The 72,089-nt window shown below is 35.2% G+C and overlaps 2 protein-coding genes and 1 long non-coding RNA gene across 8 annotated transcripts in view; 1 reads left to right on the forward strand and 2 right to left on the reverse strand.

Moving 5' to 3' along the window:
• Positions 1-17,851: 17,851 nt before the first annotated feature.
• On the forward strand, positions 17,852-28,048 carry LOC18443605 (putative phospholipid-transporting ATPase 4). Of its 2 annotated transcripts, none has more exons than XM_088868478.1 (11): positions 17,852-18,037; positions 20,461-22,472; positions 22,581-22,691; positions 22,838-23,114; positions 23,217-23,305; positions 23,392-23,479; positions 23,559-23,798; positions 24,557-24,682; positions 26,346-26,444; positions 26,535-26,726; positions 26,918-28,048. In XM_088868478.1, exons 2-11 carry the CDS (start codon positions 20,650-20,652, stop codon positions 27,611-27,613), a joined length of 3,741 nt encoding a protein of 1,246 aa, XP_088724604.1. In that variant the 5' UTR covers positions 17,852-18,037; positions 20,461-20,649; the 3' UTR covers positions 27,614-28,048. The 2 variants fall into 2 exon arrangements, with proteins under 2 accessions (XP_088724604.1, XP_006853854.1); XM_006853792.4 differs by having other exon boundaries at positions 23,589-23,798.
• Positions 28,049-49,879: 21,831 nt separating this feature from the next.
• On the reverse strand, positions 49,880-52,915 carry LOC148781960 (uncharacterized). Its single transcript, XR_016056684.1, has 2 exons — positions 52,762-52,915; positions 49,880-50,711 (listed from the first exon to the last, which is right to left on the reverse strand). It is a non-coding gene; the product is annotated as an uncharacterized LOC148781960 (long non-coding RNA).
• Positions 52,916-66,663: 13,748 nt separating this feature from the next.
• Positions 66,664-72,089, reverse strand: part of LOC148781961 (uncharacterized) — a 19,716-nt gene continuing 14,290 nt past the window's right edge. The window contains exons 1-3 of one of the 5 annotated variants that reach the window (XR_016056689.1): positions 67,405-67,891; positions 67,171-67,270; positions 66,664-66,958 (exon numbers count right to left, since the gene is read on the reverse strand). The gene's annotated coding sequence lies outside the window, so the exon portion shown is untranslated. Of the gene's footprint in view, positions 66,959-67,170; positions 67,275-67,404; positions 67,899-72,089 lie in introns of those variants that run through there. The other 4 variants (XR_016056688.1, XR_016056686.1, XR_016056685.1 and 1 more) reach the window with 4 other exon arrangements.

A 72,089-nucleotide genomic window follows, 5' to 3' on the forward strand; every position in this document is an offset into this window, starting at 1 on the left:
TCATTCATGCTCATCACCATGATCAATGGGTATATTCTCATAAAGCATAATTATACTTGGCGGAAGTATTTCGGAGTTGCCTTGAAATTCTTGGCTCTCTTGTTGCACTTCTTGACCATTGTCCTTTATCATCATCCCTTTTGCCAATACCTCGGATTCATCAAAATGCACATCATGACAAGTGATTATTTTTCGGGTACTTGGATCCCATAACTGGTACCCCTTCACACCTTTGCTATAACCCACCAATATGCACTTCTTTGAGCTTGGATCCAATTTGTTCATTTGTCAACTTGGAATGAGTGCATATGCATCATAAACAAAAAAATTTAAATCGGAGTAGTCACTAGTAGTCCCATACCATCCCTCAATAGGAGTTTTGCTTCCCAATGCTACCGACGGTGATCGGTTGATAATATAACAAGCAATTGATACAGCTTCTTCTCATAATTCTTGCTCAAGGTCGACATTGCTTAACATGCACTTTGCAAGCTCCATCAAAGTGCGATTCATCCTCTCGACCACACCATTTTGTTGAGGATTGTAGGCATTTGTGTAATGCCTAGTAATTCCCTCGGCTTTGCAAAAAATTTCGAACTCATTTGATATAAACTCCCCAACAATATCAGTCCAAAGAACTTTGATGTGATGCCTCAGATTTTTCAACTTTAGCTTTAAAATTCTTGAATGCACCAAACACATCACATTTGTGTTGGTGGTATGAGACCAATGGGCTAGAAATGCAATCTTTTAAAAAATATCCATTGTATATAAAAACTCAACGGTTTAAATGCATGAATATCTCAATACAAAACCATAATATATACATTTCAGCCTACAAACATGGTTTATACACATTTGAATAATAAAATTCAACCCTAATAGGTTCCATACAAATCCCTTACTCAAAAATTCAATCAAACTGAATATAATATTCAAATATTCACATTATACATCTCTACAACAAATTGCATGACTTGCACTCGCAATTCCTCATTATATCAAAATTATATGATATTTTCGTCTTCATTATCCTCATCATATATCATAATATCTCATACACATCATACACTTGATCATAATAATTCAATAAGATTTCAATTCACATAAACAATAATGCATAACATTAAAGCTCATATCGTAAAATTTAAAAACAATCTCAATATTCACAACAAATACTCAATTTAACCAATCATAATCCATTTAATAACTGTAAGTACATCAAATTAACATGCAAACATATAAGGAAAAACTATGGTTCGAACCCCTTTTGCCGGGGCCAAGAAAGGGCCTTTCGAGGACTTAATTTTGTCTCATTGTCTAAGGCACGGGAGATAATAATAACTCAAGGAAACCAATCTAATAGGAAGCAAATGATCACATTTATTTCACTTAATGGGGATCAAATCATGAGAGAGACATGTATCAAAATAGATCTTCAAAGTTTGAAAGAGATACTACATAAAATAAGAAAGTTAGGGTGAAACTACACCAAGTGGTCCATAAGGGACTATACGAACTTTTCAACATTAAACAGGGAACTCAATGGACTATTTCTTATGCTCAAATATGATGAAATAAACCTCTAATCAGTTGTATATTCTCAATAAAAATTTTAGAAAAATGAGATCAATAAATCAAGTTGAAACTACTCATGATCATGGAGTAAGCAAGCTAGTTTACACATACTATGTGTATGGACTACACTATTGCTTTGGGACTATTCAAATATTAAGTTTTTATGACCAAAAATGAAGAAAACTACTGTAAATTAAGAATTACAGTAAGCTTTAATAATGAAAATGAGGTATGAATTAAAAATATGAGAAGAAAAATCAATACCTTAATGAAGCAATGGTATGGGCTTGATCACATAAATGATGGACTACTCCATGGAAGGGTTTCAAATAAAAGCTCAAGGAAGAAGATAGTCTCATGGGTGACCACATTTTTGTCAAGGGCTCTCTCTCTCTCTCTCTCTCTCTCTCTCTCTCTCTCTCTGAAGATAATACTCAAGTTAGCGTAATAATTGATCCTATAAGTTGCTCTTATATTTAGAACATAAAGTTGGAATTGATCTTGATCCTTGATGCCTTAGATCAATGGCACCTGAGAGGATTTTATCCAAGTCACTCATTTATATCTTATTACCAAGATTAATGAATAAGCTTTTGACACCCTTCACTCCTCAAAACCTAGGTTTATAGTCATTTTACCTTGAAACCCTTAGCTCCATGTTTTATTTCTCATTAAGTCCAAATTCATGTTTACACTTATGCTCATGGTTTTTGAATAATTTGTGAGAATCAATAAAATACAAGGACATGGACATAAATGTAATATGGAATTTCCACACATGTAAATAAAATATCTTATGACACCACTAATAAGATTTTAACCACATTAAAGTTTCACATGGGTCAAGCCCATAAGGTGATACCACATAAGATATACTCACATGCTACAAAATCATGTAAACAATAATATGAATTAAATTAATTCTCAAAATCACATGACTTCACATGCCAAAAATGACACATGAGCTAAAAAAATATGTGACTTGAATCAAACTTAAGTCATAACAACATGTAACCCTTTAAATAACAGGATAACATGTTATAACATAATACCAACAAAATAGGTAATGACAAATAGGTCCCCACATAGATATGACATCAGCATGATGTCCACTAGTGAGGAGGTGGGGGTGCCACATGACGTCCCTATGGCCACTTGGGATCCATGTGGCATCTCCATAGAATGTCTTTGTTTGGTATTTATGTCAAACAAATTTGAAAATCACACTTTTTATTGTTTAAAAAATATGAAAAAATCTCAAAAATTCTAAAAAATTCTCTAAATGATTTATCAACATTATTACATAATTTTTCATTAATATAAAATCTTTTCTCATCAATTTTAAATTAATTTGGGCCCAAGGTAAATGAGATTTCTAGACTTATAACACTAGTTGGAGTCTTCCATTGGGCTAACCCGAATGACGTTACACCGGTGTCTCACACTGACCCAATGGACTTATGCTCCACAGTCTATGGAAGGGATACATAATTGGTCATATCAAAATTGCTGAGCCAGAGCTTCCCGTCACCGGGAGTTCAATGGATTATTGATGCACCCCTGTGGGACTTGTTCCTACTCGTCATCTCAAAGCACATGTGCACTAGCTCTTCTAAGTCGGATGATACTATATAAGAGTGGCTTGCCCATGAAACTGTGGGTGCACATGCCTTGGAACGGTCTCGTGTCAGGATACGGGCTCATGTCCCATAAGCCGACCATTCCATACAAGGCAAATACTCTTTTAAATGCTCTTTTATATACTCGGGTTCTATTATTCTCGATTGGATTCTCCAAGCCCTGGCTTATTACATCAACTATGAGACATTCTAATCAATATAGTCCTGACTAAGAGGTGACCCTCACACTTCCCTAAGAGTTCGCAGTCTCAAAACGTATACTCTCAATGCCTCAAATACTCGGGGTATATGAATCTAGGCGCCAGTACGTCAAGCATCCAGATTCAGTCTCTCTCTAACTCCAACTGAGCATAAGACTATTGGCTTTAAGAAGTTGAAAGTCTACATAGCCAACATTCTCCCACTTGGCTTTTTGAGGCCTTATAAATGATTCTCTCTCTTATTCATATACATAATGATATAGTTTAAAACATCCATTCTCTACCATAAAAGCAATACTCATATCAAGCAAGGGGCCAAGTATCAACAACCAAGTTAACTTTCTCAATCTCATATCATACATAAGCATAAACCATTGTATGCTCCATAAGCATAGTCAATCAATATGGTCTATTAACATAATCAATAGTTATGAACTAATAAAAGTAAGGGCGGTCAAATATATGCAATCACAAGAGCAAATTCTTAAGAATTCTTTCTATACCTAGTGTATGTCACATAAACCACAATTCACAATTTAAATGTCATGTTTGATCTCCTTCATCCACATATTTAATCAAATATCATGTAGTTTATGTGTCAACATATCACATCATACTCACGTCAATGCTTGACATACTAATCTACTAGGTGCTAATTGCATAAATAACCCTCATCTTGAACAATCACGTATTATAATAATGCAATAGGTATCCTTAAAGGAAAAGAAATATAGGAACATATGGTATGGCAAATAGTACAGTACTTTTATGTGCATGTTTATGACAATTTATGCTCATAAAGATTGACATATATGTTCACATCTATCTTCTTACTTGCTCTCTTAATATTTATTCATGTGCTCAAAAGTTCACAACTCTATGTACATATCAATTCTTATGTAACATAGATTTTTACTCGAACAAAAATACATTAAAATCATGCTTTAATCTCATGCATTGTTTTCAAAGTTTTCTTAGTCACGAACTGGTACTTTATCCCTTCAAAACCAAGGTGTGGGAGTGGTGCTTGGACTTTCAAGCATTTCATCATTCAATACATTCAACCTCTTATTGATATTACACTCAGATTAGATGGCTAGCAGGTATCATTATGAACCTATTAATTAAATCCAATCCCAAGATCAAGAGAGGTTCAATTTTACATGTCTGAGTGACCAAACATATTATAAGTTCGAATCAATTATGACAATATCTCATGTAATGTGGGATTTATCAAAGCTTATTGGATTTCTCTCATATTTAATCTCACAAAATATTTCATGATAAATAACCAATTGCATTACGTCATATGCACATAGTCCATGCATAGATAGTCACAAAATGAAGTGTCCTTATCATCATAAATCACATCATAATGAGGTGTCCTTATCATCATAAATCATATCATAATCCGCATATAAATATACAGCTCTACATAAGGCTCACATACTATTAAAAATATTTTCAAGTGGCTTATGCGTACTCCACTAAAAGGTCTACTAGTCTTTTAGATACCGGTAGAAGCCATCTAGTGGATCATCTATGTGAAAGTGAATGCATATGATCACCATGGCATGAAATGCATGTATAGACAAGTGAGGACCTATTATCATAATGTCACACAATTAATCATTGCAAATTCAAAAGTTTATCAAAGAGATGTCTCACTACTCTAATAAGTGACATATCTTTAAGTGACTTAAACTTCTCACTGTGGCACTAATGAAAACAATAATACTTATAATACAACGGAAGAAAACGACCCATGGGATCATAAAATGATCAAATTTCAAATAAGAGGTCAAACACTCCTTTCGGCTTTTATTTACAAATCATTCTAATTCAATACCTCTTCCAATTTTCTCATAAGTGAAATTAATTTGAGATATAAGTGTTTTCGAAATCAATACCAAGGTTCTCTCTTTGAGAATGGTATGGTTTTACTATTTAGACTTATTAAAGATGCTCCCACTGAAACCAACAAAGTTGCATTTTAAAATAACTTGAATTTATGTCTTAGAAAGCAGTTTACTTTTAAGATAAATTCAAAGGTTTCAAAAATGTCTTTATTCAAAGATTGATGACTATGAGATACTCCAAAATATTATGACAAACGATTATGTGGTCATACCATAATGTTAAAAGAACCTCTTTAAGGGTGATCTTCTAAAATGGAAAAAGCATGAAGTATAATATAGTCTTAACTCTTTAATAGAAAGGCAATACAAAGTAGCAATACGCAACATGAGGTGGAATCCCCTTTATGGTTTCTAACATCCTCTTGTGCTAAAAAAATTTTAAATATAGAAATCCTAGTTCAGAAAAACAAGTGTTTAAGATAAAATCTCTTTCATCCCATTTTTTTAATTATTACAATCCATACTTAAGATACATTTTGGTTCAATTGATCTCAATTTTCAAAATAGTGAAAAACATGGTACTATAAAGGAAAATGTTATCTCATATATGAAAATCCTTTTTCATGACCATTGAGCCTAACGTGCCATGTAATAATCCTCATATGACATTCATAACATAATACCACATTCACTTATTCACATAAGAATTATGACGGGATCATGCATCACTAAGTACTCACAATGTAATACATCACATTATCTCATCATTTAGGAAAGCTCAAACTAATGAAGCATGTAGCTTGAGGCACCATAAGGATTAGTCAATGTCATATTCATGATACATCTCATGAGTTCTCAAATCATGAAGCAACTCACAAATAATAAACATTTCTCATATCTCACAATTCTCACGCAATCACAAGTGTAATCCTTACACATTCCATATATCTTGAATTAGCCATATCCATAGGATCGGTAATTTGAATCGTAGATCATAGATCTAAAATCAAATTACTTAAGCATATTCCATATGTCTTAAGCTTATATAAGAGTAGACACAAGCATTCAAAATCTCAATATGTAAGTATCCGCCTAATTCAAGTTTATAGCGTATGTGACGAGTCCAAGCCTTCCAATTATTAAAGTCATATAATACACCAAGATATTCTACCAATAATTGCTCACATGATATCATAAAACCAAAATAGTTGTTCTCCAATAAATGAATTATCAATATATTAAAATCATGCTCATAACTAGAAAGAAGTCGTACCTTATGGTTTTAAAGTTACCAAGTCATAATGTGTCAATACATTTGTCTTTGATCTGTGATTTAGTTTCACCCTTTATTTATTTATTTTGTAGCTATGGTCATTGTCTCATCCATTTATATGTGTCTTTAGTCTTGATGTCAACTTCATCACACACTACCCGGGACTAGTCCGGATCAAAACCAAGACTCGGGTATCGGGTATTAAAACTTAACACTCACGATTCGATGGGGTTTATATAACTCTCCCATTGATTTAAAACACACTAAGAACTTATAAGGACTTTCAACAACTTATACTTCATAGTGGGATTACAAAAATATAAAGTATCAATGCCCTTCTCACACATTGGATATAAGAAATAATATTTTTTTGGTTTTTCAAGATGAACACAGTCCAATTCAATGAACACAACTTTAAATTTATACATCATTTAATCATGAGACTTCTCAGATAAAATAAACTCAAAATGAGACAACTTTTATTTAGAAAGTAGCATAGAATAATGGTCCGAAGTAGAACAAATAACATGATTCTCATATGGTCAATTTCTGCTTTATGTAGCAGAAATTACATTATGATACCTCTCAAGTAAAATGACCATAATTTTCTAAATATGGGGAATTTTCCTATAAGCCCAAATGTACATTTAAACTATACTCGATTCCTCAAAAGTACAAAGGTCCTAACTCATTCCCTTAAGTTTTTATTGATCACCCATTGGAAAATGTATAAATTTTATGGAAATGTCTTTATTAGATCTGACACACTTTAATAAATTGTCAATAACTTCCAAAATATACACAATATGATCATGAGACTTTTTCCATATGAAAATACACTTAATAACACAAAGTACTACCAAATATTATTCTCTTATATAAAGTATTGAATACCCTACCATTCTCTCACAAATATACAATAGTTTTAAAAAATATTCATTCACAGTTCTCATGCCAATGACACTATCAATTCTCAAATTCAAAGCATATATATCATGGCAATCATGATCAAGTGTTGATGCAATTTAAAAATTAAATTATATATAATATAGGAAGACTAACAGACAATATTAGAGCCCTACTCTGATACCATTTATTGGTGGTATAAAACCACTAGGCTAGAAATACAAGCTTTTAAAAAATTTCCATTGTAGAAAAACTTAACGGTTTAAATGCATGAATATCTCAATACAAAACCATAATACATATATTTCAACCTACAAATATGGTTTATATACATTTGAATAATAAAATTCAACCCTAATAGGTCCCTTACAAATACCTTACTCAAAAATTCAATTAAACTGAATACAATATTCAAATATTCACATTGTACATCTCTACAACATATTGTATGACTTGCACTCGCAATTCCACATTATATCAAAATTATATGATAATTTCATCTTCATTCTTCATCCTCTTCATATATCATAATATCTCATACACATCATACACTTGATCATAACAATTCAATAAGATTTCAATTCGCATAAACAATAATGCATAGCATTAATTAAAAAACAATCTTAATATTCACACAATATATTTAATTTAACCATTCAAGAATCCATTTAATAACTATAAATACATCAAATTAACATGCAAACATATATGGGGAAACCATGGTTCGAACCCCTTATACCCGGGCTACGAAAGGGCTTTTTGAGGACTTAATTTTGTCCTATTATCTAAGACACGAGTGATAATAATAACTTAAGGAGATCAATCCAATGAGAAGCAAATGATCACATTTATTTCACTTAATAGGGATCAAATCATGAGAGAGACATGTATCAAAATAGCTCTTCAAAGTTTGAGAGAGATACTACACAAACTAAGGAAGTTAAGGTGAAACTACACCATGTGGTCCATAAGGGACCACACGAACTTTTCAACATTAAATTGGGAACTCAATGGACTATTTTTTATGCTCAAACATGATGAAATAAATCCCTCATCAGTTATATATTCTCAGTAAAAATTTCAAAAAAATAAGATCAAAAAATCAAGTTGAAACTACTTAAGATCATGGAGTAAGCAAGCTAGTTTACACATACTATGTGTATGGACCACACTATTGCTTTGAGACTCTTCAAATATCAAGTTTTCATGACCAAAGATGAAGAAAGCTAATGTAAATTAAGAATTACAATAAACTTTGATAATGAAAATGATGTAGGAATTAAAAATATGAAAAGAAAAATCAATACCTTAATGAAGCAATGGTATGGGCTTGATCACATAAATGATGGACTACTCCATGGAAGGGTTTCAAATGAAAGCTCAAGGAAGAAGATAGTCTCATGGGAGACTATATTTTTGTTAAGGGCTCTCTCTCTCTCTATCTTTTTGAAGTTAATACTTAAGTTAGGGTAATAATTGATCTCAAAAGTTACTTTTATACTTAGATCATAAAGATCGATTTGATCTTAATCCTTAATGCCTTAGATCAATGGCACATGAAAGGCTTTTATCCAAGCCACTCATCCATATCTTATCACCAAGATCAATGGATAAGCTTTTGACACCCTTCACTCCTCAAGACCTAGGTTTATAGTCAATTTACCTTGAGGCCCTTAGCTTTATATTTTATTTTTCATTAAGTCCAAATTCATGTTTACACTTATGCCCATGGTTTTGAATAATTTGTGAGAATCAATAAAATACAAGAACATTGACATAAATGCAATATGTGACATCTACACATGTGAATAAAATATCTTATGACACCACCAATAGGATTTTAACAGCACTGAAGTTTCACATGGGTCAAGCTCATAAGGTGGTACCACATAAGATATACTCACATACTACAAAATCATTTGTGGATAATAATATGAATTAAATTAATTCTCAAAATCCCACGACTTCACACATGCCAAAAATGACACACATGAGCTAAAAAAAAACATGTGACTTAAATCAAACTTAAGTCACAACAATATATAACCATTTAAATAACAAGATAACATGTTATAACATAATACCAACAAAAGAGTTAATGACAAATAGGTCCCACATGGATATGACATCAACATTATGTCATCCACTAGTGGGGAGGTGGGGGTGCCACATGGCATCCCTATGACCACTTGGGATCCATGTGGCATCCCCATAGGACCACTTAGGATCCATGCTTGGTATTTATGTCAAATAAATTTGAAAATCATATTTTTTATTATTAAAAAAATTTGAAAAATTATCCAAAAGTCTCAAAAATTCTCGAAATGATTTATCAACATTATTACATAATTTATCATTGATATAAATTTTAGATTAATTTGGGCCAAAAGTAAATGAGATCTCTAGACTTATAACACTAGTCGGAGTTTTCCATTCGGCTAACTCAAATGACGTTCCACTAGTATCTCAAGCCGACCCAATAGACCTATGCACCACAGTCTTTGGCAGAGACACATAATTGGTCTCATCAAAGTCGCTGAGCTAGAGCTTCCCGTCACCGGGGGTTCAATGGATTACTAGTACACCCCTGTGAACATGTTCCTACTCAAATACAGGGTCCTTGCAAAGCACATATGCACTAGCTCTTCTAAGTCTGATAATACTATAGAAGAGTGGCTTCCCCATACGACTGTGGGTGTACATGCCTTGAAACGGTCACGTGTTAGGATACGGTTTCATGCCCCATGAGCCGACCATTCCATACAGGGCGAATACTCTTTTAAATACTCGGGTTCTATTATTCTCGATTGGATTCTCTAAGTCCTAGCTTATCACATCAACTATGAGGTATTATAATCAATATAGTCTCGATTAGGAGGTGACCCTCATACCTCCATGAGAGTTCACACTCTCAAAACGTATACTCTCAATGTCCCAAATAGTTGGGGTATATGAATCTAGGCCTTAGTGTGCCAAGCATCCAGATTCAGTCTCTCTCTAACTCCCACTTAGCATAAGACTATTGGCTTTAAGGCCACATTAACAACATTTTGGACTTGAGAGTTTTGATCCATACCTTTCTTGAGAAGTTATCAACAAATGAAACAAAGTATATTGCACCGCCAAAAGATGTGGTTGGTGAAGGGCACCACATATCTGAGTGAATGTAATCAAGCTTACGCTTGCTTTTATGTTTCTCGACCTTGAAAGGTTGTCTATGTTGTTTCCCATAGACACAATGCTAACAAAATTTGGATCCATCAACTTTAAGTGTAGGAATAAAATTCCTCTTCATCAAGACCTCCATACCCTTATCACTCATATGCCCTAATTTCTATACCATAGGCGATAAGGAACTTCCCACATTCAACCACATAATTCACTTCATCATTTGTTATTGTGCTTCCCAATAACTTTTACAAGCTCCCAACTAAGACTCCTTTCATTACAATTAGAGCCCCTTTTGATACTTTGATTACTCTACCTTGACCGGTGAACTTATGACCTTCTGAATCTAGAGAAGAGAGGAAAATTAAGTTCTTTTTTAATTCTGGCACATGTGTAACATCCTTAATTGCCTGAATAGTCCCATCAAACATCCTTAAGCGAACCGAACCCATTACAACCACCTTGTTATTGAAATTGTTTCCCATGGATACCGATCCTCGTTCACATGACTCATATGAATCAAACTATGATCTATGGGGGCACATGTGATGGGTTGCTCCACTATCAAGTATCCAATTTTGATAAAATATTGAATTATATGCCACCATCAATACTTCATTTTCAATGTAGACTCTTCAACTTGATTTACTTTATTCTTGGATTCACTTAGTTTTTACCTCCTGTATTAGGAGCTTTGGAAGAATTCACTCAATTTCTTTTAAAACAATTCTTCCTTACATGACCAGGCCTCCCACAATGCCAACACATATTCTTGTTATTGGGCCCTCTAGGTTTTGATTGAAATATTAAATTAGTTAGTGAATGATTCCTCGATGAATCACCCCATTCATTCGATCGACCTCTTGCTACAAGGGCTTCTGTCTGTGATTCTACCGAACTTCCCAAAGATGCTTTCTTTCGAAGTTCATTAGCAAGTAGGGCACTTCACACCGAGCCCAAATCAAGATAATCCTCTTTACTACAACTCAATGTAGTAACAAGGTTATCATAAGATTCGGACAAAGACCAAAGCAAGGTGATTACCTTATCTTCATCATTCATTCTCATACAAATACTCTCAAGTTGACAAATGAGGTTATTAAACTCATTCAAATGTTGCGACACATTTGCACATTCTTTCATTATCAAGGTATACAATTTTCTCTTTAAGAAAATTCGGTTTGTGAGAGATTTTGTTTGATACAAACTTTCCAAATTTTTCGACAAAGCTTTTGCCGTCTTTTCACCAACAATATTAAACAAAATATCATTCGTTAAACACAAGCAAATAGTGGCATGTGTCTTCATATTGAGTTCATCCCAATCATCATCAGTCATATTTACCGGTTTCTTATCTTTTCCAAGTAATGCTTTGTGTTGTCCTTGATGTACCAATAAATCTTGTATTTTTAATTTCCATATTTCAAAATTATCTTTCCCATTAAACTTCTCCGCTTCAAACTTGTGAGATGTCATTTTCTCAAAAATACTACACTAACTCCTTGAGCTCTGATACCACTTATTGTAAAATCGGGATAACCCAATCACCTCCTTTGAGCAAATCGAGATATCTCAAAAAACCCACAAGGCGATGATTTCAACACTCAAATAACGTGCCCAAGATGCAATAACAAGTGTAATATAATTGGAAAAAATATAAAAATAATAAAACAAGCAATATGAAAAATCTTCAAAGCACAACACAAATAAAAATAGAGAAGGACACACACATATACATGGTTCACCCAAAATGGGCTACGTCCACGGGCAAGACGACAAATGTGTATTCACTATCAAGAGGAAAAATTACAAGATTGGGGTTATACAGAGTTACCTCATACAATCTCAATGACTGCTCAAAACAAAAAAACTTCCTACCATAAAACCACCTATAATGGACTCCTTTCTTCGACTCACCGATGTCACGAAGAAATGCCAAAAAAAGGGCCAAAAATGAACTCCAAATGGTGGTGCTAGGGTTTTGTTGCAAAAACCCCCAATTTTCAACCCCAAGCTTATCTCTCTACAAGGTTTTCTTCCTTCCCTCATTCACCCACGTTTTTCTCTCTCAAAGAAACCCTTTTTATGGGCCTTAACAAAAAAACATATTTTCTTGATGAGATTGCCCTTTATCAAAAGGGTGAATGCCATAAGGGGTGATTAGCATCATGCCCCAACAATCTCGACATATTGTAAAGAGACTATCCAATTTTTAGATGATCAGATTTAGGTAGTTAGGCACTCAAACATCTAGTTTCTTTTCTTGGAAAATACTATGGTGATTCTAAAGTGGATCCCGGGATTTCGCTTGAAAACAAATATTTCTAAGTAGATTTTTGCTTGAGAGGCCAAGAGCAGAGTGAGCCCCCGCGAAAGCAGTGTACTCCCACAATATTAAATATAAAGAGATAAAATAAAAAGGAAAAATTTTACATAAGGTGTGAATATGTGAAAAGTAAGGTGCCCCCCATCCAAAAACGTTATTCTAACCTCGTAAGTCCCTACAATTAATCATTTCGATATTGAGACGTATGGATATGAAGAATAAAAGATTTTCTAATCTGAAAAATATTGTTTATTGTAACACATTATCTGAGCCTTCCATTTTCCAAATGATCTAGTGTTTATATATTTGGTCAATTTTCATCATTCTAAAAATTGATGACACCAACACCACATCTTTATCAAGTTATTATTTAAGCTGACAACTTTCTTCTTTGAAATATTGCCTTTGTCTCTATGCACAAGCCAAAGTTTTATAATCAAGCATTTCAAACAAGACATTTCTTTGTCTCAATCCAAGGCAAAAGGCATGTGCTTTGCCAATAACAAACAATGCTAATGTACCGTTAAGTGCCCATGGAATATTTTAAGCCTTACACCTTTCTCACCCTTAAAGCCTACTAATGTGACTAATGCAATTTATACTGGTATTTATCATCTCTTATAAATTGTTCATTCTTTCTCATTTGTTGGAGGGGTGATCTTTCCCCTCAGGAAATTTGAACCGTTTCTTGATTCGCGCATATAAGGCTATTTTGATGTTCTCTATATCGTTCCAATTTTTATAAGATAGTACAATAAGTTTTTTTACTGGGTTTTGGTGTATTTTGGACTGCCTCTTATCGCGAGTCCAACCTATCCAAATACATGTTGGAGATTGATTTTCGATTTAATATTTTTGTAGGTGCATTTGATATGGAAAAAGAAATTTGAACCTTAAATATAATTAATTTTGTACTTATTTTCAGATCAAGGTTTAAAAAAAAAAAAAAAAAGATCTAAATTGGAACTCACCGAATTGCATTGGGAACGAAGGGGCTGGCATGGTTCCCCGAAAGCATCAAGAACTGGCCCTCTATGAACAAGCCTCACCTTTTATTTTTAATTTGTTTTCAAATTTTTCTCTATTTTTTTTTAAAGATTTAATAGCCAATTGCCTCGGCAGATTGCCAATGGAACCACCATGAGCCGGTTTTCCAGATAGGCGATCCAAGTCACACCAAGCCATTTTGTAAACCTTGCTTGAGACCACCCATTTTAATTATATCCAAAACCAATCATATTTACAGTACTTTTAACTTTTAGAGCTCCAAATTTTCAAATATATGAAAATAATTTTTTTTCTTTTTTGACAATTCAGTGGAAACAGACAAGGCTTTACCCATTTTTTAGATAGATAAATTACGTTATTTTTGAGAGTATCATTGGGTGGCGTCAGCAAATTTGACAATGTTTTATGGGGGTGCTACCAATACAACCCAACTCCTTTTTCCTACGAAAATTAAACTTAGATGTTTTAAAAACCTGGGTGGGCCCACGTGTCAGCCAACTCACCAAATGCTTACAATATTTATGAGGCGTTACAGTTGCATGAAGGCAGTGGGGCATCGGCACTTAATTCAAACAGAGAATTGCCGGCCCTTCCTTGGTTCTGAAAGCGACTGATGAAATGGTACATGTGAAGAGCTTGGCTTTTCTTGACAGCACGACGCCACCCTAATGAATAAAGAAAACCGTAATTTACATTTTATTAAAGTAAATTTTTTTTTTATAAGGTTGTAATTTTATACGAGTAATGATCGAGACCCTCTCATATCTTTGTGTAGGACTTCAATCACTATTAAATTTGATACAGATCTCTAACAAAGTTATTGTATGGGTGTGAGATTTGATTTTTTATATTTATATCAAATTTAATGATGATCTTTTGGAGTTCTACCTATACAGATAGACGTGAAAAGATTTGACAAGATCATTTCTCAAAATATATTATAAAAATATTATGCACCTCAAAAATTCAATACAAAAGAGTTTTTTTGAAGTTGGTAAACCTCCTAATTAATCATTTTGACCTCAACATCTATAGATATCTAAAAAAAAAAAGAATTTCAAATCCTATGAATAGTGCTTGTAACAAGTTATGTTCAGAGTCTATTTTCAAAAATTCAACTATTTATAGATATGCTCCATGTGTATTTATTTTTTTTGAATTTTAAATTTCTTAATCAGAGTTAGCACGTGGATTTTCAAAGCTGTAGTAATGTTTTTAACAACAAAACCACATCTTATAACAAAATTTTATAGATGTACTTTACTTGTACAATACTATAAAATGGGCACCTCATACAAACCTCAAATTTTGTTGAAAAAAAGAAAAAACGAAGAACATGTCTCATAACTTTAGCCATCAACTACGCATTCATGTCTCGTTTTCAGAAAGAGAGAGAGAGAGGGGACAATTTTTCAGAAAACGTGGGTAAGAATAAGCAGCCCTTTAATTGAATTTCCTTATTTCCCTTGCCAATCTCTCTTTTTATTAGGACGTGAATTTTCTTTTTATGAAACACGGAACATGGCGTAAGAAGGTTCCGCACGAGTCCTGTTTGTCAAACGTCCCCTTCGTTTATTTTATTTTTATTTATTTTTCTCTCTCTAAGTTGTAGTTGACGATGATACGTGGTGAGGGGAGAGAGAGAGGAAAGTCACGCTGTGCAAAGCAAATGCTGACTTGCCACGTAGGACGGTCTTGTCTCTCCAAGACTAGTCAGCAAAGTTGGCCAGCTCATCTCCTGAAACACAAGTGCAATCGTTAAATTACACATTTTGTCCTTGCGTTTTCTTACATTGCCCTGCATGTAGAATGCATTAAATTGCTTTGAGCCTCTCGTAAATGAGACACCGTAAATTTATTGAAAGGCGCATTAGAGAGCTTCCATACTTCTCTCTTTAGGTCTAGTGTATATAGTCCGTCCGGGTATCTGGGTGCGAGTTAGGTAAAGATCGGCTAGGCAAAAATGTGTTTTAAAAAATAAAAATATACAGAAAATCCGAAAAATATGCTTAAAAAAACACATCTAAATGAATTTTAAAAAGTAGTGAAAAATAGACTTTGAAATATGAATTTGTGACCGGGTATTTTAGAAATAATCTAATAAAAAAGGAAAAATATAGAATTATAAGTATTCATGGCTAAAACACATAATCTTTGCCAAAATGATAGAAAACATTGAAAACACATTACAAATAAATTTCTTATTTTTTGAAAATTTTAATAACTCTTTGTGAATGTTTTTTTTAAACTGGGTAACTTCACCACCAAATCTGGGTTTAATTGGACTTGCCAATGGACCAGTTTTAAGTAGAGAGAGAGAGAGGGTCAGGTGTCGGAGCACCAAGGGTAGATTCGAGCCCCAAACCTTAACATGCATGAACCATCATGCCACCATGAGCAGATTCTGGTTAACCTGGCCCGGGAATAATTTTTTAACCTAGCCAGGTCCGGTTCGATCGAGCTGGTTTGTTTAACATTGCTATAGGTAATGAGCAGCTATACTATGCTCCCTTGGGAGCATATTTTACTTCTACTTCCTCTATCAGAAGACCTATTTGGTAGGACTTTTTTAATATGGAATTTTGAGAAGCACTTAAGAATTACTAGGTGATTATTCTCAATAAAAATAAAATTAAAATTTGAATTTTTTAACCTTAAAAATTGGATGGTCTCTATTCAATCTTTAATCATTATGTTATTTCAAATGCATATAGGGTACAACTAGATTTTTTTTTTTTTTTTTTATTCAAGTTAATCTATGGGCTGAAGAGGTTATACATCCAAAATTAGGGTTCTAAAATTATTTCTAAATGAGGTTGTACCTCAGGGAGTAAATGGACATTCTATTGCAATGGGAGTAGAATATTTTTTGGCTTAGATAATTTGGATAGAAAAGAAACAACCCCTATGTAGATAAAATGCAACTTTCTCTAACCAAGGATGAATTCTATATGGGAAAGGAGCTTGTTCTTAATTGGTTAGTGCTTGGTGATTTCCATAGTTACATCTTAAGCTCAATTCCTACCAAAAAAAAAAGGATGAATTCTATATTTGATTTTTATTTTTATGGTTGACTTCCTTTTCCTATATTTCACCTGGAAACTTCAAGGCTAAGTTTCATGAGTCATGCAATGACCTCTCTGAATACTATAATCCCTCTTAAAAGGACTTTCTTATTAAATAAGAATCTCTCTTTAATTTTACTTTTATTGTGCATATAAAAGGGTTATTGATCTTTTTCTCAAAAGCCAAAATGATGATCTTAGCTATTTATCCTAAATCTTAATAACAATAATAATTTTTCCTAGCTCAATTAATTTAGCCTAAAAGAAGGATGATGATTGTCCCAAGATTTGTACCCAAAACAAGTTGCTTTCCCTTTTACTCATATAGTTCCATTTGAATGCAAGCTCCTTTGAGAAAAAATTGCCAAACGATTTTATACTCCGGCTGGAGCAAACTGTCCATCAAAATAAACTATTAAGTAAAATACACCTAAACTTTAACTATTAAACATTTTTTATGTGTAACTAATGATTAGTAATATTAAATAAAAAATAGAAAAAATTTAATAACGTCTCAATTTTGACAGAGGGAGGTACGAAGCTCAAGAGTTTTATATAGGGGCATGTTGGGCATTACGAAATGTAGTGCGGGGCCGGTAATGGACTTGGCCCATAGAGAGAGAGAAACAAGGGAGAGAACGGGGATTAAAATTGCGTGGGAAAGAGCGAGAGCAAGAGCAAGATTCTCTCTCTCTCTTCCTCTTCTCCGTGCGCGTAACGTGGGTTCAGACCTCAGAGCCCCTGATCTTTCGCCCACAAAAACCCTAAAAATTCACCTGTCTCCCTCTCTGTCTCTCTAAAACTTCACCTTCCCCTCTCTCTCTCTTTGTTTTGGGGCAGGCCACGCTCCCTATCTCTCTCTGCCCCTCACTTTCTTTCTCACTCCTCTAATTCCGGCCTCAGGACGGACGGAATCCGGTGTCTCATCGCCGGATCTCCGACCGGAATCCTCAGATGATTGACGACCTGCCCACGCCCTGCGCCATCTATGCTCTTTCTGTCTCATGATTCCAGGTTCACCTTCTCTCTCTCTTTCGTTCATGGAAATTGAGGTTGTAATTTTTAGATTATTCAGGATCTTAATTGTTGTATTTGTTAGAATCTCTGCTCTCCTCATCAATGCAGGGGCATTTTTGGCGATTTAATGGGGCTTGCTTTACGAAATTTTCTGGTGTCTTGTTCAATTTAAGAACTATAATGTGTTTAAGTTTCTTATGGGGAAGGGGTGGATTTTTATTTTTCAAGCTTTGAGCTCCTTAGTGTCTCTTTCTGCCTCTCCTTGTTGCTATTGTGGGTTTACCTATCAAAAATTTGTTAGATTAATGTGGAGTTCTTGATTGGAAATGGGTTTTAATTTGAAAGGTTTTTTTTTTTTTTTTTTTGCATTTATCAAAAGAAATTCAACCTTTTCTTGCCTTTTCTCTGTTGGTTCCGAAAATTGATTACTCCGAGCTGCAAAATTACCTCAATCCGTAATTTTTTTAACAAAAAAAAAATCCATGTGAGTTTCTTTTGAGGCGTATGGGATCTTGTATAAAATATCTGAAATCAACTTTGTTTTGTGAACTTGTTTCGCTTAATGTATCCAAAATGGTAGATCTGAAAGGTCGGCACCGGAAGAGTTGAGTTTAATTTCAGCTAAATATGCTGGAATTGTTTTCAAAACTGATTGATGAATCCAGATATTGTGTTTGTGCATTTGTTTTGGATGTTTTTGATCGACAAATGGGGAATCAAAAAAATTTCTTTTCTATGTTTTGTAATTGTGATTGACGATGCACTAGAAATTGTGAAAGTAGTGGTTACAATCTTTTTGCTATAGTTGTGTAAACATTTTACTTCTCTTTTTTTTTTCAGAATAATATTCTTTGTATACAAGACTCTCAAAAAAAAAAAAAAAAGTTCTTTGTGTACAATATAGAATGTGTTATAGTAGTCATACTTGAAGTAATTAGTCCAGAATTTGTCTGTAACCAATAAAATAAAATATTGAGTAATGAAAATATCTTCTTCTGCGGAATCTACAGAAATATTCTTCCTTCAGTTATACCCTTTTAATTTGTTTCTTCTTAGGTATTGTGTAATGAAAGCCGTTCATAGACGTGAACTTTGTTGTGGCCAAAACTTAGGTGCTTAATTTTACTACCTATTCTTTTACGAAACCATTTTGATAGTTATACAAATATTATACTAGAATATAATGAACGATTTGATCAGTATCGGCAAATAAATTATACAGGAATATATTCAAAATTGTCATAATAATAGTGGCCACCACAGAAAGAACATTCAGTAAAAATCAGCTCACAAATCTCATTGGTGGGTTATGTTCTCTCGGGTATTATATTGTTATCAAATAGAACATTGGAAACTATAGTCTGTTTTCTTATCACCATCCATTGCATTGACGGACAATGATGGAGAGGGTGGGGTACCCACCATTATGGGATTATGTCTTGTTCTTTGGTGAGCTGATTTCAGATTATGGGTTTTCACAATCCATAGACTATGGTATGCATATTCTCTTTCTCATGTTTGGAGATTCTTACTTTCTTGGAGCAATCCTTCTGGTTGGAGTCTGGTATTATTTAGTGGAAAAACTCACACCTGTGAACTTCATCTGCAACTTCAATTTTTTGAGCAATGTTTTGACATCTAATAAGATTGATGCATAATAATTGTACTTGAAGAAAAAAACAGTGCTGCTTAATAATGTTTCTTTTCTGTTTGAAAGATGTGAGGTAACCAAAGAAATACATGACCTATTTATTAGACTAGTAAAAAACTTAAAAAAGAAGACATAAAGATAAAGAAAGTAGCAGTCATTGCCATGAGACGAGCCAATTAGATCAGTGCAAGACTTTCCTTTCGGTTATTACCAAAATTCTATATATGTTAGATTAGTGCACCAATTTTGTTTCTGTATTGTAATCTCGTTTGCATGCTTGGGAATTTGTATATATATATATATATAAGGTTGTAAACTTATGCCATAGAACTAAGGTGCACCTCAAAAATCTAGTAGAAAAGAGTGTTTTGAAGTTGGAAAACCTTCCAATTGATCATCTCGACCTTGTAATGTATGGATATAAAGAAAAAAAAAGAATTTCAAGCTCTGAAAATAGTGCATCTTGTAACAATTTATCTGGACCGTATGTTTTCAAGATTTTCAAGTGTTTATAGATTTGTTCGCTCTACACTGTTTTTAGAATTTTAAACTTCATAATTAAAGTTGAACATGAATTTTGAAGCCATCGTATGGTTTTCAACACCGGAACTACATGTTTTGGCAAATTTTAGAGGTGCGCCATACTTGTATAGTATAAGGTGGTCACCTTATATAAACCTCACCCTTATATATATATTCTTTTCTTTTTCTTTGGATAAGTACCCTTTCTTACCAGTTCAGTATCTTTTCTTTGCAATGAAACTTACAGGTTTAACCACGTTATTATCTATCGAGCCTCTATTCTCTGCAATAACAATTGCTCGAGTGTTTGGAATTTGTTCTGGGCGATATAAGGTCTGTCTATTAGTTCTGGGCGATATAAGGTCTGTCTATTAACAATGGGCTTTGACATATCAGATGCAAAGCCGTGTAATAAATTGAGTTGAGAGAAAGGGAGATGCCTCGGGCTGGGAGGAGGAGAGGGAAGCTCCGATGGAGCAACCTTTACAGTTTCTCATGTGTCCGGCCAAGTGTGCTAGAGTCCGAGGGCCCTCACTCCCTCCAGGGCCCAGGATTTTCTCGGGTTGTATATTGCAACCAACCCAAAATGCACAAAACAAAACCCATCAAGTACCCATCAAACTATATATCCACAACCAAGTATAACATTATAACCTTTCTTCCAAAAGCCATCTTTGAGCAGTTTCGTCGCGTTGCCAATCTATATTTTCTGTTGGCTGCAATGCTGTCTTTGACACCTGTGGCCCCTTTCACCGCTGTGAGCATGATAGTTCCACTGGCTTTTGTTGTGGGTTTGAGTATGGCAAAGGAGGCTTTGGAAGATTGGAGGAGATTTATCCAGGACATGAAGGTTAATAGTCGAAAGGTTAGTGTACACAAAGGAGAAGGGAGTTTTGGGTACAAGAGTTGGCAGAAGCTGAGGGTTGGGGATGTGGTGAAAGTAGAGAAGGACCAGTTCTTTCCTGCTGATCTTCTACTATTGTCATCAAGCTATGAAGATGGGATTTGCTATGTTGAGACCATGAATTTGGATGGGGAGACCAACCTCAAGGTTAAGAGGGCTCTTGAGGTCACCTTACCTTTAGATGAGGACACTGCATTCAAGAATTTTGTTGCAACAATTAGGTGTGAGGATCCCAACCCTAAGCTCTACACGTTCGTGGGTAATCTTGAATTTGACAGGCAGGTCTATGCTCTTGACCCTGCTCAAATACTAATTAGAGATTCAAAGCTCCGGAATACGGCTTTTGTTTATGGAGTTGTGATTTTCACCGGCCATGACACCAAGGTTATGCAGAATTCCACGAAATCCCCCTCGAAAAGGAGCATGATCGAGAAGAAGATGGACTACATTATATATGTCCTTTTTACTCTTCTTGTGCTTATCTCTCTCATCAGTTCTATTGGTTTTGCTGTGAAGACGAAGTTTGACATGCCTAATTGGTGGTACATGCGACCTGATAAACCACAAAACCTCTATGACCCTTCAAAGCCATCTCTCTCTGGTATATTTCATCTGATTACAGCCCTGATCCTCTATGGGTACCTGATACCCATCTCGCTCTATGTCTCCATCGAGGTTGTGAAGGTCTTGCAGGCGATGTTTATAAACCAGGACATTCAAATGTATGATGAGGATACTGGCAATCCAGCTCAAGCACGAACCTCAAATTTGAATGAGCAACTGGGTCAGGTTGATACCATTCTTTCTGATAAGACGGGCACTCTCACTTGTAACCAGATGGACTTTCTCAAATGCTCCATTGCTGGGGTTTCGTATGGAGTGGGTTCAAGCGAAGTTGAGATCGCAGCAGCAAAACAGATGGCCATGGACCTTAACTCAAAGAGCTTGGACATCACAAACCAAAGCAATCGGAATTCGTGGGAAAATGTTGCGAACCACCAATTCAGTACATCCGAAATTGAAATGCAACCGGGAACTCCATTCAAAAGTGAAAAGGTGAAGAAGCCTCCTATTAGAGGATTCAATTTTGAAGATGACCGTCTGATGAATGGGAACTGGTTGATAGAGTCCAATGCAAATGGGATATTGATGTTCTTTCGAATCTTGGCAATATGTCAAAGTGCCATCCCTGAGCCTAATGAGGAAACAGGACGTTTTAACTATGAAGCAGAGTCACCAGATGAAGGATCATTTCTTGTTGCAGCAAGGGAGTTTGGTTTTGAGTTCTGTAGAAGAACTCAGACTAGTGTCTTCATTAGAGAGCAGTATCCCTCTTATAGCCAGCCAGTTGAGAGGTGAGAATATGGCAAACTGTTGGCTTTTTTATGCTTGCGGGATGAACTATTATTGCATTCTATTTCGTAGCAATGGAATCATGTTCTTTCTATGATGGTGTGATGCAGGGAGTACAAGATTCTTAACCTATTGGAGTTCAGTAGTAAGAGGAAACGAATGTCTGTCATTGTCCAGGTTGAGGATGGACAGATTTTCCTTTTCTGCAAAGGGGCAGACAGGTTTTTGATTTCATCTTTTCTTCTGTCTCACTGTTTGCATGAATTCTTGTACTTGTATTTGATCTGATTTAGCAAAATATATTTAATCTACAGGTCTCTCATTGCTTTAGAGCACTAACCAAAATTTCGTCTTTAAAATTGTGCAGCATCATCTTTGACAGGCTTGCAAAGAATGGCAGGATGTATGAGGAGGTGACATCTAAGCATCTGAATGAATATGGAGAAGCAGGTTTACGCACATTGGCACTTGCGTATAAGAAACTTGAGGAATCTGAATACTCAGTATGGAATAGCGAGTTTGTGAAAGCAAAGACCACCATAGGGCCTGATCGAGATGCTCTTCTTGAAAGAGTTGCTGACGTGATGGAGAAAGATTTGATTCTTGTTGGTGCAACAGCTGTGGAAGACAAGTTACAGAAAGGGGTATGTCTCATTTTCAAGAATTCCTCAATTAAAAATAACATCTGCTCCTTTTTCTTAATGGCTACATGCCTTTTATCATAGAAACTTATTCCTCTTTCAAAGGTTCCTCAATGCATAGATAAACTTGCACAAGCTGGCCTCAAGATCTGGGTGCTGACAGGTGATAAGATGGAGACAGCAATTAACATTGGGTATGCCGCAAAAATAAGAAACCAATATTCTCTCTTTCAATTATGCCAAAAATGTGGCATATTGATTTGGGTCTGTTATGTCACAGATTTGCATGCAGTCTGCTCCGTCAAGGCATGAAACAGATAAGCATTACCACTATGAACACTGAGTTGCTTGGTCAAGATGCCAACAAGGTTAATTTCGTGTGAGATTTTATTGTACTATGTTCATTCATCCCCTGAAACCCTGGACATGTGGTTGATTTCGTGCTAGGCTCTGTTCTTTTGTTTAATGACTGATCAGGCAGTGAAGGACAACATCTTATTGCAAATCACTAATTCTTCCCAAATGGTCAAGCTGGAGAAGGATCCTCATGCTGCGTTCGCTTTGATTATTGATGGGAAAACTCTAAGTTATGCCTTAGAGGATGATCTGAAGCATCAATTTCTGAATCTAGCAGTAGATTGTGCATCTGTCATATGTTGTCGGGTTTCACCAAAGCAGAAAGCATTGGTAAGTTTCTGTGGAAGATTCCTTTATCTCTTTCTCTCTCTTGATGCGTATTGACACACACACACACACACACACACACACACACACACATATATATGGGCAGTGATTTCATGCAACGGTTGTATAGTAATATGATATAGCAACCTTCAAAAACCATGTTAGGGCTATTTATTTGATCCAAATTTTGAAATATATACTATTTTCATTCTAATGAACAATCACAAAAAAGAAAAAATTGAAAACACAACCTAGAAAGTATTTTTTTGGCCCAAGTAACATAGGCTGTCCATTTTGGTGAGATACTTAGATCTAGGCTTTAGAAGGATTTTTTTCTTTACCAATTTTTTTAGATGGCTTTATTATGATTAGATGAACAATGGTAAAAAAGATCAAAAAGATTTTGAGTTTTGTAAAGGCGAAGATCTTGAAATTCACCAAATGAATGGTCTACATTCGTTGTTGGAGGGGACTCATTTTGACCATATCTAGAATTCAAATTGAACTTTTTTTTTTTTGGGATTGATTATTGAGATAAAGAGAGTGTGTATGCAAAATTTTGGGTCATACAAATACCACAAACATGGTTTTCTAAAAGTGTCGTTGCCCTATACTATGATACAACCGTTGCATGAAATCATTGCCCTCTCTCTCTCTCTCTATATATATATATATATATATGCATGTATGTATATATTTCTTTTTGACTAGTCATTCAAAGGTCTTATTATGCTTTTATCTTCCAATTTGGCATTGCATAGGTGACCAGGCTTGTAAAGGAAGGAACTGGTAAAACCACTTTAGCAATCGGTGATGGTGCCAATGATGTTGGTATGATTCAAGAGGCAGACATTGGTGTCGGTATCAGTGGAGTTGAAGGGATGCAGGTTAGTAGTGCATTGATTTGGTGCTTTGATAGTGCGTTGTTTTGAACTTCATCCTACTGAATAATGAAGTTAAAGCTTGTAGCTTGATTGTAGATGAAACTATGTCAGTAAAAAAATCTTGTAAGTTGTATATTTTTTTTTAACATGTTAACTCTATATTAACTAAAAGAATTATAAAGAAAAAGAGGTCTGGGTACCCACACATAGGTTCCACACAAGAAAATAGGCTACCTACAGACAGGTGCCCTATACAAGGAGCCTAGAGAGGCCAAATTTTTTTTATACATCGCCATTTTACCCATCATCGGGTGGTCTCCAAAGGGAGGATCGAGGGGGCCTCTGAGGGTTGAATCTGAGAATGGGGTTCAACTGTGGAGGAAGTCGGAATGGGAATGACCACTGAAGTGTTTGTGGTGGGTGCCCAAAAAATGACAGCTCCTTTGATCTGATCTAGTAGAGCTTCCGTGAATGAGTTTTGACTTCGAAAAATTCTGGCGTTTATTTCATTCCAGATTACCTGGCAGCCACCGAAGTTCTCCACTGCAGGGTTCCAGCCTTGGGCTATGGGGTAGAGAAGGTTGAACTTAGAAGCTGCGGGACGTTAGGTGGAGTGACACACTGCCATTGGAATAACAGTAGGAGTTGAGCCCAAATAAATGAGGCCACCTTACAGTGGGCAAAGAGATGGGCATTGGTCTCCTCTGCTTCAGTACACAAGATACATCTGTTTGGGATTTGGAATCCCCTTCTTTGCATGTTGGTCCACTGTGAGGGCCCTCTCGGACACCTCTATCCTGCAGGAAAACTGGATTTTTTTTTTTCGAGGGGGGGGGGGCGGGGAGCGGAGGTGGCATGCGGCCAAGCCCGCACATGTACCAATGCGGGCTTGGCAATAAGTATATTTTTTAAATATAATTTGATCCCAATTTATAAAGAATATATAATCTTTAACATGGAGATCATGAATATGAAAAAATAAATAAAATTTGAAAACTAGAAATATTACTTCTATTAAAAAACATTTGGACATTAGTTATAATTGTTTTTAGATGGACCACCTATTTGCATTCATCTTTAAGATGGATTCTTTATACCTCTGGACCACATATTGTAGAAATGCAGTCGAGCCCGCAAAATTGTTCATTTATAAAACATTGTGCACAAGAAGAAATATATTGATTACCAAATTTATGGTATTTATAGTATCCGAGGTTTATATTTAAGTGCGTCTAACATGAGATGCATCCATGTTTTTCTACTACAATTCCAAAATAGACCACTGATGTACCAGTCATGTATGTAGGAGCTGTTATCAATTACGTGCTGCAGGAGTTGCAAATCATGTGGTGGATAAAGTAGCATTTTGGCTGATTGATGTTAAACACTCAGGAAATAGACTTGTAACTGGTCACCTTAGAAGTAGGTATAGAAGGCATATGTGAACTTCCCAAAAAAAATGGAGAACATTTGTTATTTTGGGATGAATATCTATGTTCTAATTGTCATTTTCCATCTTTTTGTTCATTACAGTGAAAGAGGTAAAGTAGATTCTGTGTTTTAGAGAATTAGAAATGACAAATCTAGTGCTACCTGCAAAATATCTATAGCAATTATTATGAAGCTGAGAATTACTGGAGAACTCATACTATTTGCCTCGGTGCAGGCAGTAATGGCAAGTGACTTCTCGATTGCACAGTTTCGGTTTCTAGAGCGGCTGCTTGTAGTTCATGGCCATTGGTGCTATAAGAGAATTGCCCAAATGGTAAGACTCTGATTGCTTTGTCTGGTTTCATAGAATGCCCATGTATTACTGAAATCTAACACCTAATAACCCTGGCTTATTTGCGTTCAGGTTTGTTATTTCTTCTACAAGAACATAGCTTTCGGGCTCACACTCTTTTACTTCGAGGCGTACACTGGTTTCTCTGGGCAGTCAGTCTATGATGACTGGTACATGTTACTCTTCAATGTCATACTCACCTCACTGCCTGTCATATCCCTTGGAGTTTTTGAGCAGGATGTTTCTTCTGATGTCTGCTTGCAGGTTGGCTGCCCATATCTCCCCCTCCCTCCCTCTCTCTCTCTCTCTCTCTCTCTCTCTCTCTCTCTCTCTGTTACACATGTAGGTTGTGCTTTATGCGTGAGTTGTTGCCATGGCAACACAGATTGATAATCTCTCTAATTTGTTCTCTCTGCCTCTGCCTCTCTCTCTCTCTCTTTTCTATCTTTATACAGTTCCCAGCTCTGTACCAACAAGGCCCTCGAAACGTGTTCTTTGACTGGTACCGCATCTTTGGGTGGATGACCAATGGCCTCTATTCCTCACTCATCACTTTCTTCTTCAGCATCAACATTTTCTATGATCAAGCCTTCCGCTCTGATGGCCAGACTCCTGACATGTCCTCGGTCGGGGCCGCCATGTTCACCTGTGTAATATGGACCGTAAATTTACAGATTGCCCTTACCATCAGCCACTTCACCTGGATACAGCACCTCTTCATATGGGGTAGCATAGCGACATGGTACATTTTCCTCTTCTTATATGGTGTGGCTTCCCCTCTCATCTCCGGGAGGTCTTATAAAATTCTTATAGAAGCTCTTGCACCTGCACCCATATATTGGGCAGCTACTCTTCTTATAACGTTGGCTTGTAATCTTCCATATCTTGCCCACATATCATTTCAAAGGTCCTTTAATCCAATGGATCACCATGTGATCCAAGAGATTAAGTATTATAAAAAGGATGTGGAGGATGCACACATGTGGACTAGGGAGAGTTCTAAGGCTCGCCAAAAAACAAAGATTGGGTTCACTGCTCGTGTCGATGCCAAAATTAGGCTGCTGAGAGGCAGGCTGCAAAAGAAATACTCATCATTGGGTACGCCAACTGCACAACTGCAGCAACAACAACAAAACCTTGTTTCTTCTTAGCTCACTTTATCTCAATATTGATCTCTCTCTCCTTGATTTTTTGATGTTCTTTTGATCTTTTATGATTCATTTATGATATTTTGTTGCGGTCACTTGGGGATGGTTGAGGTCCCATTATAGCAGCGGCTGTGAGGTATATTATTATCTGTGTACAATAGTAAGTCGTGGGAGTAACAGGCTGTGAAATGACAGTTGAATTTTCTGCTCATTGTGCATTTTTTTGTTTTTTTGTTTTAACGTTGAGAAAGAAGGGTTGGCCTTTTTTTAAGTGTCCCCAAAATGTAAATTATGTGAATCGCAGAGAGATTAAGAAGGCTTGGATGCCATACAGAACTAGTCTTGAATACCATCCGATAATTGCAGCGATTTCTTGTATTTGTTCAACGGGGACTTGTGTAAATGAATTATAGTACAAAGATGGGGTGTTTTACTTTACATCTCTCTCTCGCTCGCTCCAACTCAAATTTTCTTGTGAATGTTGTCTGAACCCCACCTATTTAAACACAACTATTCATTTGTAAATGAAGTGTAGTACAATGATGGGGTGTTTTACATCTCTCTGTCTCTCTCTCTCTCTCCAGCTGAAATTTTCTTGTGAACGTTGGCTAAAACCCCACCTATTTCAACGTAGCTATTCCTTTCCTTTTGATTATACTTTGACATTCCTGCTTGGGGCCCCTCTTTAAACCTGTGCGTTTTGCCTCAGGACCATCAACAATTTATTTGACATCAACTGGTTTCGCTTTCATTACTAAAAAAGTTAAACATGTATAGAAAAATGTCAATAACTCTATACACTCTTGAAATCCCATCGGCAAACAAAATTTGCAGTGAGGTACCCTGCTTTGCAGAGGCATCAGCCTCCATGGTACACTATAACTATAATAGGGATGAACTGTATTTTCTACATTCCAAGTGATCTCTCTAAATTGATTAAATATTTGGGTTAATCTCCATGGGATTGCTTGGTCCCCTCAATCCATTTAAGCATTTTCCAGCAATCCCAAGCCTTGAAGTAGTGCTTTATGTCATGGCCTTAGTGAAGCATTTTACTGCAACCTTGTGACACTTGCTTCTTGGTTGGTACGTTAAGGACGGGTCAGCCTTCCCAATCACGAGCATAAGTATGCATCAAGCACGATAAAATGACCAATACTAGTATCACCTACACACTAGTACAACTAACTCACGTATGTACCATACACGAGAAAGCAGCAAGCACACATAAGAGAGGGATAAAGTGGAATAGGAAAAGCTTTGTGTTTCATTAATGCTCAATAGCTTAGAAGCACTAAGATACAAATGAGGAGTCTTCCCTCACATATAGACACTAAGCTTACAACTAACAGCTAAGATTAATACACATGGCACCAATCCAACGCCTATGAACTTTCTAGCCTTTACATTGTTCTAGAATAGTTTTTGCAGCCATTCTCTGAGAAAAGATCTAGGAACTATCTGGACCTTCCATGAACCCACTAGAATCCACTAGATTTCTCTAAAATATTCCAGGCCAAATTGATAAGAAAAAAATGGGACTAGTGTACACATATCACACAGAATATTGAAGAGACAAATTGGGGCATCACATTCTCCCCCACCTAATCTGGTGGCACCTTTGTCTTGCTTTCATGGAACCTTTGAATCTGCTCCTTGAATTGCCACAAGGTCTCTGCGTGTTCCCAACAGCCTTGCTATCCAGTAGGTCCTTCTACTTGACCAGGTACTCCTTGAGGGTGGAACTCCACGTTGACACACTGTTCTATCTGCGAGGATGCAAGCGGCTTCCTCGTCAAAGGACAAGGTTATTGCTGTTGGAGCCCTCTTCGAAATTATGTGGCTTGGTTCTTCCATGTCTTTGTGGTATGGCTTCAATTGAATCACACATTGAAGACAAGATGTAGTTGCGACATGTAAGGAAATGGCCTCAAAGTACCTGTCTATTTGCCACAAGAAGCCGTGTAACTCTCAGGCATCCCTAGACCAATTAAAGATTTTAGGATCAGGTGTGTACCTTAGGTGTCTCTTGGGCAACAATGATTCCATTGCTCACCACTCTCTTGTATAAGGCAACTCTCCAAAGCTCATCAACTTGATCTTACAACTTCACCGAGATCGCCATCATCTTACCCTTAACGGGCTCCTTCTTTTTTCTTTTTTTTTGAGTATCTATTAGCTCATTTAGGGCTCCCAGCATCTAGTTCTTGAGTTCCTGGAGCCCAGCCTCGAAGACCTACTCTCTTGACTGGATCCCACGAGCAAGGTGTTTATACTAAAAAATGCAGGCAAAGAACATCACCCACGCCTTGGTTTCGGGTGCAAACAAATCGAAAAGTTGGAAGATAATAGGTCCCGTCAAATTACATTTCGAGGGAGACTCAGGCCACAAGGCCACATCCCTCTCGTCGTCCTCCTTCTTATTTCAATCTTAGAACTCAACAAGAAGATTTGCGAAAAGGGTGGGGAGACAGAGATGGGGTTTTTAGATAAGTAGATCTAAAACGGAGAGAAGGGAAGATAAGCACAAATAGATTAACAAGCTAGAAGAAAAAGAGATATACAGAAGTAAATAAGCTAAGTACAAAATATAAAAAGCACAAGAAAGTAAAAAGCATGAAGACTATCTATTTTAACTAATTACTTGGATAAAAGAAAAGTACAAATAAGATTCAAGAAATGAGCTAAGCTACAAAACATGAAAATAGAGGTAAAAAGAAGAGGGAGAGAATGATATGCATTAAATGAGATGGAGAAGAGAAGGGAAAGACACTTAGGCCGGGCGCCCAAAGTCGGCGTAAATGCAAAATAGAGGGAAAAGAGAAGAAAGCAACACTTGTGGCCGGGCCATTAGGCTCGACGCGCAGAGTCGGCGCTGATTCAGATCGAGTGGTTGCACAGTCAATCCTGAGCTTTCGATTTTTAACGGGACAAATAGAAATAGGAAGAAGAGAGCTCAAAAAATTGGATTATCCGAACTGCCTTCAGTTTCGAAATGTAGCTTGAAGGGGTTAGAAGCTTGGATCTTGGATTAATAGATCTTGGATGGAAAGATGTTTGCTCAAATGGGTTCACATCTAGGGTACTCTCTCACAACTTTAAGCTTAAACTTTTGAACTTGCTTAAGCTTAAAGATAGAGAGCATTCTGGACCTTAGGTTTGAGACAAAATGGGGTATTTATAGGCAATGCATGCTCATCACAGCCCTTGGGTCGGTTTTGTGTGAAAATTCTGACCGTCAGAATTTTGACGACATTTGGAATAGTGGCAGAGGTACTTGGACCATCGCCACTGTCATTAATATTGTATTAATGACGATCAACATATATTAATTGCCCTTTAATTCAGTTGATACGATCTTATCAGTATCTGGCACCATTGACAATGCACCAGCGGCTTTCCAACTACCTTTAAACCTTTGTTTGGACACCTGTCATCTTCTCTTGAGTCTGATCTCTATCCGATGGACCAATCACAACTCGAAGCTACTCTGAATGATGCCAGAGACAGTTGCAATATCGTCAAATGTTAGCTGACGTGCTGCCTGGGCTATATGGTCTTTTGATCGTTAACCAACTGAAATTCGACAACCATAATCCATACTATCTGCCATGTCAACATGGTCTTGCCACGCCTACCAGTTCTGCCTAATGCGTCGTCACGTCTATTAGTCTTGTTGACTAGGATGTTTCCCACCGTTTGAGGTTTCAGGGCCTGATGACATTTGGTATAACGCTAATGACATTGACAATATCGTCAAACTTATGTCTGTTCCCAATGCTTATTTTGACTGAGGTGCCTTAGTCGCCTGATCTTAGGGCTTTGGCAGAGCTTTGGCGACCATTGGAGTAATACCAGAGCCTTCCCTTCCGCAAATGCTTTATGTCGGATGATTCTGAGTCTGTCTACCTTGTTTTTTTTTGGTGCCTTTCATCCCACTAGGGTAATATTGATTTTGTGGAGGTTAGGTTTACATAAAGATATAGGTGGGGTGAATGGTTCAAAATATCTGGGTGGTCTGCTTGGAATATTTCAACCTATCCACAATTTCTCCAGTCTAGATCGGGGTGTTTACACAAGGCTCTGATACTACTTGTCACAACCTTAGTGAAGCCTCGTGTTTCAAGAATGCAATACTCGCTAGTTGGTCCATTAAGGAGGAATCAGCCTTCCCAACCTCAGACAAGTGAGCACCAACAAATATGATAAGATGGCTAACATTAGTGCGCACCACCTACATACTAGCACAACCAATATATGTATGCAACACCCACAAGAGAAAGCATCTACTCACACACAAGAGGGACAAAGTAAAACAAATAGATCTTTGTATTTCACTAATGTTCAATATCTTACAAGGTCAAAGGTATAATTTAGGGGTATTCCTCTGTATATATACAATAGGCCATACAACCAATTGCTAAGATTTATACACATGACACCAACCAAATGGCTAAGAACCTTCTAGCCTCTATATTGTTTTAAAATATCTTTCCAGCCCTTCCTTTAGAAAAGATCTATGAGCCGTCTAAACCTTCCATGAACCCATTAGAATCTACGGGATTTCTCTAGTTTTGCTCTAGAATGATGAAAAAGTTGGGGCTAGTGCACAGGTATTGTATAAAGTATTGTAGAGACAATTTGGAGCATCACACTTAGCTTCAGCTTCATTTGTTGTACAATTGCCACTAGGATTTGAGCAGGTTAATAAGATTGTGGCATTGGAATTTCTTAGAATCCTCCAATCTCAGCACGGACCTAGGTTATCGAAGAAAGAACTTTTATTAAATATAAGTGTCTAAGTTCTCCAATGAATTTCTTTTCTTCTCCTTCCTATTCTCAAGGTGATCATTTCTCGAATCTTATTAATGATATTTTATCTTGAAATTGCTCAACATCCCTTTACTAGAGAGGCCTATTCAGCTACTCTATCTAATATCATTGATTTAATGCTCTCCATATTTGTGATTGGTCTTCAATGGAACTTAATATACTCTTTCTAGGAAAACCATAGAACATATGTTATAAGTCCCCCACATACTTTTTGAGAATAATGGTGAGAGCCCATTGTACAAAAAAGAAGTTACTAGGCTCTAGGAGTATCCTTTGTGGATTTACCAATTGTAATAACCAATTCCATATTTGAGCAGTATTTAAACAAGTGATACGAGGTGGTGGCAACTTTCTTCTTGTACTTCAGACATGAGACAAACATTTGGAAGAATTTACGTCTTTTTCCTAAGCTGTCGGTTGTCTATGGTAAGTAAATTATCAGCTGCCTATGGTAAGTAATTTATCTTCATACAACAGCCATGCAAATTCTTGCACTTTTTATGGGATTAGGTGAGACCATACTTGTTGTTTTTTAAAAACATGTACTCACGTACTCATGGAGAGATAAACATAAAACTCAACTTTATTCAAGTTTTTCCACATGCTTTATTTTAATTCATGGAGCCCATTTATATAGGCATTTACAACAAAACTACCTACTACCTACGTGTTGGATAACTACCCATTACTTACGTGAAGAAAGAGAAAGATAGAGATAACTTCACACTATCTTAACTACCCATACACCACTACTACGTGTTGGATAAGTACCCATTACCTTCGTGAAGAGAGAGAGAGTGATAACTTCTCACTATCCTAGCTACCTAGACACAACTACTTACGTGTTGGATAACTACCCATTACATTCCGCTTTTTTTTTCATCATCTTTAACACTCCCCCTTGATGTAAATTCTTTTACACCAAGCAATTTTTTTAAATATGCAAAGTTTACAAATGAGAGTGTTTTTGTGAAACCATCAGCTGCTTGTTCTTTTGTAGGGAAATATTTCATCTCAATTAGGCCTTCCGACACCACATCTCGGATGAAATGGTGTTTGATCTCGATGTGCTTTATTCACCCATGAAAAATTGGATTCTTTGTCATAGCAATTGTTGCTTTGTTGTCATAGAGAATTTTAGTCGCATTTTCTTGGACTTCACAAAGACCTCCTAGAAATCTCCTTAGCCATATAGCTTGACATGCGGTTGATACATCAACTATATATTATGCCTCCAATGATGACAATGTTGTAGTTGCTTGTTTCTTTGATGAACATGAAAGAGCTCTAGAGTCAAGATTGAAAAGAAAGCCGGAGGTGCTTTTCCTGTCATCTAAAGAACTTGCCCAATCACTGTTAGTATGGCAAATTAATTCAAAATTAGAAACATGGGTATACTAAAGTCCATAGCTTGATGTAGCACAAATGTAACCCAATATCCTTTTTGCTGCCCCCATATGATGCTTATTAGGATTGTGCATAAACCTTGACACAAGACTTATGACAAACATTATGTCAGGTCTGGTATGAGTTAATACATCAGCCCACCAATAAGGCTTCTAAAACATTTTGCATCAACCCTTTCAGTCATATCTTTCAGTCTCAGCTTTTCATTTGCATTCATTGGTGTATCAATGATATTGCAACAAGGCATGTTAAATCTCTTTAGTGGGTCTAAGCATATTTTTCTTGAGAAATAAAAATTCCATCATCTTCTTGTTTCACTTCAAGACTCAAAAAATAATGCAAAAGCCCTAAATCTGTCATTTCAAATTCATGCATCATATTGTCTTTGAATTCTTCAATAAGTGACAATGAAGACCCAGTATAAATGACGTATCAACATAGACACAAACAATAAGAAATTCATCTATACCTTTCTTCTTCCAATATAATGTGGGTTCATTTGCACTTCTTTTAAAGTGATTTTCATGAAAATAACTGTCAATTCTTCTATACTATGCTCTCGGGGCTTGTTTAAGGCCATAGAGAGCTTTCTTTAATTTATAGAATTTTCTTCTTTCCTTTTAACTCTAAACCCGTCAGATTGAGTTACATACATATCCTCTTCAAGCTCTTCATTTAAAAATGTAGATTTGACATCAAGTTGATAGACGGGCCATTGTTTTTGCATTGCAATTGCTAAAATTATTATCACAATTTCTAGTCTTGCAACAGGAGAAAATATTTCAAAGAAATCAATAACTTGTTGTTGTGCATAACCTTTAGCTACTAATCGAGCTTTATGCTTTTGTACACTTCCATCTGTATTTTATTTTGTTTTGAATATCCATTTTAGCCCTATCACAGTTTTCTTTTTAGGCAAATCTACTAAGTCCCAAGTTTGATTTCTTTCAATGGCCATCATCTCATCTCTCATTGCCTCTTGTCATTCCTTCTTTTCAACTGCTTCCTCAAAACTTGTTGGATCTGCAACAAAGAGAGCGAAACTACAAGTTTCATAAATTTTTTGTAAGGATCAAAATCTCTTAGTGGTTTTCTGAGGATGTGTTTATAGGCAAATCATTAGAAACTTCTGTGCCATTATTATTTTCCAAATTCAATGGAAGTGCAAAATTATCTTCCTCCATGATTTCTCTCCGATCCAAACAATCATTTTCATCAAACTCAACATTGCGGCTTGTAACTAATTTTTTTTTTTTTGGGTTATGCAACCGATACCCTTTAGATTCTGAACTATATTCAATGAATATACATTTCTTACTTCTGTCATCCCGCTTTTTACATAGTTCATAATTGACAAATACATAGGCATTGCAACCAAAGACTTTAAAGTGACTTACATCAGGTTTCATTCCACTGCATGCTTTCATATGGTGTTTGATTTTGCAGTGCATTTGTTGATTCAACAAATAAACCGAGGTAGCAACTTTTGCCCAAAAATTATTTGGAATATTTTTTTCTTTTAACAAACTCCTTACCATTTCAACAATAGTCATTTTTTTCTCTCCACCACACCATTTTGCTCTGGTGCATAATGAGTGGTGAGTTGTCTATAAGATTTTCTTTATAAAAGGAGTCAAATTCATTTGAAACAAATTCACCACCTCTATTGGTTGGCAAAATATTTATGGAAAAACCACTTTGCTTTCAACCAATGCTTTGAATCTTTGAAACTCTTGAAATGCCTTAGATTTTTGTTTGAAAAAATATACCTAACACATTCTACTAAAATCATCAATAAATATCAAGAAATCATCAAATGGGCATTTTGCTCTCCATGCCATTTCTACTGGAAATGACATTCGGTGTTGTTTTCCATAAAGACAGGCTTCACAAAGTTCACAATCATAACAAACTTTTGGTAAGCCATTCACAATTTCAATTTGGTTTAATAATTTTAGCCCATTAAAGTGAAGATATCCATATCTCTTATGCTATTACTGAGCTTCATTGCTAACATTTGCAACCAAAGCATGATTTTCTAAGCATGTCAATTCAAAAGGGAACATCTTATTTTCAGCCATTCAAACATTTGCGATAGTCAAACTAGATTCTTTATCTCTAATAGAGCATTTATCATCATCAAATAAAATGGAATAACACCTTTGCATCAATTGCCCAATACTTAATAGATTATGTGCATGATTTGGAACAAATAGAACATCATTTAGTTCCTTAACCTTACCAGATGCAGTTTTTAATACAACTGTTCTTTTACCTTGAACATGCACTTGCTTATCATCCCCAAGTCGAACCTGCTTCTTCACAGTTTCATCAATATTTTGAAAAATATTCCTTAAGCCAGACATGTGGTTACTGCACCCACTATCCAAAAACCAAAGATCATTCACAGTTCCTTTTGCATACCTACATGCTAAAAACAAGCTAGTTTCATCTGATTCCTTTTCTTCTACACAATTAGCTTGTTGGTTCGGCTTAAGATACCAACATTCACTTTTAATATGACCAAATTTTTTGCAATGAAAACATTGAGTGCTTTTGGTATTTTTACCCCCTCTATTTGCATTTTTTTGTCTTTCCTCAATTGGTGAATTTCTTTGGTCATAAGTGTAACCAAATCTTCCTCTTCCTCTGCCTCTACCTCTACCATTATATCCTCCTCTCCCACATTCTCTACCTGCATAGCTCTCAAAATTATTATAATTTTTTGAGGACGACTCCACCTTAGATTGAAATGTATGTTCTTCATTGTTGTCCAATGACCTGTTAATCCTTTTTTCATGTGCTTGCAGAGAACCCATTAGTTTATCAAACAAAAAAGCATCCAAGTCTTTAGATTCTTCTATTGCAGCGACTACATGATCAAATTTAGGAGGTAAACTTCTCAAAAAAATTTCAATTACCTTTTCATCAGAAATAGCTTCTCCAAATGATTTCACTTGATTTACTATTGTAGTCACCCTAGCAAGAAAATCTTGAATTGTCTTATTATTTTTCATAAGCAAAGTATCAAATTCTCATCGGAGTGATTAGAGTTTTACTGTTTTTACCTTATTTGTTCTTTGATACTCCCTTTTCAACATACTCCAAGCCTCATTCGGCGTAGTTGTGAAGCAATCCTTGAAAAAATTGACTCATGAACTGCTTGTTATATGAAAAATAATGCCTTCAAATCCTTCTTTTTATTTTCTCTTATTTCTATCCTTTGGGTTGCAGTAAGTCTAGCCTCTTCACCTGGATGCTCTGCACATCCATTCTCAACCACATCCCATAAATCTTGAAATTGAAACATTGTTTTCATTTTAATAACTCAATGCTCATAAAAATCTCTTTTAAAAATCGGAATTGATGGTTGAGAAATATTTGAGTTGTTATAGTTTGCCATATGGAAAAATGCATGAAAATATAGAAATTTGTCACCTTCCTTTGAGTTTTGTCTCTGTCTTTCTCTCCAAGTAATAAATCTCCACCAATGCCTATCTCTTAGGCAACTTGGCTCTCCAATGTCTATCTTTGGCAACCTGGGCTCTGATACTACTGTTGATTTTTAAAAAAACATATTCAGGTACTTATGGAGAGATAAACACAAAACTCAACTTTACTCAAGTTTTTCCACACGCTTCATTTCAATTCATGGAGCCTATATATATAGGCGTTTACAACAAAACTATCAACTACCTACGTGTTGGATAACTACCCATTACCTACATGAAGAGAGAGAGAGATATATAACTTCACGCTATCTTAACTACCCATACACCACTACCTACATGTTGGATAACTACCCATTAACTTCATGAAGGGAGAGAGAGAGATAACTTCCCGCTATCTTAGCTACCCAAACACCACTACTTGCGTAGTGGATAACTACCCATTACATTCCACTTTTGTTTGCAACATCTTTGACAATACCTTAGGGGTAACATGGTTTATTGTTCGTCGCTTGCCAATTGAAGAGTAAGCCGTAGAGGGAGCTCATAGAGAACTGTCTGCTTAGTTGTAGGTTCAAGGAGTGTTAACTGGCCGGGCCAGCACAAGCCCGAGCCCGAATTGAAATTATGCAAGGTTGATTCGTGCCCTGCTTGAGCCTGGAATTTTGGTTTCGGTCTTGGCCCGAATTTATGATGGGAAGGGGCAAGCTTGGCTCAAGCCCAAAAAATGGATCTAGGTTGGGCCTTATATAAATATAGAAAAATAATTTCATAGGGTACTATAATTCAAAACATTTTGAGCCAGGTAGGGTCAATGCGACCCGAACTTTTTTTTTTTTTTTTTGACAACGTTACTTAAGCTTTATTAATCAAACAAAAGTTACCCCCAATCAGAAAAGAAAAACATCGGAAATAACTACCTGATGTAAAGACACCCCTCGTTTTGCCAAACTGTCAGTAATGTCATTAGCTTCCCTATACACATGCTGAAAACATATTTGTAGATCAACGCACAAATCCATAATATCTAGCCATTTATTCCTCAACCTCCAAGGCGGCTGGAAATATTTTTACACCAATTAATCACATTCAATGAATCCCACTCCACAAAACATGGCATCTTGATGTTTTTTTGCCGTAGAATCCGAATTCCACATTCCAATGTAGCCAATTCTGCCTCATTAGCCGTAACCTCCCCACATGAGCCAGCAAAACAAAATTAACCTCTCCATATGCATCAAGCAAAATTCCTCCAACCCCAGAAGGACCTGGATTTCCTAAAGAGTTGCCATCAAAATTAAGTTTGATACTCCCAATAACAGGAGTGGTCCATCTGCCTTTTGGTCTGACTTTCGATATATTTTAAAGCATCAAGTTATACAGATTAATCTCAACATCCACTTTGGTTACTTCAAACCTTTCCTTTGTCACAGAGAACCAACACCAAACCGATTGCAAAATTTTCTTTTTGACCAAATCCACTTCCAAAGCTTTGTTATCAAAAGTTCTTCTATTACGCTCCATCTAAATCTCCCATAGAACAACCGTTCTTACATAGAACCCTCCCTCTTTTCATGAGAAGAGAATGGACAATAGAGGAAGAGATTCATCATTATCCTTACATAGAATGCATACATTTGTTAAAACCCCCCCCCCCCCCCCCCCCTTCCCTTTTTATAACCTTGTCAACAGTGAGAGATGTACCTTGGAAATGCACCCTTTAATCCACATTCTCCATTTTCCCCTGAAACCTATACATCTACACTTTCAGCAATACGTCCCAATTGACCCAATCATACGTCTTTTCCATATCTAACCTTGAGCAAAAATTCTGGCTTTTCTTCCAAGTACCTCAAATGGACACACTCTTGTGCAATTAAAACTCCAACTGTGATAATTCTCCCCTTAATGAATGCCGACTGAAGTCTTGAAATAATCCAAATTAAGGACACCCTTGAGTTTATTTGCCAGCAACTTTGCTATGATTTTATAAAGACTAGTCAGAAGGCAGATTAGTCTAATATCTAACATTCTTGTTATAGCCTGCTTCTTTAGGAATAGTGCAATATATGTTGAGTTAATGGCTTTATTCACAACACCGTTTGAAAGAAACTCATGCACTATAAACAACCAAATCAAGTTTTGTGAGATCCCAAATTTTTTGAAAGAAAACCACCAAAAATCCATCAAGACCTGGCGCTTTGTCTCCAGGCATAGTAAAAACTACCCTTTTAAGTTCTTCCACTGTTACCATTCCTTCCAAAGATGCTGCAACATTCCTTGGTAAAACTTTGAGATCGATACCCACTAAAGTTAGGCTTTATCTGTAAATCCTTCGCAAATTTTTTTTGAAAGTGCTTCACAAACTCTATTTCCCTTTCATCACTCTTATTATCCTCCACTCCTTCAAAGCAAATAGTCGACACATCATTTTGACGACGCCGAGCATTCGCTATAGCATAGTAAAACTTGGTATTCAAAACCTCCCTCCTTCAACCATCTGACTCTCGATCTTTGCCTCCAAAAATTTTCTTATGAACGAAGATAGCAGTGTAAAGACCAAAGAAGTTTATACTTCTCTTACTGTAAAGCACTCGTAAGAAATCCTCCCCCTGTAGCGCACCCTCCACACCTTCCAAACCTAATAAAGTGTCTATGACTTTATTTTGCAAGCAGAAATGAGTTTCTTTTTTTCCAATGAATCAGCATATGTTTATACTTAACAATTTTTGATGAATGTTAAAGCCAAAAGAGCCCATAATTATAGCATTAGACCAAGTCGTCTTAATCATATCCCACACCCCATCTTCCTCTAACTATTTTAGGTCAAAACGAAAAGGCTTAGGACCTTTAAAAGTATCATCAATGCTGAGACAAATTGGAACATGGTCAGAAGATATCTTACTAAAAGAATTTACTTTAGCCAGAGGAAAAAAGGACTCCCAATCACTCGACACCAGAAACCTATCAATTTTGCTCATGATAAGGTTCGAGACGCTGTTGTTAGACCAAGTGAAAGATGATTCATTTAAAGGAAAATCCATCATTTCATGCCTAACAATAAAGTCATTGAATAATCTCATACATCCATTCAAGTTTATTGTAGAGGAAATTCATCAGGTCATCGTATCATATTGAAATAACCAGCAATACACCAAGGCAAATTCATACTCAAAATAACATTAGAGAGAGACTGTATTGCCCCATATACATTAACACGCATCGATTTAAAACCATCTAAAGGGCCTTCAAAGACAGTAACAAAAAGACGATCAAATAACTGAAAGACCAAACATTTAACTACAGATAAGTCCCATATTGTCCATATGCCCCCTAAGGATCCTAGCTCATCTACCCCCTACTGGACCTATGCCCCAAACATCTCTGATATCTCGAAGAGAAGGACTGGGGAGTTTTGTTTCTTGAAGAAGCAAAATGTTAGGTTTAAACTTCCTAACCAGCAACAAGATTTCATATTTTCTCTTCATCTCCTCCAGGCCGCACACATTCCAGGTAATTACCTTCATTACCATCAGAAGTAGCCCCATCTCTAGCACAAAGCGCAGAGGAAGAGCAATCTATGTTCTCAGACGTATCAGCCAAATTTGGGTCCACTTCCCTAAAGATAATTGCCCCCCTCCGAGACTCCCCTTCTTCTAGCGGCAAGTCTAGAAGAGGATCGCGATGACATCGCCTTCTCTCCCGTCAACTTCATTTTACCTTTCGCATTCTCTTTAGCAGCACACAAACCATTTGCCGCCACTTCGTTCTTACCTGCATTCTGCTTCGCCTTCTTTCTTGCCTTTATAAGCTCCAAAACTGTACCAATGGGTACATCAAACATACCCATATCATCAAGAATATCCCCAAAATCTTTTGTTGTATCATTATTAACATCAAACTCCCTCACCTTCGGTGCTGCAACCCCCACTTCATCAGTATAAGAAGCTGGCCCCACTACAGGAAAAGGAACCACTAACTCTTCCGCCCTTACACCATGGTGAAAAAAGGTCTCACCCCCTTCATCTCTTTCCAGCTGCATCTCAACCCTTCCCACCAACTCGAGAGGCAAAACAACCGCGTCAGGATTTGCTTTCAAAATATTCAAAGGATCGACATTCATGACTCCCTCATCTAAAATATCAAGGTCGCTCCCAAAGGATAATGTAAAGATTCATCCTCTGGAATAAGAGCATTTACCCCCTTTCCCCTCCAAAACCACAATGGGCAGCCCCTAGGCTTCGGGAAGAACTCGAGGTCCCCTCACCTTCTTTTAGTATGCCGCATTCCTAAAAGGGAAAAACCTTTCTACCATTTCACCTTTCCGTCAGTGCTATTCGGACTAGGAATGAAAATATTTCAGGCCTACCAATCCTAGACTGTGCACCTTAACATGATGTGGCTGCGGGGCCACTAATAACCGTAGCTTCAACATTGTCTCATCCTCCCAGGTTGGACTCTAGTATACCTCCTGTAGAAGTGTAAAGAATGCCTATATTTTGGTTTGTGAAAGCATTTCTAATCCTTTCGTATCTGCATATGATGCCCCATACTGCCGAGCACCCCTTCTTGGTCTTCATGAACACCTCAGGGAGCTGATAACTTGGAGGGTCATTTCCTATCTATCCATCAAATTAAAACCTGATTGAGTCCCCTTTTCGAATAGATTTCGTGCTATATCTTAGGAATAGTAACTTAAACTTATAAAGACCCATCCGGTTATAAGAACATGAAGATTTAGGATCAGCACTTTTAACTAAACCCCCACTTATTTTTGCTCCATGCATATTAACATCTCTTGGTGGTCTTAAGATCAAAGCTCCATCACCATTTGATAAGAAGGGCCATGTTCATTAGCTGCAGTCTTCTAACCCTCAGGCCACCCGCTTTCTTAAGGGTACAAACATTATCCTAGCTAACGTGGATTATCAATGCTTATGGGGAAAGTATCACGGTATATTGTTTTTCAAACAATTTGGTAGCGCCTCCTCACGATAAGCTATCATCAATAGACAATTGGGATTTGTGATACTTGTGCTTGAAGTCAAAATTTTTGATCGACTTTTGAATGAGGAAACATACACTAACTGCCAGTTACTGAGAGTGAATTGATAGGGAGGTGCTCCGTTGTTATCCCCGAAATCTCCACCCCTCCCCCTCTACTGAAATATGACCATCGCGGACTCTCGATCTTGTCTCAGTAGTTCCTGAGTGCTTCAGGCTCCTCCTCCTAGGGCATCTTTGCTGGCTCCACATTCTTTAACAAGCTTCACCCTGCACAACGAAATATTCACCACGTCCTCTAGGTCATCGATTTTAGATACAATAATTCGCCGGATGCTCTAGAAGCGTTCTTCAGATTTGATGTTTTTCTTTAGCTCAAAAATAATCCAGAGGTAACTGTGAGCTCTCCAATTATCCGCAGGCTTAAAATATGATATGGGGAACAACAATGCGTCTAGTGAAATATGGGTGATTTGGGACCCCACCATTCACATCCTCTTGGCATCTTGGATTGGCAATTTCATTATTACACTAGTCCTAACAAAAAACTCAAGTGGGCTTTTATGGAAGTCCACAACAGTGTACTATATGACCCAATGCTAATGGGATTAGAAATTCTTTTTGAGAGGAACTAGCCTTGGTAGCCTCCATGTTGCCACACACTTGGTGCCTTGGTGGAGACTGATTCTAACACCCCCAGATGTTCCCATGAACACAACTCAAACTCGGCCATTTCCCCTAGCATGATTCAGTTCTCAGATTTCATCTCCTCCTTTAACATCTTCGACATCCCCATTCAAGGAGCCCAATTCACATGGTCCAACCACCTGCTCACCCTTCCCCCTCCAAATCAGATACACTATTAGATTTACGTGTGTTGCACATATAAATTTTAAGGGAGATAAAATAACAAAAAAATTCACAAAACAAAAGAAAATCGTTGAAACTTTATAAATATAAATATTAGGAGGGACATAAAAAACACGAAAAAAATGATTTCTTATGAAAAAAAAAATACTTTTTATAACTTTAAAAGTTCGATTTGTCATAAATGAAATTAATAAGTATAGAAATACATGATATAATTTTATTAAGAATTTTCATTTTTAGTGATGAGTTTTATATCAAATAAAATGTTATTTATTTAATTTTTTTATAATTTACAGTGAAAAGCTTAAAACAAATATAGTAAGATCATAACATAGAAAGCAAATAATATATTAATATGATAATAATTCTAGAATCATAGATATAATTATCCATGCTTTTTATTTTTGAATGTTATTATCAAAGGTTATTAATACTACTAAAAGCCTCAACATTGAACAATAACAAAGAAAATAAACAAACAATAACATAAAAAGCACATAATAGAGCTGGAACATACCTTATTATTGTCTTCTTGCTCATTTTCTCATATATGCTCAAATATCTACTATAAATTGAATACTACTTCTCAGCCAAAAAAATTATAAATAAAAAATACAAAATGTTGTGACAATTAACAAATAGAGAAGTTAAGAGAAGAGAGAGGGAGAGAGAGAATAGAGATAAAGACAGTAGGGACAGATGGGAGGTTCTAGAGAAGGATAGAGAGGTGGCATTAAGGAGAGTGCCTCGTTCAAGTGAGGTAGCATTTAAAAAAAATTGCCTAAAAAATAGGGAAAAAGGAAGGGAAAGACCCGTTGGCAAAAATAAAAAAGAGGAAAGGTTAGAAATTTAGGCTATGGTTCCCCTACAACATAAAACTTATATGTTTCCCCTTATCCAACCATTCGTTCTGAATGGATGGCTAAGATTGTCCAAATCACAATGTCACGTCTTTATACTATTTTATTTTTAAATTTTTTCTATAAACTATTTTGACACCAAAATTTGGAAGTCCATTCTTCTATTAAACTTGTACTAGTGAAAAATATAAACAAATATTTTCAATAAAATAAAATGACCAAAATACCCTTGAAAATTTTACAAGGTATTTTGGTCATTATATTTTATCAAAAAATTATTTTTAATATTTTTTAATGGTGCGCCCCAATGAGAAGATGACATGTACCAAATTTTATATTCATACAATTTCTATAAAAAAACTAAAAGTAAAATATTTTGAGATGTCGGATCTAAGATCAAACGGTGAGTGGTTCTCTTGATCAAATTTAGACTGCTGGATGGTAGGGGGATGATAGAAATTCTATGCTGTAGGGGAAGTATAGAAACCTTTCCTTAAAGATTTTAGGAAAGAGATAGAGAAAGATACAGATTTAAAGAAAAGTAAGTTATTTAAGGATTTTACAATAAATTTCAATATATATTTTCCTATTTTTAGTTATATTTTTAAGAAATGACAACTTATAAAATATATTCAACCCCTTAGTATCTCCACGTGCTCTCTCTCTATCTCTCTCAACTCCACATGCATCTCTCTCTTATATCTCTCCCAAAATGGAAAATAATTTTAGGAGATTCACAACTCTCACTCTACCCTCATGTGTATTCTCTCTGGCTTCCCTTGTGCGTTCTCTTTCTAATTAGGATATAAAATACATTATGTTTCGATAATGATATAATATAGCAAGTATCTCCATCTTGATTAATTTTGTTGATCTCTCTCTAAATGGAAAATAAAAACTTACTAATTTTAGGAGATATGAACTCTCTCTCTTCGCTTATGTGTACTCTCTCTCCTCCCTTCTCTCTTTCCTTCTTGATTGATTTGATTGATCACTCTCTAAATAGAAAATAAAAACACACTAATTTTAAACGATCGACAACTCTCTCTATCTTCTACTCTCTCTCTTCCCTGATGCGTATACTCTCTCTCATTGTTCTCTCTCTTCCCTTCTCTCTTCCTCGCACTAATTTTAAGAGATTGACAACTCTCTCTCTCTTCCCTTATGTCTCTTATTGCTCTCTTTCTCTCTCTTCCTTTAAAAGTGGGAATGCCTCTACATGTGCAACCCTTAACTTTGACTTAATAATATGGTGTAGATATCTATGAAATGGGAGGTTCTCATATTATCGCCTTATACAAACCCACCTTTAACCACTTGCCCTAATCTCCTTAAAACCGAGCTAGTGACTAGCCCCACTTTCACTTAATAATGTAGTATAGATATCTCTAGAATGGGAGGTTCTCATGTTATCGCCCTATACAAACCCACCTTTAACCACTTGCCCTAACCTCCTTAAAACCCAGCTAGTGACCAGCCCCACTTTCACTTTGAGAGGCATGGTTTGACGAACCCAATTTTTTAGCCCTTATTCCTAGTTGGTGGGCATCTTTCGCTTCCCAAGTTTGTCCAGAGTTAACAATCCCTAAAATTAACTTTTGTATTTGGAGGGATTGTTAATTCAAACAAACCCTATATATATATAATTCCTGATTTCAGCTGGCAGATCTGAGTACAAGGCTGATATGGTTTGAGTCACAAGTCACAAGCTGGCTATTAACCATTAGATCTTGATCTGACGGTTTAGAGCTTTTTATTTTTAGTTTTTGTTTAGTGAAACATTTTAAAGCGAAATTTGGGGCATGCATGGTACTTACAGGGGTGCACATGATAAAAAATAAAATAATATTTCCAAAGATACATAATTACCATAATACCCCTAAAAGAATGAGGAGCAATTTGTTTATTTACTTTGGTGAGAATTTTTATTTTTATTTTTTTTTGAGGTTCACCCTAATTTTACGACAAGACACCCAAAATGTTATCTAAAAGGATGTGGTAAAAAAAAAAAAAAAAAAAATGAAAAAAATATTTCCCATGAACGGCTGTGAAGTGGGGGTCCCATATATCTTACACATTAATAGGGTTCCTAGAAAAACAACCTAATAGCCCATTTGCTTTTGCTCCTGTAAAAACCTTATTTCCACGAGATATGCGTGGACCTTCTAGTTTTAAAAAGTCACACTGTCCGCCACCCTCCCTATGCTCTTCTACCTTTTATTTACTAATACTGCCCTTGTGTCGTCTAATAATTAAACCAAGAAAAGCTATCTGTCTCTCCCTCTCTCCTTCAAGAGTTACAGATCATAGGCATTCTAGCAAATGAAGTTGACCACCATCATGGTGCAAATGTGGAGACTACCACAAAAGTAATTGGAAAAAATATATTTCATCGGGAATTTTAAGTATTTCATTGCAAGGAAAAATTTATAAGACTGCAACCTTAAAATGTAGATTTACAGTTGCGCCACAAAAATCTATCAGTAAAGGTTTTTTTTAGTGTTGAAAAACCTTCTAATTGATCATCTAGACATCGTGATTAATGAATATGAAAAAAAAAAGATTTTTAGTTCCAGAAATAGTGCATCATACAACACATTATCTAGAATGTCAATTTTCAAGATTTTCATATGTTTATAGATCTACTTGATTTTAACCATTTTTTGAGTTTAAAATTTTATAATTAGAAACGAAAATAGATTTTTAGATAATCTTAAAAATATTTTACACCAAAACTATATGTTATGATAAAATTTGGAGGTGTGCCTTAATTGGATTGTTTAAAGTTGCAACCCTATAGAAACCACATCCTTCATGTAAAGGGGCTACTTTGAATAACATTTGGTTAGGGCACGTTTTGACACGCGTGAAAATACTTATGTGCAAGTACTTTCACGTAAAAAAAAACACCCTCATATGATTAGATACAAGAATTTTTTCATACTTATTGGTCCTAACATATAATTTCGAGCTAATTGATAACCAATTGATGCAAGAAAAAACTCTCCTACCTAACCACATGAGAGAGTTTTCCACGTGAAAACACTTTTTTTTCATGAGTTCCAAATGTGCTTATGGGATTAGGTAATAAATTCTCTGAGATCAAAGAGAAAATGATTTAATTATTTTGTTCTTCAGTGGATTAAGAGGATATTTGACGATACTGGTTAGGGACGAAAGGCCTTTGTTGCTGGAAAATATTATTTGTGAGAAATTTTCTTCAATCTATTGTTCCTCAATAGATTAAAACCAACTAAAGTAATAATGAAACCAGCCAGAAAATGCTACAAGCTACTAAGGAGAATGAGATGATAACAGTGTAAATTATGATACCGACTTTGAAAATTGAGCCCTTTAACTCTATGGCAGAATCCTTATATAAAAGTAAACGCATAAATTTCATCGAACCTTCACTCCTATGCCTCAAATTCCTTATTGAGAATGGGAATGCTCAAGTTCTTTTTAAAACATGGACCAAAGCACAGTGTATATAATTTTTTTTTTTTACTCGTAAGTTCAGTTATAATGTACAACTACAAATAAAATTACTCTTGAAATAAATAAATAAAAACAGTTCTCACTTGATACCACTAGAACAACTCCTTTATTCAATAAATAGAACTTGATGTATTGCTTTATGGGAATAGAAGAGCATAACAAAAGAAATAAAATAAAGCAAGTAAAGTTGTCAGAGATTACTTCAACCAGACTTAGTATGCCCCACACTCAGTCTCCTCTTTCTAATGGTGCTTGGGATCAATGATCGATCTCGATTCTACTAAGTATGGCAAAGCCCTCCAAAAGCATATCGATCTTATCTTGAACCAAAGTGCTAATCCCTTAATGCCTTAGCCTACCTTAAGCCAGTAAAAACGAAAAGCAATCCACGAAAAACAAAAAAGAAGAAACAAACACAAAAGAAAGAGACAATCAACCACAATGCAAAGATATACGTGGTTCGACAACATGCCTACATCCACGGGAGAATAGAGCTGCTTTACTGGCAGTGGAGAATAGGTTACAATTCTCTCTCTTCCTCGCGCCTCCCTGTTTTTATTCAATTATAAAGAGATATGTGTTTTTCCTTTAACCCTTAACTCTAGATGAACCCTCAATCGCAACAATATATATCGAGTCTCAGACAAATAGTACAAATTATCAAAATACCTTTGTACGAATATATATATATCCAGTTTCAGATATATCGAATCCCATGTACGGATATATCCAAATTTTTTCTGAAGGGCAGCCGCCCCTGAACCTGTCAGGATGACTTCTCCGGGCCTTCGGCCCTTCGAACTTTTAACGGCCCTCCGGAGTCATCTTTTTAACTCCACCTTAACAAATATATTTCCTCAGAATACAATACATTAATCCTCAACAAAGCCCCTTTTTGCTTAACGTAGAGAGATCAGAGAGAGAGAGTTCGCCTAAGTGGGGTGTGCGCCTTTCTACTTTCTATAAGAGAGAGAGCGTCTTAGCAATAGAGAGGAAACTTCCATAATGTGGGGAGTGCCCCTTAGAGAGATGAGAGGCCCAAGTGAGGCATGCCCTGTAGAGATAGAAAGAGAGAGTAAAGATAGTCGTTTAGAGAGAGAAGAGAGAAGAAGAGAGATATAGAGATTTAGGGAGAGAGATATCCTATTTATAAATTTTTTAATGCTTAGAGTTTGTCATCTTTAGTGAGATCAAATCTAGACTATTGATCTAAGAAAACTTGTGGGGTAAGAGATGTGAGCCATCAATTCCTTAGATACACCATCAAGATTAAAAAAAAAGTACTAGAACTTTATCATCCAATTCCTAAATCTATTCCCATCAATTATTTAAATAAAGAAAAATATAGTCATACCATCGTTTTTTATGGATATTTATAGCTTTGTACCATAATATAGAAAGCCAACTAGGCAAAGTGGCATGAACCTAATACGGTAAGCCAACTTTCCATGGGTGGGGTGAGCCACCCTAGGTTGCCCCTCATGGACCCCACCCAATTCTATCATGTGCTTCAATTTAAATGACCCAACCCCTTGTGGTGGGTCCCTCATAATTTAGTAATATTTAAATTAATTTTTAGAATTTAAAATAGAACTTATTTCTTTTAGATTATTTAAAATATTGAAAATTGATTTTTTCTTATATTATAAATCTAAATGATAAAAATAAAATATAAAGAGAATCATAAAAATTCAAATAATCATTTTAAAAATCATATATTATAAAATTAATTAAAACTAATTAAGTTTGATGGGAATTAGATTTGTATAGGTCTAAGAATTATGAATATACTAGCGCACTTCACCTGTAGCTATGGACTACGATCCACACTAGCTTTCTCAAATTGACCCAACGGTTCCCATGATCCATAATCTACTGCAGGGGTTTATGATTGTATCACCAAAATCAACCAAAAAGCTAGGGGACGAAATCATAGTTCATAGACTACAGGTTCTCGTTTAGAGACAAATCCATGATCCCCCAAACCATGATGTAACTATGGCTCTATGATACATAAAGGTAATCTCTCACACATGTACGTGCTTCACTTTCATTGGTGGATTGCTATCTTAATACAGCTATACATGTACATGCCGTGTGATGGTTCAGGGATGATGCTTTGGCCCAATCTCTAAAGGTCAACCATCATACACAAGGGCCACACAGTCTTTCGACTCCCTCATCTGAGCAACTCCGACCTCATCAAGGAATAACCCACTGAAACCTTATCAGTTTAACTCTATACCTAAGTACCTTAGGCTTTCCAATTTGATTGGCCTAGCACGTCGAGTCAAGACCGAGTATCGATAAATATCATTTGTCTAGTATTTTGTACAAACAGACCACACTTCCACTGAGTTTATGTTTCACTATATGAAATGTTTATACAAGCTCTCATAAAGCCTTTACCGACCACATAAGCCCAACATCTTTTACACATAAACTAAAAAGGATGAGGTGGAGAAAAGAGAGTGGACCTTGTGGGTGAAGAGAGATAAGGTATTGTATGTACAAGACGATGGATGGGAGAGACATTATATGAAGCTGTGTTCGCAAACTCGACCGGTCCAACTCGGAATTGGCTAGTCCAATTTTAAAAATACCCCTGGCCACAAATCAATTTTTTCAGTAATCTTCAACTTCATTTGAATGCACCTTGTGTAATCATGCTTTAAATATATTATTAGTATTTCTTGACCAATAATTGGACCAGCCGGGACCTGCACGGCTAAGCCGTCTGAACCGGCCCATTTACCGGGATTCAATTTTTGCGAACATTGATATGAAGCCGATCAGAGAGGTGCCCCTTTCAAAAGACTTGTAAGAAGACCCGTAGCAAAAAGTTCACATCTGATTACTACCAATACAAATCGACGGAACTCAGAGAGAGATAGAGAGAGAGATAATGGAATCCATATCAAACAAGACACCGATACAAATCGACAGAGCTGAGAGAGAGTGAGAGGGCAGCCTCCTGCAAGCCAAATCAGTGCGGACCACCCCGACAAAAGGAAGTGCAGGTGCAATCAAAGAATCCGGTGCATTCTCCATGTGCTTGGGGATAAAGAGTCTGACAATCCTTTCTACAATATGAACCGATGCAAACGATGAATCGATTTGATATGGACGTTGAACAATTCTCATCAACCTCATCTCCCTCTATCATCACTGCTACATTTCCTGCATTTATCAAATGCCTAAGAAAATTACAGACATAGTTGAAACAAAAATATATTGCAGGTATGATTAGGGCTGCCAATAGGCTGGGCTCAGTCTCTTTAGACTCAGCCAGTGCCGAGCTTGCCTGACTACACTTAGCCCAAGCTTGGCTCAAATTGTTTTTCAATGCTGCCTCTTGGTTCGGTTCGATATATATCACTCAAATGTGGATATGATTAGGCCATGGTGGACCAGGCTCGGGCTGTGCCTTTTACTATAGTAGTTAGAATCACTGTTTTCATTGGAAATTGGTTTGGTACCTCTCTATCTGTCATCTACTGTAAGTTGCTCTAGTACCTTTCTATCTCTTGATCTACACTTCTAAGAGAAAGAAGCCGAAATCAAGAACATTCGCATGAATTTGGATTTTGGAGAAACTTTATTTTTTTGTTTTTGGTGATTTCTGCCCATTTGGCTATTTTCTCATAAGCTGATACAGGAATTGCATAAAATGAAAGGCAAGGGTAAAAATATGAAACTAGTTTCATGAAAACTAGTGCAAAAATTTATGCCAAAAGTTTCTTGAATTTCATCGTAGTGCTGGACCAATCTTTAAGTGATATGTAAATAAGGGGGGGAATGGGCTGGGCGGGTCGGTCGGCCAGGCCCTAAAAATTTAGGGCTTGGGCCACAAAATGTGGCCCTAGGGACAGGCCTTGGCCAGGACCAAAATAGGGTCTGTGTATGTAGATCTTCTCTATAATTGAAATTTATACATATAATACATAGGTAAGAAAATTTATCGAAACTCATCTAAAATTTCGACTATCTAACATTTCACCTATTTATAACAAAACACCTAAAAAATCAACTACTTTAACTTATGACCATGTGAGCTTGTTGGAATTTAATAAAAATAGGTGAAATATTAACTAGTTCATATTCCCATGATATTGTGATGCTTTGGTTGGCTTGGCCCCGCTCAGGCCAAGACAACATAACAAATGGAAAACAAAGTATCTCTCTCTAAAGAGTGTAAAAAGTGCAAAGGAGAGTCTCTCTATCTCGATGTTTAGAAAAAGAGCCAGTAAGCGTATATTGTACACTCACTCTTTTAGGCAAAAGAGCTACTAAGGAGAATTTTTCCGATCTAAAATTTTAGAATCCACCTAAAAATAACTAGATGATTATACTAAAATGATAATAATCAGATTTAAGTTCCCAAGTTTAGATCTGACCTTCTAAAAATTATCGATCTCTATGCAATATTAGGACATTATATTTTCTGGCACATACAAAATGCATTTGATATTTCTTTTTTTTTTTTCTTTTTTTTTCTTTTTTTTTTTTTTTAAAATCTATAGCCAACCATTACAAATGTTGTGTCCCCAACATTTATTGATAAAAAAATAGGGCAAGATTTCTATGCTTCCCCTACAACATAGAAGTTCTATCCTCCCCCTTATCCAACCGTCCATTCTGAATGAAGGGCTAAGATTGTCCCAATCACAATGTCACTTCTCTACACTATTTTATTTTTAAGTATTTTCTATAAATTATTTTGACACCAAATTTTGGATGTCCATTCCTCTATTAAGCTTGCACTAGACAAAAATATAAAAAAAATATTTTCAATAAAATAAAATGACCAAAATACTACTGAAATTTTTAAGGGGTATTTTGGTCATTATATTTTATCAAAAATTATTTTTAATATTTTTTCTAGGTGCTCCCCAATGAGAAGATAGGACATACCAAATTTTATATTTATATAATTTGTATAAAAAAAATAAAAATAAAATATTGAGACGTCGGATCTAAGTTCAAATGGTGAGTGACACTCTTGATCAAAATTGGACGGCTGGATGATAGGGGGAGGATAAAACTTCCATGCTATGGGGGAAGCATAAAAGCCTTTCCCAAAAAAATATTACTGCATTGAGTTTTACCCGAGGGACTGAATGTTGAAAATGCTCCCCATTGAATCTTTTGACAAAAGAAAAAAGAGAAGTCTATCTCTACAACGTAGGGCCGAGAGCAAAGTATAAAAAGGAAGAACAATGATACTTACCGATGCTAATAAGGAGCATGATGAAAACAAAAGGACATGGCTTCATTTTGATTCAAACTCAAATTCAACTGCTAAATGTCAAAGACTGAGAAAACAAGGGGTGACACTGTTGAATGCAAAATTTTGAGGTAGGCATCATTGGAGGTAGAGGGCAGCTTTGTGGTAAGTCAGGGGTTTTTCAACCATTTCCTTTGGGTAAGTTTTTCATGCAAATAATGCACTTCACCAAGTAAGCGTGAATCTCAATTTGGTTTGAATGAGTATAATTTGGAATTTTTTAGGGGAATATATCGTTAAAATGGTCAAATCATTTAAAATTTTATCATTGAGGTAATCAAACAAATCAGCTTATCAACATGGTGCTGGATTTGAAAAGATCATTTCACCTAAATACCGCTTTAGGTATTTGTTGAAAATGTCCAAGGAAGATGCCTTTATTTTGAGTTTGTAATCTTGAACAAATAAAAGTATTTTAGTATTGGGATTGTATGATATGTATCATTTATCTTCTATATAAGGAGGTCAGAATTACTCCTGGATCCAGTTAATTTTCCCTTGTCAAGATAAGTAAAACACACTTCCTTGTTTTGGGTTATGAGGTTTATCATTAAAATCTCTTGTTCCAGGTATAGAGCGCAGAACAAAGGGTATTTATATCACTTGGTTCAACTTAAGCAACCTGATACAAATGAAGTCAAAAGTCCAAAATATATATGTTTTCATTAAAATCTATTATTTGGGGTCAGGAATCTCAAAACAGTAGTTTAGTAATTTTGGCCACTTATATCATTGCCAAATTACCAACATCTATATGTGTTTAGGATTCTAAATCAAAGATAGAGTCATGCTGAGCAATTTTGAGGCGGTACTCAAGTGAAATGGTTTTATTAAACTAACTATTATGATGATAAATTTGTTGATTTGACCACATTAGTATTTTTTGAGATGGTTTGGTAACCTTTATGTGCTTTTGTGAAGTTTTTAATCTCATTATTATTTTTGCTAGCAAAGCTCCATTTAAAGCTCATATTTGCAAAAGATAAAAAATCAAAGGACCTTGAAACAGTTGAAAATGACTTCCAATAAGAATGGAAAGGGATATGGTAGAGCCGAATACATGTTTTGGTTTAGGAAAAGAGTATTACAAAAGCAATCTAGAGATATAATGGATGTGAATGGAACCAAAACCTAATTACCAGATAGAGTGAGAAAAACCAAATCCAAAAACCCAATTATTACTTGATAGAAAAAATTCAAACCTTGTAATGCAAAAATATGGCAATGGATCAAAATCCCCAAATCTGAGAAAGAGAGCAAGAGTCCAAACCAGGATATTCACAAGAGCTGGGGTCCAATATCTTCCGATTTGGCATGAGAAAAAACGACATCAGCAACTTTTGTAACTTAGTATTTGGGGCAGAGAGTTTCACAGAGAAGAAGAGAGCGGGAGAGACTTACCTCTAAAAGGGGTACTTTTTAGAGAGAGAGAGAGAAAGATGAAAGGGCTGCTAGGGTTTGGGGCGGAGATTTTTTGCAGAGAAGAGAGCAGGAGAGTTTTGCCTCTAAAAAGTAGAGAGTTTTGCCTCTAAAAAGTACTTTTTAGGGAGAGAAATATATATATATATATATATATATATATATATATATATATATATATATATATATTTTAACATTGTTCATATAATAAAGCTATATAAAAAAAATTAGAAATGAGAAAATTTTTTTATGGCCTAGATTTAAGAATCTCACCAAATGAACGGTCTATATTAATTGGGCTAAAAAAAATCTTTTTATGTTGTGTTTTTAATTCTTTTTTTCTGTGATTTTTCATTAAAATAAAAAGAGTGCATATTTAAAATTTTGGATCAACTAAATGGCCATAAGATGGTTTTTTAAGGTAATTACATCATATTACAATACAACAGTTGCATGAAATAATTGCCCATATATATCTATATATATATATATATATGATATTGACAATGTTAAGAGCTTTCATTGAATGATTGGTTAAAAAGCATCGAATTACACAATGGAAATCGAAACGTTGGAAATAAGCAAACATCCATTTTTGCAAGTTTATCAGCAACATCATTGGCTTCGCGGTTGGTGTGAGAAAGGATATTTGAAGCCCCAAAGTTGTACAGAGGTTGTGAATTTTTACCAGGACGACATGGAGAGACCAAGGAATTCTTTTCTCTTTCTTGCACTATTTATTAACATTGAGAAAATCCCCCTCAATAATAATTTCCCAAAAATCCTCTAGCAACAATATTATCCAAACCATGCAAAAGCGAATTGGTTTCAACTTAATTAACCATAGCGATACCACAAGGTCTTGCAAAGGAGAAGAGAACAATCCCTTTGTGGTTTTGAAGCAGGCCCCCAACTCTAGTAGGAACTAGATTTCTTAAAGAGCTCCCATAAAAAATAAGTTTGAAAGAGCCCTTAGGAGGCAGCTTCCAGACTAGATTAGGTCGGCAAGTGTGGGAGAAAGAAAAGGCTAAGTTGTTCAGGTTAACATAAATGTTAGCTCGAGAAACCCCACAATCCTCTCAAGTAGAAGAAAACCAATCCTATAAAGACTATAAGATACAATCTTTAATACCTTCCAAATCCAAAGCGATCCCATCAAAAGTTCTCCTGTTGCATTCCAACCGAATCTGCCACATAATAGCACTCGAAAAACTTTCCAAATTAAAACTCCTTGCGAAGGTAAACCAACATAGTTAAGATGATTTACAATACCAATTAAATTTTCAGGTATTATAATAAAAATGTCCCAATTTTTTAAAGTCCCAATGCCAAATACTTCCAGCAAAACAAAATGTAGAAAAAGGTGACTGCCAGATTCTTCATCAGTCTTGTACATAAGGCAGATATTGGGTAGAAATCTACCCCTTTTGCGAAATACGTGAGGCATTCATCTTTAATGGCGACCCAAAGGAAGGCGTGAATTTTCATAGAAATGGGTCATTTCCAAATAGAACCAAGGGTATAGTTAGCCCATCTCACCTGATCATTAAAAAAAAGCCTATGTACAAACTCGACATAGAAGAGTCCATCGTCCCACTTTCTCAAACAATCTCATATGCAAATGAAGGAGAGATAGACATCTTCATGGAGGATCAAAAGAATTTGGAGTTGAAAGATAATACTATCAGGAAACCTATTATAAGCACATGCAATATTACAAACAAGTCCCGAGGGTGATGAAAAAAAAGGGTCTGAAATTTTAGCCGATAGAGATGCCATTTTGACAAAAAGATCAGGAAATTGATAAGATAACAATCCATCACCAAGCTATCCATTGAATCAAAAGAAAACATTTTCCCCATATTCCCAATCATCCATTTAACATTGCTCATAATTATGTTTTTGCAGCTAAAACTACTTTTCCAAATTTGAGAAGAGTATTTTCCTCCTTTGCTTTTTTTAATCGAATGTGTAATGTGATCAAAACCATATTTTGCAACCAAAGCATATTTCCACATATGGTTCCAACTTTAAAAGATTTTCTACCACCGCTTGGAAAAGAGAGCCCATGTCATAAGCTTCAACTTCTATATATCTAACCCACTCATCTTGACCGGAGTACAAATTTTGTCCCATTCAACTAAATGAAACTTGTGGTGATTATCATCAATTGTCCACCTGATAAAGTTATACATGTACGCTTGATTAACTTAATAACATCACCAGGTATTTGAAGAATTGACATAAGAGATATGTGCAAATTGGTATAAATGGACTTAACTAAGGTTGTGCGGCCCCCCCAAATACAAAGTTTTGGCTTGTCAGAGATCTAGCTTGACTTGATAACTATGAATAAGAGGGTCCCACACTGCTTGTGGAAGCTTAAAATCTGAAATGGAAGTCCCTAGGTATTTTATAGGAAAATTTTCAACCTTACATCCAAGACTAGTAGCAAGCGAGTCCACAAGATCCCAACTGCAAGAGACTCCCACTACGGAGGTTTTGTGGAAGTTGACATTTAGGCCAAGGGCAAGCTGGCAGCAGTGAAAAAAGGTGCTTAGATTCTTAATTTGGGTCCGATCAGTATCACAAAATATCAAGGTGTCGTCATCATATTGTAGGTGAGAGATAATTGGCCCAGTTGACAATACTTGGAACCATGTTAATCGACCTTTCCATGCATTACTTTTTAGTATCATATTAAAGTCCTCAACAACTAAAGTAAAAAGAATGGGACATAGGGGATCTCCTTTTCTAATACCCCTAGAAGCCTAGAAAAACCCTTCTAACTACAATTGATAATGATAGAGAAATGGGTCGAAAAAAGACATCCCATGATCCAAGAAATCTATTTAGTTCCAAAATCCATACAGCCCATAATTTTATGAACAACTTGCCAATCAACCCTATCAAAAGCTTTCTCCATATCCAACTTAATGACTACCCCTGCATTCCCTTCAAGCTTTCTCGAGTGAATGCATTCTTGGGCAATAAGAATACTATCAATAATCTTATGATCACAGATAATAGCGGATTGCTTGCCAGAAACTACAATAGGAAAAACAACGTTTAGACGTTCTGTAAGAACTTTGATAATAATCTTGTAGAGGCTAGATAAAAGGCATATAGGCTTGATATCTCCAATATTATCAATGATATATTTCTTAGGAATAAGAGAGATAAAAGTTGAATTTATGCTTTTGAGAATTCTACCACAATTATTAAATTCCCTAACCATGAGTACAATAACCTATTTGAGCGGACTCCAGAATCTATGGAAAAAAATGAGTGGAAAACAATTTGGTCCAGTAGCCTTGTCCCCAAAGAGGGCAAAAACCACCTTTTTAACATCTTCCTCATAGACTTCCTTTTCAAGAGCCATAGCCAGATGTTGAGGTAAGGTTTTGAAGGCAACCCCGTCCATAATAACACTCACTTGACAAGCGTAAGAGAAAGCTATTTGAAAATGGTAGATAATTGCATTGTCCTTTCCAACGTGTCACCTTCCGTAACCCCAAGTATAGTCAAGGCAGAGATACCATTTTGTTTTCTACGAGCACTGACGATTGCATAGAAGAATTTAGAATTCCTATCACTATCCTTGAGCCATTTAACTAGAGACCTTTGCCTCCCATAAATTTCTTCCAATATGAGATAATTGTGCAACTTATTAATTAACACATTCTTATTGACCACAACTTCCTCCGACATTTGTTGGTTTTCTTGAATTGATTTCTCCAATATTTCAATGTCCATTAAGGTGGTTTCTATCTTGCCTGTAAGCTGTTATCTAGTTTCTTTTTTCCAAGCAATAATACTGTGCGTGAGGGTGATTTAGTAGCAAACCACCTTAATCACCCTCAAGCACAAATTATTCAAATAATTTTGTGATTGGAAAAAAGAACTTTGGTTCCGTGAGGGTATCTTTTCCGTATTTATTTCTTAGAACCTCCACTCAAAAGGCGTTTTTATGAGAATGTATCCTCCACCGCCACTTTGTCAATAAACTGGAGTTCATGAAATTCAATCTTCTGATATCCAAACCTCCTTCCCCGACCGGATTGTAAATTTTTTCCCATTTCACTAGATGAGGTTTCTAATCTTTGTCCACATGCCCTCATAGAAAGTTTTTCATTAATCTCTCAAGACGTTCGACAATTTACATAGGCATACAAAATAGGGAAATAAAGTATACTGGAAGATTGGATAAGGTGAACTTGATAAAAGTATATCTTCCTCCCAAAGAAAGGGTCTTAGCTTTCCATTGGTCCGACTTTTTCTAACATCTTTCAATAATTGGGTCCCAAATTGCTTTTGAAGGTTTAGTATCCACTAAAGGAATGCCCAAATGCCTACAAGGAAAATTTCTTGTACCACAACCCAAAAGCTTCGCCAGCCTACCTACCAGACTGTCTTGACATCCTATCCCAATAAGCTTTGTCTTGCTTAGATTGACTTTCAAGCCTGCTGCCATTTCTACACATTAAAGAAAAATCCAAAGATTATTAACTTCTCTATCATCACAAAATATAATGGTATCGTCTGCATGTTGCAAATGGGATATCATAAGGCCTTTATTTCCAATACATTAGGAATATATCCATTGAAAGTAACTCCCTCAAACATGACATTGAAAGTTTTAGCCACCAAAGTATATAGGAATGGTGATAGAGGGTCTCCTTGTCTGAGGCCTCGAGAAGCTTTAAAAAAACCAGTAGCCTTTCCATATATCAACAATGAAAAATGAGTAGTACCAAAGCAATCTTCTATCCACAACCTCCAACGAGACCAAAAGCCCATACCACCCGTTATACTCTGTAACAACTCCCATTCCACTTTATCATATGCTTTTTCGAAGTCCAAATTACAAATTAATCCAGGCTTTCTATCCTTGATTCTTGAGTGAATACATTCTTGAGCCACCAAAAAATTACCCATAATCTATCTCTCTTTTAAAAAACGCTGATTGTGGCCCTTGAACAACCAAGTGTAAGACCGGACAAAGCCTATTAGGAAAACATATCATACTCGATTTGCTCCGTCAAGCACTAGTGATAGCCTTCAAGTTTATATATTCATATTCTGTCCACAAGTTCATGAAACCAGCATAATATTCCTGAATGGTTTTCTCCCCTTTACTATAGGAAAACATATCATACTCGATTTGGAAGCGTCTTGCAATATTTGATTTCTGATAAACTTTTTCCAAATATTCCCACATTTCTTTCGCAATATGGAAGCCTTTCATTGTTCTTCCAATAGCCAAATCTATAGAGCCGAGGATCTATGAGATAATTTTTGTATTGTTGGTCTTCAATTGTTGGGTATCTTTAGTATTGGGTGTAGCCGATTCAGGTTTTGTATCATCAACATACCTCCACAAATCTTTCCCTTCAACAAAAAATTGAAAATGGAACCGTCAATTGGGATAATTTTTTCCATCAAGTTTTATAGCCAATACATCTCCTTTTTTAGAAGTCATGTGTAAGTTTTATCAAAACTCACAAATGTGATCAAGGATTTGGATCTAGTAAACAATTCATGAACATAAAAAGGAGTTTTGATATATTATGGTCCCTGTGGACCACCTCTTTTATTCGAAAAAAAAAACGTAAAGAGATGAACAAGGAAGAGAGAGATTCACGAGTATAGAGATCCACCGAACAGAGTTTAACATAAGAGAGAGACAGTACAGATCTGATTCCGATGAAGATGTAGTAAGGTACATGTACGGAAAGGCTGAAAACGTCACCACAATTTTCCAGCGAAGTTTTCTGACGTTTTTGGGTGAGTTTCTCAGCTCGCAGTGGTTTCTCTTTCTACAACCAGCAGGGAGGACACTGAGAAGGCAGAGGTGGCTTGCAGACGACTTGGCCGGAACTTTGTGTCGGATAATGGCTGATTTTAGGTTTGAAGCTTCTTCTTTTTATGGTATGGCTCTGATACCATGTTAAACTTCATAATCCTCCAACAAAATCATTGTGTATTGATTAATCATCAAGAATATACAAAGTCCCCTATACATATAGAGCTAATCAGTTATTGATAATAATAAACTAATCTAATTTTCTCAAGAGAGTGCTAATCAGTTATTGATAATAATGAACTAATATAGTCTTATTAAGACAAATATCTACATCAAATACAATATAACTTAAAATTAAAACTATCTTCAACTATCTATATCTCCTCGACTATCTTTATCTCTACGCAACCAATTCAAATTCTTGGGCAATTGTATCCATCTCACCTTCTTCTTTGATCCACTGCTACTGCCTTGTTTGGCACCGATTCTCTCTCTTTGGTGTTGGATGGATGCCTGAATTTCTGTCGCTTTCTCTCTCTAGAATTTAAAGAAAAGCAATCTTCAAGAACACCAAAATTTTGTTGCATGCTTAAAGCTGGTCTGTAGTTTGGGGTGAGAGATTAACCAGATGGGGTGTGCTTTCTCTCTCTGATCTCTAAAATCAGAAGAGGAGGAAACCTAGAAGCTTAAATGTACAGTGATGGCTCAGTAATCAGGTTTCTTTGGTTTGGGCGAGCTAAGAACTAGAGGGTTAGAGATCTTCAAGAAAGGACGATCCGAACTCCCAAGAATCCTCTAGCAAAGAAAGTAAAATGGTGAAACTACTCTAATTCGGTTCTTTATGCCAAGAATGCAACTCTGTTTAACTTTCTCTCTCTAAGTATTTCAACAGAGAGACCCAAACGTGGAAGAGCTCTACAACCTTTTTCCTTCCCCAAGAAATGCTTCTCTTTCTCTCTCTCTATAATTTCCAATAGAAAGGGATTGAAATGTGGGAATTATATGTTTCGATTCTATGTGGAAAGAAAATTAGTCTTTTTGAATCTCTGTGGCAAGGAAGATAACTCTCTCTCTCCCCCCTTAAATGGCAGTAGAGAGAGAAATGAAGAGGCTCTAATTCGATTATTTTTGGAAGGAGAAACTTCTCTCTCTTGAATCAGAAATGGGGGTCTATCATTTTTTCTCTCTACACTCTTATAAGCTCTGCAGCACACTGCCTTTGCTCATTTCCGGGGTTACGATGAAAGAAAAGGGCGGGATTCTTTGAACTTCTCTTCTCAGCTACAGGGTTAGCAATGGGCCCGCCCGCAAATTGTATAATGCGGGCTTGGCAATAAAAATATTTTTTTAAAATATAATTGGCTGCGATTTGTATAGAGCCTGGGTTTTAAACAATCAAATTAGAGCCTACCTTCAAATAGTGTCCAGAAATGTTGTTTCAGTACTGGAAATCTTTGTGATAGCCTTCAAATATATTTTCATATATATATATATATATATATATATATATATATATATAGATATATATTTATATATATTTATAAAGTTTAAAGCCTAAAAAATTATGTAGATCGAGAGATCTATGAAAACTTCAAAATCTTAAAAATTGACGGTCCAAAAATGTGTTACAAAATACACTATTTCCAAAACTTGAAATTTATTTTTTTCTCATGTCCATGCATCTTGATGTCGAGATGATCATTTTGAAGATATTTGGGTATCAAAATAACATTTTGTAGTGAAATTTTTGACGTAGGCTCAAATTTGATTGTTTAGAGCCTCGGCTCTATATAAACTTTTCCCAATATAATTTGATCCTAATTTTTAGAAGTGTAGATAAACTTTTACATCTATCATCTCAACTCGAACATAGTGATTGAGAAAAATTAGAATTTCAAAGTCTAAATATAGTGTATATTGTAAAAAATTATCTAGATCGTTCATTTCTCTCCAAAATAGGTGTTCATAGATCTGCAAGATTTGTATATTTTTTTAGTTCCAAATTTTATTATCGGAATTGGAAATTGAATTTAGAATCATCATTGACATTTCCATTGTTGAAGGTGCTTTCTAGGTGAAGATTAGAGATGACGTATTATTTATTTTCATACATCCAAGGCTTTATAGAAACTTCATCCTTTTTAGAATACATATAATCTTTAACGTGGAGATCATTAATATAAAAAAAAAAATAGAAATAATAATTATATTAAAAAAACATTTGAATAGTTAGTTACAATTGTTTTTAGATGGACCACCTATTTGCACCCATTTTAAAATAGATACGGTCCATCCGTCATGAAACAATTGTTCTAATATATATGACCAAATTGCCACCAACTTCCAATTCTATTTTCACAACTTTGGCATCGACGAGAAGAATTGAGATTTGAGTAGACACCCAGGCGAGCAAGGGATTAAGGGCGGTGAGGTATTTCGGAAGTGGAAAATCCAAGATCCATCAGTTTACACCCCCACACTTCTTAGTCCCACTGGAAAATCCAAGATCCACCAAATTACACGCCAACATCTATTTGTCCCACTGGAAGCTGTAATTCAGAACTCACAACGTCCAATAGCTTCCATAAACAACGTAGAAAAAATGTTGGATATGGAAGCTACACCTTCCATATGCCTATTTGTGGAAAAGGGGACTCAACAACCAAACATTCTCTGAAGACTCCACTTCCGTTTTAGTAACACCCAACTAAGAATTATTGCCACGACCCAAAAAATTTGGTATTTTTCATAGATCTCTCGATCTATACTATTTTTGAAGATTTAAACGTTATAAATAAGGATGAAAATATATTTTAAGGCTAACAAAAAGATTCCAGTATTGAAGCCACATTTCTCGATACTATTTGAAGGTAGGCTCTAATTTGATTGTTTAGAGTCTAGGCTCTATACAAACTGCACCCTAAACTAAGGAAAAAGTTTATATAGAGGTGAGGCTCTAAACAATCAAATTTAAACCTACCTAAAAAATTTTACTAGAAGAGGTTGTTTTGATGCCCAAATGTCCTCAAATTGATCATCTTGACATCAAGATCATGGACATGAGAAAAAAATAGATTTCAAGTTTTAGAAATAGTCTATTTTGTAACGCATTTTTGGACCATCAATGTTCAAGATTTTCAACTTTTCATAGATCTCTCGATCTACACTATTTTTATGATTTAAACTTTATAAATAAAGATTAAAATATATTTTAAGGCTATCAAACGATTTCCAGTAGTGAAACTACATTTCTCAATACTATTTGAAGGTAGGCTCTAATTTGATTGTTTAGAATCTAGGCTCTATACAAACTGCACCCATAAACTAATTGATGAATTAAAGGCAGGTTTTTACAAGGTGCTCACCTTATAAAGGCGAGGTTTTTACTAGGTGCTCGCCTTATACTATACAAGTAAGGTGCACCTTCAATTTTAGCAGTGGTCAATGGCTTGAAATTCCCAATTCAAGCATAATTATGAAATTTCAAATGTTAAAGACGCATATTGAGCATATTTATAAACACTTCAAAAATTAAAAATAAATATTCTAGATACTTCTTACAAGATGAACTATTTTTAATACTTGAAATTCTTTATCTTCTATATATCATATATTTTATGGTCAAAATGATTCATAAAGTTTTCCAACTTTGGAACATTCTTTACTACTAGATTTTGTGGTGCTCCTTGTATCTATAATATAAGATTGCTACCATAAATAAACTTTTCTAAATTTTAAATGAATCAGGTAAAAAAAAAAAAAAAAACCTCAAAATTGGTTATGGACTCTTTCATTTTTGGATAGTCACTGTTAAGTATTTAATAACACCATGGATCCAATTGTTTTATTTATTATCTAGTGATTTTGGAGTGGATCCTTGAGTTCAAGTCAAAATGATTCTTAAATAGCTCTCAAGGATGCAAATTCAAAGCTTGCTCCTACATGGGCGTGCTATATGGATCAAATGAAATTTTCATTATAGAAATAAACTACTAAATTCGTTGGCGGCGCGCCAAAAGTTGATGAAACAATTAGTAAGAAAAAATACATTCTAGGTGATATTTTTGTGGAATTATCGCATGGTCTAAAATTTCCACAGTTTTATGCTCAAGTCTTTTTCTGGCTCTTTTGTATATTTTGATATTCCTTCATTTGATATTGTTAACAGAAAATTACCTTTTTAAAACTTTTTTCATTTACAAATTCTAGTGTGTTGGTATAGTTAAATGTTGGAAATATTTGACTGCCGCATATTTCAAGTATTTCTTGAGTAAGAACTCTTTCAATGTTGAAACGATAAAACCATATTTAAAATCCATACACAAAGAAATTTGAGGTTGTCAGTTATCTCCAACATTAAACCGCTCCATCCTCATTTTCCCTCCCTTTTCTCCCAAGTTCCTCTACTCGACAAATAGGGGAAAAGTAAACAACTAAAATTTTCTATTTTGCTCTTGAGATAAAGTGTTGAGCACATTTACTATGCACCCCCAAGAGGATACTGTGAATTAAGAAAGACATACTTCTGAGGCTTTTTTCAATCTGAAATTTGGGAAACTACCAAAGAATCATTAGATGACTATTTTTGAAGTAAAAATTTTGAATTTTGAGATTTTTGACATGGAAGTCTGGCCCTCTAAAAATGAATGATCTCTATTCAATATGAAGCATTTTTTTTTAAAGTATATAGAGAGTTCAATTCAATTTTTCTTTCCTTTTATTTTCTTGGTTTTTCAATGAAGTCAATATAGAAGAAAAAACTTTTATATATTTTCGCTTTTTTAGCAAAAGATGACTTACTAAATTATATTATAAAAGGTCATTTGTAAAAGATTGGGTAGGATGTATGCTTGAGCAGCCTAGCAAGGCTTTCCTTGTTTCTAGGGTGTCGTGGTCTATATTGATGGGTATGGTTAACTAAGTAACAAAGAGTAGATGGGTAGGGGGATTGGTCATGATGTGAGAGTCAGTGAGTTCCTTTAAAAGGAGGTTTAGGGGAGAGGATAGGAAAGTATGAGAAAAGGGGTGATTTACAGGATTTATAGAGAGATATCCATGGGTAGTTATGTGAGGTAGATGGGGATCTTAAGTAGAAGTAAATAACGAGAATTGAAAGGAGGGAGAGAGAGAGTGAAAGAAATTCCCCATTAGGAGATTTGGACAATTTTGCATAGAGTTTTTTATGAATGAAGAAAAGAAAGCTTCTTCATAGTTTGATTTACAGCCACCTTATTCTCTTCATAGTTGATGAAGTTTGTTGGTTTTAAGATCTAAAAATGGCTAGATTTAATTTCCTGAATAAAAAAAAGGCTGGATAGCAAAGTATGGGAAAGGGGTGATTACTTGATTTAGGGAGACATATCCATGGGTAATTACGTGAGATAGATGGGGATCCTAAATTGAAGGGAATAACGTGAATTGAAAGGGGAGAGAGAGAGAGAGGTGGGGGGAGAGAAAGAGAGAATCGTGGTTGAGAAAGTAAATTTTTTCTAAGTTTCTTTGTTTAATTTGTATTTAAGTGGGTAGAACGCCCTATTGAGAGAATTGGATGATTTTGTAGAGAGTTTTTTTTACGAATGAAGAAGATAGATCCTCTTCATGGCTTGATTTACAATAACCTTACTTCTTGAGATTTTCAATCCATGAAAATCTTGAGAATTGATAGTTAAAAAAGGCATTACAAAATGCATTATTTTTAAAACTTGAAATCTATTTTTTTCTCATGTCCCACGAATCCTCATATCGAGATTTATCAAATTGAGGATATATGGGCATCAAAACAACTTCTTCTAGTGAAATTTTTGAGGTGGGCTCTAGAGCCTTGGCTCTATATAAACTTTTTCCTATTTGTAATTGTAACCTCATCTATCAACAGTAAATGGTCTAATTGTATACAATCCCATTTTGAAAGTCCCTATTTTCAAATCGCCCAATACACAAAGAAGAAAATTACCAGTCGAATATTTTGAATACAAAATAAAATAAAATAAAGCTTGTAATGGCCCCAAACACAAATGTATTAAGCATTTGAGCAACACTTTGACCACGTACAACAAAAGAAGAATTAAAAAAATAAAAAGAAATTGAAATGTTTTGGGCAGTTAAAAATTTGGTTTTTTTTTCTTTTAATATTTTGGGTGGTTTGATGTATGGCTTTTTTTTAGGTGTGTCAGTGGGGAGAGGGTCCTTACCTTTGGTAGGAATTGAGTCTAGGACGTAGCATTGCACATCGTTAACCGCTAACCAATTAAGCCATGGCTCTTTTCTTCAAATTTCCAGGCTCCTTTCTTAAAATTTGATATTTGGCTTTTGACATGCCAAAACGCACATTGCTATTGTTTTTTTCTTTAACCAATTAAGCTCAGGCTCTTTTTCTAAAATCCTAAAATTTGATGTAGAGCTTTTGACATACCAAAACTTATTGTTTTTTTTTTAGTAATTCATTGGGGATGACAAGCCCTTACTTATTTTTTTAAATCGTTAATGGTTTTTTGATGCGTTAGATGAGAATGGAAACCTAAACCTTAGCTGAGCACAAGTGGTGCTACCACCATGATCCCAAACCCATTCTCACACATTGTTATTGTGTTATATGCATTTTGCATGATGCACTTTCAAAGTAAAATCGTAGAAATACAGAATTACCTAAAATTTCCCTGAACATTTTAAGGATTAACTCATCAACCCAGAGGGCTTCATCGACCCAAAAGCAATATCCCGAGCAACATAAACATGTATTATATACATACACACACATTGAATCAATAAGCATGGAAGTTGCACAGCAGATACAGATGAAGGGAACATGAAGCAATCACCAGCATTTCATTGAACGTTCTCACATTGAAATCTGATACAAAGTACTGCGGCAATGAGCATGAAGCAATCACTCACATTGAAATCTGATACGAACTGCTGCAATGATTAAAACCAAAACATCAAATACAGCAACTGACCATGATTATTTTGAGTCTTGTTGAAAGAATGGCATGCATATACATTCATGTACATCTGCTGATGCAATTGATGCTTTGAAAATTAAAAAGAAGAAGAAAAAACAAAAAAACAGAAAAAGAGCATGAATGAATGAGAAAGCAAAGTTGATTGACAGCTAAATCTCAAACAACCATGGTTGTGGGCACCATCATTTCTCGTCTACAGCTTGCATATTTCTGTCTTTTTTCTCTTTCCTCAATCCTTCTTCTTATTCTTTTTAGACTTGAAAACCTTACTAGTCAAAAAAAGAAAAGAAATTGATGATTCAAAGAATAAGAACAATCAAATAACTAGAGAGAGAAGCAAAGAAAAGGAACAAACAAAAGAAACAAGAAAATAGAATACAGGAATTTATGCACACATACCAACATCTTCTTGAAGCCGTCTTTGATCTTCTGAAACAGGCCCTTCTTCTTCTTCACCCCTTGTCCCTTCTCTCCAAGCCCTCTCTCTCCTCTACTTTTTCTCTAATCCTCTCCCTTTCCCTTCTCTCCAAGCTTTCTCCCTCCTTCACTATCTCTCTCATCCTCTCCCTTTTCCTTCTCTCCAAGTTTTCTCTCTCCTCCACCTTCTCTGTCATCCTCTCCCACTTCTTCCATACGCCACATGATCTGCTCCGCCACAGCGCGATGGAAGGTAGCTCCTGGTTGCCCCACGACTCCCAAATATGCATTCAGCGCCTCCTTAAAGGTATTGAAACTCTTTACCGCAAGTGTCAAAGGGGAGTTTTCATCGTACACAGCGCCCTCAAACTTAGCATCTGTAGTGCGATTCACGCCCAACCAATCCGAATTCTTGGGCAACTCTATCCATCTCACCTCCTCCTTTGACCCGCTGCTATTACCTGGTTCAGCACCATTCTCTCTCTTGTAATGGACGGATGTTTTACAATAAAAATAAAAAAATAAATAAAATTAAAAAAAAAAAAAAAAAAAAAAAAAAAAAAAAAATTATATATATATATATATATATATATATATAAAAAGTAATGATCCTATGAGACCTTTTCACAACCATGTGTGTAAGATCTAAAAGATCACCATTAAATTTAAAATTTAGTACACATCTCTAAAAAAATTATCCTTGTGGGACTTAGACTTTTTTAGCACCAAATATAATCCTTTGGCTCCTAAACATATAGTATCAAATATAATGGTGATTTTTTGGGGTCTTATACATTTGAAAGGGTGTCATAACATCATTACACATATCGGTGTAGGACTTAGATTTTTCTAGTGCCAAATATAATGGTGACGTGTAATTTGAGTTCTGGATTTCACGCATTGGCTCCCTCGACTGAAAACAAATGGAGCATTTGGTAGGTATGAATAGTTTAGAGAGAGAGTACCTAAATTTTTCAAAGAGACAAACTACCTCAAAATTTTTAGAGAGAAAAACTATCTCGAATTTTAATTTTTAGAGAGAGAAAGTATATTAAAATTTTACAGGGGGAAAATATGTTAAAATTTTAGAAAGAAAAAGTACAATTTTTATAGAGAGATGAACTATCTCCAAATTTGTGAGAGAGAGACTATCTCAAATTTTAACTTTTAGGAAGAGAAAGTATCATAAAGTTTTAGAGAGAGAAAGTACCAAAAAAAAAATAGAGATAAATTATCTCAAAATTTTAGAGAGAGAAACTATCTCAAATTTTAAGTTATAGAGAGAAACTATTATATTTTAGAGAGAAAGTACATATGCAAATTATTAGAGAGAGAAACTATCACAATTTTTTAAAGAGAAAAACTATTTCAAAACTTTTAGAGAGAGAAACAATCTCATATTTTAATTTTTAGCGAGAGAAACTATTTCAAATTTTAGAGAGAGTACCTAAAAATTTTTAGAAATAGAAACTATCTCAAAAAAGTTTAGAGAGAGAAACTATATTAAATCTTAAGTTTTAGAGAGGGAAAGGATTCTTAAAATAGTAGAGAAAAAGTATTCTTAAACTTTTAGAGAGAAATATCTTGTTTTTTAGATAGAGAAACTATCTCGAATTTTTAGTTTTAGAGAGAAATTATGTCGAATTTTAAATTTTAGAAAGAGAAAATATATTAAAATTTTAGAAATAGAAATTATATCAAATTTTAGAGAGAAAAGCAACCTAAGAAATTTTAGAGAATTAAACTATCTCAAAATTTTTGGAGAGAGTAACTATCACAAAATTTATGTTTTAGAGAGAAAAAGTATATTAAAATTTTCGAGAGATAAACTATATCAAATTTTAAATAGAGAAAGTAAATGAAATTTTTGAAGAGAGAAACTATTTAAAAATAATTTAGAGAGATAAACTATCTTAAAATTTTAGAGAGAGAAAGCATATCAAATTTTAAACTTTAAAGAGAGAGAAAGTACATCAAAATTTAGAGACACTATATCAAATTTCAAAAAGAGAAACTATTTCAAATTTTTAGAGAGAGAAAAACTTGAAGTTTTAGAGAGAAAAAGCATCTTAAAATTTAAAAGTAACTATATCAAATTTTAGAGAGAGAAAGTACATAAAATTTTTAGAAAAAGAAAATATCGCAAAATTTTTAGAGAGAAATTATCTCAAATTTTAGGTTTTAGAATGAGAAAGTATCTTAAAATTTGAGAGAAAAACTATATCATAATTTAGTGAGAGAAACTACTTAAAAATGTTTAGAGAGAGAAATTATCTTAAAATTATTTAAGAGGGCAACTATATCAAGTTTTAAATTTGAGATAGAGAGCATCTTAAAATTTTAGAAAGACAAACTATATTAAATTTTAGAGAGAGTAAAGCACCTAAAACTTTTAGAGAGAGAAATTATATCAAAATTTTTAGATAGACAATTTCAAAATTTAAGAGACAAACCATATCAAATTTCAGAGAGAGAAACTATCTCAAAATTTTTATAGATATACTTATACCAAATTTTGAGTTTTAGAGAGAGAAAATATATAAAAATTTTAGAGAGAGAAATTGTATGTTTTTGTTACCAAACAATGGACATAGAAGTGATTGCAAAGAATCTATGAATTTTGTATAGTTTATCCAAACAAGAGATTTGAGGAATTCATGATAAAAATCCTTGATATTGAAAATCCATAAATTTTTTTGGATTTCAAATATTTAAGATTCTTAATTTCCTCCTACCCAAACAGGCCCCTAGATTTTTTGGTGCACTTTGCATCAATAATATAAGATTGCTACCATAAATAAACTTTTCTAAATTTGCCCGTAAAAAAAAACAAATTACTGTCAAATTTGCGTACGGATTCTTTCATCTTTTGGATAGTCATAGTTAGGTATTTAAGAATACCATATATCCAATTGTTTCATTTATTATCTAGTGATTTTGAGGTGAATCCTTAACTTCAAGTTGAAAAGATTCTTAAATAGCTTTCAAGGAAGCACTTCTTAAAACGTGCTCCTACATGGGCGGACTATATGCATCAAATGAAAATTCACTATAAAAATAAACTACTAAATTTGTTGGCCCTTGTGCTCAAAATGCTACTTGTGCTCCAAAAGTTGATGAAAGAATTAAAAAATACATACAGCCTGCAAAATAATTGGTGGTATTTTGATGGAATTATCGCATGGTCTAAAATTTTCTTAGTTTTATACCCAAGTCCTTTTCTTTGTGCTCTTTTGTATAATTTGATATTCCTTCATTCGAAATTGTTACCAGTAAATTGCCTTTTTAAAAATTTTTCAGTTACGAATTATAGTGTGTCGGTATAGTTAAATGTTGGATACATTTGACTACCCCATATTTCAAGTTTTCCAGAGGTTTAAGAACTTTTTCAATGTTGAAACGATAAAACTCCACAGATAAGAAATTTGAGGTGGTCAGTTATCTCCAATATTAGACCGCCCCGTCTTCATTTTCCTTCCCTCTTCTCCCAAGTCCCTCTACTCGAGAAATAGGGGAAAAATAAAGAGTTAAATTTTTCCATATTGCTCTTGAGACATAGTATTGAGCACATATAATATGCTCCCCCAAGAGGAAACTGTGAATCAAAATGATATACTTCTGAGGATTTCTTAAATCTGAAATTTAGGAAACTACCTAAAAAATTGAAATAAAATTTTGAATTTTGAGATTTTTGACTTGGAAGTCTGGCCCTCCAAGAATTTTGAGATTTTTAACTTGGAAGTCTGGCATTATTTTTTTTTCTAGTATATAGAGAGTTCAATTCAATTTTTTTTCTTTTTTATTCAATGAAGTTAATATAGAAGACTAAAACTTTTATATATTTTTGGTTTTTAGCAACTTACTAAAATATATTATAAAAGGTCATACAACGAATGTACGCACAAAATAAAAGAACGAAGAGTAAAAAAATTTAAAACGATGAAAGTAAAAAAAAAACAAAAAGAAAGAAGAGGGACAAGACCTGGCCTAGGACACTCCGACTTGGTGGAGTTCTTCAGCTTAATACTATGTACCGGGTTTTTATAAATATTATGTATCCCCAATTTTATTCAAATAATGTCTACTTGACTTATTGTCTACCTTGTATGCCTCAGCAGCCTCGCATCTATGTTTCCTATTTCCTACGGAAATAGTAAACATAGACATCACCCCATTTTTTTATTAAAAAAGCCTCGCATCTATGTTTCCTATAAACGTGTCTTACTTTATTAAAAATGCACGTCTTGATGCAAATAGCATTCAAAATATTTAATTTTTTTTTCAATTTATTGTTGGAACTAATTTTTAATTTTTTTATTTTTATTTTTCAATTTTTGTTGGAACTAATTTTGAGAGATATTCATATTGGAGTTAGAAAAATAAATGTGTCTTATTTTATTAAAAATGGACATCTTGATGCAAATAGCATCCAAATATTTAATTTTTTTTTCAATTTATTGTTGGAACTAATTTTTAATTTTATTTTTAAATTTTTGTTGGAACGAATTTTGAGAGATATTCATATTGGAGTTAAAAAAATATTTTTATTTTATGTTATATGCAAATTTAAAGAATTTTAGTTTAGTTAAGATTGGCGTTGGAGGCTTTCTTAGTTTCTAGGACGTCAAGGTCTATATAGATGGGCATTGTTAACTAACAAAAAAGTA

The sequence above is a fragment of the Amborella trichopoda genome, chromosome 5 (assembly GCF_054954075.1).
Source record: "Amborella trichopoda isolate Santa Cruz 75 chromosome 5, AtrichopodaSantaCruz75HAP2 v2.0, whole genome shotgun sequence".
In the NCBI taxonomy this organism is placed as follows: Eukaryota; Viridiplantae; Streptophyta; class Magnoliopsida; order Amborellales; family Amborellaceae; genus Amborella; species Amborella trichopoda.

Bases quoted from the DNA above. Each gene is read 5' to 3' on its own strand.
- LOC18443605 (XM_088868478.1), top strand. From the start codon at position 20,650: ATGCCTCGGGCTGGGAGGAGGAGAGGGAAGCTCCGATGGAGCAACCTT. The intron at 22,692-22,837 runs GTTTTTGATTTC...AAAATTGTGCAG, and splicing joins TTCTGCAAAGGGGCAGACAG to CATCATCTTTGACAGGCTTG. The intron at 23,306-23,391 runs GTATGCCGCAAA...GTTATGTCACAG, and splicing joins GAGACAGCAATTAACATTGG to ATTTGCATGCAGTCTGCTCC.